The 70,335-nt window shown below is 41.8% G+C and overlaps 5 protein-coding genes and 1 long non-coding RNA gene across 13 annotated transcripts; 4 read left to right on the plus strand and 2 right to left on the minus strand.

The window, feature by feature from the left end:
* The first annotated feature begins 13,682 nt into the window (after positions 1 to 13,682).
* On the plus strand, positions 13,683 to 15,560 carry LOC121467363. Of its 2 annotated transcripts, XR_005977479.1 has the most exons (4): positions 13,683 to 14,771; positions 14,885 to 15,082; positions 15,136 to 15,197; positions 15,263 to 15,560. It is a non-coding gene; the product is annotated as an uncharacterized LOC121467363 (long non-coding RNA). The 2 variants fall into 2 exon arrangements; XR_005977478.1 differs by having other exon boundaries at positions 13,684 to 14,771; positions 14,885 to 15,197.
* A 586-nt stretch (positions 15,561 to 16,146) lies between these two features.
* Positions 16,147 to 18,030, minus strand: LOC121467359. The gene is made up of 2 exons (XM_041708750.1): positions 16,802 to 18,030; positions 16,147 to 16,732 (listed from the first exon to the last, which is right to left on the minus strand). The coding sequence occupies exons 1-2, from the start codon at positions 17,637 to 17,639 to the stop codon at positions 16,452 to 16,454; spliced, it is 1,119 nt and encodes a 372-aa protein (XP_041564684.1). The 5' UTR covers positions 17,640 to 18,030; the 3' UTR covers positions 16,147 to 16,451.
* Positions 18,031 to 20,345: 2,315 nt separating this feature from the next.
* Positions 20,346 to 25,634, plus strand: LOC108141791 (CCR4-NOT transcription complex subunit 3). 6 transcript variants are annotated; one of them, XM_017265339.2, is made up of 11 exons: positions 20,346 to 20,655; positions 20,712 to 20,960; positions 21,025 to 21,122; positions 21,197 to 21,346; positions 21,409 to 22,227; positions 22,310 to 22,379; positions 22,433 to 22,765; positions 22,825 to 22,971; positions 24,021 to 24,631; positions 24,700 to 24,909; positions 25,447 to 25,634. In XM_017265339.2, the coding sequence occupies exons 2-11, from the start codon at positions 20,936 to 20,938 to the stop codon at positions 25,543 to 25,545; spliced, it is 2,562 nt and encodes an 853-aa protein (XP_017120828.1). In that variant the 5' UTR covers positions 20,346 to 20,655; positions 20,712 to 20,935; the 3' UTR covers positions 25,546 to 25,634. The 6 variants fall into 6 exon arrangements, with proteins under 6 accessions (XP_017120828.1, XP_017120808.1, XP_017120847.1 ...); XM_017265319.2 differs by having other exon boundaries at positions 20,346 to 20,620; positions 20,677 to 20,960; XM_017265358.2 differs by having other exon boundaries at positions 20,346 to 20,620; positions 20,677 to 20,960; positions 24,706 to 24,909.
* A 761-nt stretch (positions 25,635 to 26,395) lies between these two features.
* Positions 26,396 to 28,654, minus strand: LOC108141805 (protein-associating with the carboxyl-terminal domain of ezrin). Its single transcript, XM_017265371.2, has 2 exons — positions 28,401 to 28,654; positions 26,396 to 28,348 (listed from the first exon to the last, which is right to left on the minus strand). The coding sequence occupies exons 1-2, from the start codon at positions 28,608 to 28,610 to the stop codon at positions 26,489 to 26,491; spliced, it is 2,070 nt and encodes a 689-aa protein (XP_017120860.1). The 5' UTR covers positions 28,611 to 28,654; the 3' UTR covers positions 26,396 to 26,488.
* A 3,038-nt stretch (positions 28,655 to 31,692) lies between these two features.
* On the plus strand, positions 31,693 to 33,462 carry LOC108141788 (splicing factor 45). Its single transcript, XM_017265304.2, has 3 exons — positions 31,693 to 31,887; positions 31,943 to 32,966; positions 33,020 to 33,462. The coding sequence occupies exons 1-3, from the start codon at positions 31,771 to 31,773 to the stop codon at positions 33,112 to 33,114; spliced, it is 1,236 nt and encodes a 411-aa protein (XP_017120793.1). The 5' UTR covers positions 31,693 to 31,770; the 3' UTR covers positions 33,115 to 33,462.
* A 4,372-nt stretch (positions 33,463 to 37,834) lies between these two features.
* LOC108141776 (peroxisomal acyl-coenzyme A oxidase 3) lies at positions 37,835 to 56,745 on the plus strand. Of its 2 annotated transcripts, none has more exons than XM_017265290.2 (9): positions 37,835 to 38,020; positions 38,159 to 38,315; positions 38,465 to 38,602; positions 38,661 to 39,151; positions 39,213 to 39,690; positions 45,662 to 45,932; positions 55,896 to 56,050; positions 56,115 to 56,405; positions 56,464 to 56,745. In XM_017265290.2, exons 1-9 carry the CDS (start codon positions 38,001 to 38,003, stop codon positions 56,572 to 56,574), a joined length of 2,112 nt encoding a protein of 703 aa, XP_017120779.1. In that variant the 5' UTR covers positions 37,835 to 38,000; the 3' UTR covers positions 56,575 to 56,745. The 2 variants fall into 2 exon arrangements, with proteins under 2 accessions (XP_017120779.1, XP_017120770.1); XM_017265281.2 differs by having other exon boundaries at positions 37,836 to 38,020; positions 38,156 to 38,315.
* Positions 56,746 to 70,335: the final 13,590 nt, after the last annotated feature.

The raw sequence follows: 70,335 nt of genomic DNA on the forward strand, positions 1-70,335 counted from the left end.
TTAGCTTCCGGATCAAATGTTATTGGAAATCTCTCACCATTAACCAGCATACTCAATTTAGGCTCCACCATAGTGCACAGCTCCACTCTCTTCCGATCTTACTCCTAATCCGGTATTCTGCACTTTTTTTTGACAATTAGTGGCAATGTGTCCCGGCTCCTGGCATCTGTAACAAGTTACAATTGGCCTTTCCTGATGAGACTTCCCAGAACGCCGCTCCTTTTCAGTTGACGAGAACTGAAATCCTAGTCCAGATCTGCAGTCTTGCTTTTTATGTCCTGGTTTTCCACACTGATAACATTTTAGATCAGCAGTTTTAGCCCGCTTAGTCTCCGGTTCCCAGTTTGGTGCAATAGGACGCTCCTTCAGTGCAGAAAATACTTGCAGCTCCGCTTGCAGCTCACGTCGATTGCTGATATGCGTTGTGTGTATCATTCGTTGTAAACGCCGGTCGAAATTAGCCATATGCCCAAGAATCAAAGCGATGGAAATTTGTTCACAATTTAAATTACGCAATTGTGTGCACAGTGACGTCACGCTGCGGCTCGCAAAAACAGGCAAGCTCTCACCGTTCCTTGGGCGACTATTTAGAAGATTAAAAATAACAGCGGCTGGCGTCTCTGAAGACTCGAAACGCTGCTCAAATAATTGCCGGAACTGTTGCCAAGTTATTCCTGGGTAGCATATTTGTGACAACCACTGGGCCGCTGTGCCTTCCAAGGCCTTACTCAGCGCTAATATAAGAGCGCTGTCACTTAGCGGTTTCGTTCGTAAAATTATGTCGACCGTAGCGCACCACTGCGTGGCATCCACCCCAGCAATGTCCGGATTATATTTCGGCAAGCAAATCTCGCCAGTCTGTTGTACTGTGCTCGCCGGCATCTGTAGTTTCTTAACCAGTTCCAGAAAATTCCGGTTTTGTTGCTCCAACAACGCGAAGACATCCCTTGACAAAGTTTGGTTAGGGCCGAATCCCACTTCTGATGTCGGAGAACTAAATTCATCCCCTTTTAAGTCGTCATTGCTGGTGAATTGATCGTTTGGTTCTTGATTGCCTGAACTTAATTCTGGCAAATGCAGCGAGTCTTCGATGCCTTTGTTGCTCATAATTCTCTCTTAAGGACCAAAACACGTGTCTATCTCACGTCACACTACAAACCAGAAGAAAAAGAGAGACCAGACCTAGCAACGCATACGAAGCCACACTCGGCCTCAGCTCGCAAACTGAGTCCCCATTCTACCAAAACTAATATCTAGTATATCTAGTATACCAGCACAACCCATGGTCATACCTGTCGAAATGCTGCACTACATACTCTCCGACAAGTTAATAGTATGTAAGGTTATAGGTGTAAGCGACGCATAATGAATAATACATATTAAGTTGAAACTGAATATTAAGCAGTAGTTAAGTTAAGTTCCAAACCCGAGTGGCAACGCCAGCCGATATTTAGTGAGTAAAGAAAATACTAGAAATTAAAGAATATACCAGAAATCCCGAAAGCGAAAAAAAGGGAGCGTGGGGAAGGTGGTCATACACCGATCGAGCGAGCGGTCTCTGGTGTCGGAATGGTAAGACGGGATGGACGTGTCTCCCGCAGTAATTTTTCGTATAATCCGAGTAACGCCTCGACCGCGCGACGGCTCGCGACCAGTGAATAAGTGAGCTGATCAGTGTTTTGAGGTTTGTGTATATAATATTCCTCCCCGTTAAGTACAGACGGTGTAGCGGACCCGTAGGAGGGTATTAGATAAATATAAAAATCTAGAAAAAAAATAAAGAGAAGTAAAAGTGAAATCCCTAGTTTGTGATTCTTTTATTCGTAGTCGACCAGTAGCTTCTCTCCTCGTAGTGCATGTGACCTGAACGCGGACATCCGTCCCGTCTGGTCTAGTATCCTAGCTTCCCTCCTCGTAGTGCATGTGACCTGCGCGCGGACATCATTCCCGGCGGTATGATTGACCATACCGCCATCCTTTTCCCTTCAATCTCCCCACGTCCGACAAATTCTACCCGGCTTGGCCTCGCCCGAAGGTCCAGCTCGGTGGATTTTTGACCTCCGATACGTGGAAAATGACTTGCGCGTGACGTCTCCTGCTGGCCCCACTCTCGCGAAATAGTGTCCTGGCTTGGCCTCGCCCGAAGGTCCAGCCCGGTGGATTTTTGGCCTCCGGTACGCGGAAAGCGACTTACGTGTCCCAATCGCGGAAGTGACCAGTGGGATCACCCGGCGTTCCCACCTTCGTGAAATCGTTCGCCTGGCTTGGCCTCGCCCCAAGGTCCAGCCCGTAGGATTTTTAACTGCGGAGCAAGATACGGCGCGATCAACTCCGACATTACTCTCTCTCTCCCGGCGTCCATGAGAACCTTCGGCGTGACCCCCCAAACGACTCATTCACTCGTTGAATGAAACTCCCTAGTCCGGTGTTTCGGTGATTTACAAATTTCTTGTAAAGGACTCCTGGAGAGAGAGAGAGAGAGAGCATCCTTACACCCTTCTTCGACCTCGGATATTTCCCCAAGAAATCGATATATACAGCTTCTGAAATGGCTGCCCAGTCTGGACTCTCTCTCCGATACCAACTTGCATCCGGAAATTTGGGGATTTTGTCTCCTTACAGACTTCACACCTGCGTATGGATTCCCGGACCTGCAATTACGCTGTGGGTCAGACTCTGGAGAATCCACAATTTTGAAGATAAGACCGTCCACTATCTTCAAATCAGGTAAGTAGGCCAAGTTTTTTTCCACTTCTTGTAACAACTCCGTGTACTCTTCCCCAGCAAACTCGGAGGCCGCAACCGAGCAACTTTTTTTCGGTGACGGTGTAGTGAACTTGGTGACGATTCATCTTGGCCGAAAGGAACGCAATTGGTTACTCCTGACCGTCTTCATCCCGATGGAACAACACTGCATCGACTCCCATCTGGGATGCATCGCACTAGATGAAAAAGTGCCGCTTGAAGTCAGCATGTACTAAAACTAGCGCAGTCGTTATGGCCATTTTCAAGGACCAGCTGTGCCTCTCGACTCAAGGAAAACTTCTTATTTCCAGTCTTCTTCAAGGATTCCGTAAGCGGAGCTGCCAACCAGCGTTTCCAAGAAATGCTCTCACTTCCCTTATGGTCCTTGGTGACCTCCACTAGATGACCTCCACCTACTATGAGACCGAGGTAGGTCAAAGACTTGAAGCAAAACTACGACTTTCTCAAACCTATGGTACTTTACGTGCGTTCTCATGTCTGCGCTAGTATTAGTAGGTCATCCAAGTAGACAAACACATTCGAGCGTAACTCAGCTGGAATTACTCGGTCCATGAGTCTCACCGGCCTCTGTAATGCGTTACAGAGTCCGAAAGGCATCACACGGAACTGGTAATGAGGCCGACCAGGAACCGTAAGTGCTGTTTATTCCTTGCTGTTCGTGTCCAACTCAATCTGCCAAAAAGCAAACTTCAAATCCACGCTGGAAATGTAATACGCTTGGTCGATTCTGGACAGGATGCCGTCTATACTGGGCAACGGGTAAGCATCTTTAATGGTCACATTATTAAGCTTACGTGCGTCTAAGCAGAACCGGTGTTTTCCAGACCTTCCACCTTTTCCACCTTCTGCTTCCGTCAATCAGCTCAATCTTGTGCTACTCCAGACTGGTGGTACCTAAGCCATCTCTCGCGAAAGTCAAGAACTGCTGCTTGATATCCTCTAGCTCTTGTTCATCGGCTTTGGAAAGCGTCCAGGTCTTCGGGATCGGCTTTCTCCTCGTCATCATTCTCGACCTCAGCGTAGTGCTCCATCTCCCTAGCGAGTATTTCTTCAGCCTTCTTCACGCTTTCGGGATCGATGTGGCCTATTATTGCTGGAGCCACTCCGAACGCTTGCCAAAAATCCACTCCAAAATAAAATGGCTGCTCCAGGTAAGGACATAAATAAAAGCGAATGTGCTCTGTCCGTCTCCAGATGCCGTTCGGACTGCGGATAGGTATTTCTGGACGGGCACATCCAATGCCTCTACCAGCTCTCCGCAACCTTTAACTAAGCAAACTAACACTCGCTCCAGTTTCCAACAACACCGCCAGTTGCTTGGTCAGGACTCGGACTGCGGCGAATGGTCCCTATTATAACTTTTACTTCATTAGTTACTTAGGCCAGTAAATAAACGATATTTCTTGAAAATAAAACTTTTGTTTATTTACTCTCTTCGACAGCTTTTTGGTTATGTTCGGCCAGTATGACCGCAGGCTGGAAAAGTGAAATATACCACATATGGTATATCTTTTTCAATTTGAAACATTTATCTTCAACACTTTCTCTTGTGAGAATTCAAAAATAACAATTCAATTGACAAACTTGAAAATTTTATGACTCTATATAAAGCAAAAATAAATGGTGTTTTTCTCCTTCGGAAGAGTCCAATCTTGTTGCAAAGAATCCGGAGACGAGTATTGAGGATCGGCTTCGTCATCATATCTGCGAGTTGTTCCTCAGTCGGGATTTGTTCGATCCCAAATACTCCCTCAGCAATTCTTTCCCTGATTAAGAAGTGCTTGTTGGCTATGTGCTTCGTCCTCCGATGGAACTCGGGGTTTTGGGCCAGTCTCATAGCAGCAGCATTATCGACCTGGAGAATCGGGGCTCGGTCTGTCGATTTCCTGAAACAATCTTTTAAGCCAAATTATTTCTTTTGCAGCTTCATTGACTGCTACGATCTCAGCCTCTGTAGTAGAAATGGCCACCATAGCCTGCCTTTGACTTTTCCATGAAATGGCTCCTGAGGCAAACATGATGATGATCCCTGATGTAGACCTCCCAGTCTTCGTGCATCCACCAAAGTCAGCATCGCTGTAGCATTCGAGGATTCCCTTCTTCTGTTTCCGATAGACTATCCCAACGTTGATTGTTCCGGAAATGTAACGGAAAACCCTCTTGTGCAATGTTTTCTTTCGCAGGATTTTCAAGCGTTCTTGAAAGAAATCCCATGCTGAAAGCCAAGTCTGGCCTAGTTCCAAGCATGAGGTACATGAGAGCTCCGATAGCTTTGCGATAAGGGAACGCAGTCGTCTCTGATTCTTTCCCTGCTGTCGTAATTTCCAAATTCTTGAGAAGTGGGGTTGAAACAGCTTTGCAATCCGAGAATCTGAATCGCTCCAAAATCTTTGTGGCATATGCTTGTTGACTAATTTGTAGTCCATTTTCTTGTTTCTTGATTTCGAGTCCCAAGAAGCATTCAGTCTTGCTTGAGACAATTTTGAACTCTGATTATAACTCGTCCAAAAATTCTTACAAATCTTTCGTTTCTGTTGCTGCGGCGAGTCCATCATTTACATAAACAACGAGTATAATCTTTTTGCCATTCCTTTCCCTGATGTAGAGACATGGATCTGCCTCGCTGACTTTGAAATTGTGTTTCCGCAGGAAACCTCCGAAGCGTTCTTGCCAACATCTCGGCCCTTGCTTAAGCCCGTAGAGACTCTTCTTCAATCTGCACACAAGCCCCTGTCCTTGCTCGTATCCCTCAGGTTGTTGCATGTAAATCTCCTTGTCGTCCAATTCACCGTTTAGAAAAGCTGTCGAGACGTCAAACTGGACCAAAAACATAACATTTTTGGCTGCAACGCTCAACACTGAGCGGATTGTTTCCATTCTTGCGACAGAGCTAAAAGTTTGGTCGTAATCAATCCCTCGTCTCTGGGCGAATCCTTTGATGACCAAGCGAGCATTGCATTTGTCGATACTTCCGTCGGGGTGGGTTATGACTCGATAAACCCACTTACACGGAAGTGCTTTCGATCCTCTGGGGAGTCTTGAAGCTCCAAGTTTCATTCTGATGTAAGGAATCAATTTCCCTGTCCATTGCCTTTTTCCACTCGACGTTGCTGTTGATGTCTTCATGGAAGGAATCTGGACTCTCCAGCACAAAATTCTCGGTTGCTGCTACGTAGTCATCCAGATGCTCCGGTCTCTTCAACTTCGAACGATCCCTCAATCGCGTTGGTTGCATGTTGTTTTCTTCGTCAAAGCTTGTTTCTACTCCGGTTTCGTAATTGTCTTCGCTTCCTGTTTCGGCTGTGTCTTCTTTCAAGTCTTGCTCCTGAAGTGTGTCTTCGTCCTCGTTCTTGTGCAAATCCGCGTCTTCTTCTTCCTTGTCTTCTACGACGTCCTTGGATCCAAAATCTTGAAAAGGTAGGTTGGCGCCTGGTTCACAATTGCTGAATTTCTCTTGAAATTTTACGTCCCTCGACACGACTACTTAGTGCTTTTCTGGTAAGTAAATACGATATCTCTCATCTCCGTCGTAACCCACCAGGTACCCCTTTTCAGCTTTTTCGTCCATCTTCTTTCCTTTTTTGGCATGGAATGTCGATCCTACGATTCGAAGATGTTTGATTCTTGGTTTCTTGCCCAGCCAAAGTTGGTATGGGCTCAGACCTTTCAATGAAGATTTGCCCGTCCTATTGAGAACGTAGACTGCTGTGCTGACCAACTCTGCCCAAATTGCTTCTGGAAATTTTATTTCTGGATTAGAATACTTGAAAGTTCTCGCCATTTCGACTATCGTTCGATTCTCTCTCTCGACACCACCGTTTTGTTCTGGAGTATAGGGAGCGGTGAGTCGAAAATTTATACCAGCTTCCTGAAGAGTTTCTCTCACTCTTGCACAGTAGAATTCTCCTCCATTGTCGCTCAGGAATTCTCGAATTGTGTGCCCTTGTTGCTTGGCGTGAGAAACTGTTACGGAACTGCATCTTTCCCGGAGGGCAGCGCCGGCTAGCCACGGAGTCCCAGGGCGGAGTACCCCCTATGCCCTGCAGTCCGAACAATCGATTCCGACTCATCGGACGTCTCACGTCGATTTACCATCTCTACCACAAATCAAAACAAAACAAAGTTATATGTACATCAAGCAAACTAAGACAATTCGACGAAATTTGTGGCTTCGATGTCCTTGCCACGACGCACCCACCCAACCTTGGGTGCCCCAAGAAAGATGTGGGAGGCACACCCCATCTCCGGCAGACCGGAGTCTATTCCTGGTGGATTAGGATCGACTCAACTCCCCGCCCAAGGTAATTCACACAACCATCTCGGTAGCTTGTTCACATTTAATTCTTGGCAAGATTAATAAGTAAATACATTCATTATTGATTCCTACTGATAGATAATCTATTCTCTTCGTTAGAAACTCTTAAGGCCGATCTCAGACAGTCGCCCAGATGAGAAGCGGTCAAAGCGGCAACAACCGAAAGGGAAATTTTTAGACGCTTAAAGTTCCAAGTGTCAGGCAAAGTCGCCGCACGGCACTAAATTGGAGGCGTTTGCCAACCGGGTCGCCTAATCCTGGGAAATCGCCTAATCCAAGGGAAAAGAAGGGACGTGCTGATAAGGTAAGTACGCTAAACAAATCCCACAAGTTATTAAATTTCGCGACCCAATTTAGATGTAGTTGGACGCGCGGCTAGGGTTCGGGCTTGAGCCTCTAATTTTAGATTAGATTTCACAGTAAGTACTTGACAATCTTGACTGCATGATATCACAAAACAATAACTAAAACTTATTTATTGCAGATTTCAACGTCGGATGTGGTTGAAACTGCAGCCCGAATGGAAAAGCGCTAGCGGCGAAAACCAGCGCGAGTTCGCACGGAGTCAATTGGTCCGGAGGATAGCGCAGCGTGGCCGGAGGCAGTGCGTCGGTGGACTTGGAGATGACCACGTGGCCAGCGCGGGCATTCGTTCCCGGAACGGACTCACCGAGGGAATCTCCGTATCTGGCCGTCTTGGAGGCAGTCGCTGTAGCTGCTGGCGCTTGAGGCTGCGGCTGCTGCTACTGATCGTTGCTGCTGCGGCTGATGCTGCTGCGGCTAATGCTGCTGCGGCTAATGCGGCTGCGGCTGATGCTGCTGCGGCTAATGCTGCTGCGGCTAATGCTGCTGCTGCTAATGCTGCTGCTGCTAATGCTGCTGAGGCTAATGCTGCTGCGGCTAATGCTGCTGCTGCTAATGCTGCTGAGGCCAATGCTGTTGCGGCTAATGCTGCGGCGGCTAATGCTGCGGCGCTAATGCTGCGGCGCTAATGCTGCGGCGGCTGGTGGACGACGACCAGGTTAGGTCCGCCTGGTAAGTGTTCACTTCCCAAATCTTTTAAATTTCCGGGGCCCTTTAGTTAGGGTCCCCGGCGGCTTCAATATAAAAAAAAACACTGTAATTTACAAGTTCCGGACTAATAAATAACCACTCACTTTGAGTTATTCAAACACTAATCACGAACTTAAATTTTGGGTTTTTTTCCGACCGTTATTCTACTACTTCTTGCAGCAACTAAAGCAAAACCCTGACCTACACCAAAGTCGTTCGCCATTTTCCCTCCCGCTCTCTCAAGATGGGTCAGCGAACGTATTCAAGGCCATCTAACCCAGTTAACGAGCGAACCGGGCTAAATTTAAATATCTAGATCCTCTCCCGCTATCAATAGTCGGTGTCACCACCAAATCTTATCGATAGCGGGACCTGCTGACGTATCGGTTCGTTTAAGTATTTTCCAGACGGCTTCAACTGAAAATGCAACACCACCCTGGATTCCGAGAGACGCTAACACAGAGTTTTAGACAAGCGCAGGAATACTTGGGAGCATTTGGATTTGGACTATTCGGATTCAGCCGGCCTCGATACCAAGATGCAGTTCCAACGGTGTCCAACGCGGGGCCCACGCTTTACGGGAAGTAGACACATGCCGATTCTGAGCTCGTGTACTTTGTTATTCCTCTTTCCAGATCACAACCTAATGTCCTTGGCATGGTACACTCCGATCGGTCGTCCTTGAAGATCTTCAAGCTCGATTATTGCATTATTGCCGACTGTCCTGACCACCCGAGCTTTTAGGAACTTCCGAGCAAACTTTGCATTGAAGGCCTTTTTGAAATCGCTGGGGGCAAAGTTGTGGCGATACACTTCCTGACCTGGCTTCGCAAGGAAAGTACGAGCCCTTTTGTCGTACCGCAGGCGACTCCGATCGTATGCATCTTCGAGGTTCTTCTGCACCTTGTCATGGATCACTTGGAGTTTATCAACTGTTCTCATCCCAGACATTTCGTGATCACACAGCGACTTCAACTTCCTTGCCAACTTGTAGCTGGCTCCGTTCGGGAACATGTGTCGTCCGAATACGGTGAAGAACGGAGCTTCTCCCGTTGCTGAATGGACCGCGTTGCGGAGGGCCACCTCAATCTCCAGAAGATACGCGTCCCATTCTCGATGGTCTTCTTCTAAGTAGCTTCGGATCGCCGCCAACACGCTTTGGTTTACCCTTTCCGCTGCGTTGCTTTGCAGAGAGTGGACTGGCGTTTTGATGTGCGTGATGCCAAAGCTTTCCATCGCCTCCTCGAAGATCTTGGACGTAAACTGGCGGCCGTTGTCCGAATGCACAATTTCTGGAACCCCAAACTTGTAGAAAACCTCGTGAATGAGGAACTCCACTACATTGGAGGCCGATGCCTCTTGCATGGCTTTCAAAAATGTGTATTTGGAGAAGTGATCCACCACAATGAAGATGTAGGCCTGTCCCTTCTTCGACCTCGGATACTTTCCCAGGAAATCGATGTACAGCTTCTGGAATGGCTGCTCAGTCTGGACTCTCTCACCGATACCAACTTGCATCCGGAAATTCGGGGATTTCGTCTCCTTGCACACTTCACACCTGCGTATGAACTCCCGGACTTGCAGTGCCATGCCAGGCCAGTAAAACTGCCGCCGTAGGTTTCCAGAGTTTTTCCCATTCCGCCATGAGCTGCCGTTGGATCCGAATGTGCACGCTCAATTATGCTGTGGGTCAGACTCTGGGGAATCCACAACTTCCATTCGAAGCCTTCCACCTCGTCATCCAGATTTGCCGAAAAGACTCTCTTGAAGATGAGACCATCCATTATCCTCAAGTCAGGTAGGTTGGCCAAGTTTTTTTCCACCTCTTGTAACAACTCCGTGTACTCTTCTCCAGCAAACTCAGTGGTCTCGAAGCCGAGCAACTCTGACGGGTCCACCGTTAGCTCTTCAACACAACGCAAAAGGGTATCTGCCACAACGTTCTCGCTTCCTTTCCTGTGTTCGATGTTGAAGTCAGCTGTGCTTCTGGACTCAAGGAAAACTTCTTATTTCCCGTCTTCTTCAAGGATTCCGTGAGCGGGGCAGCCAAAGTTGCGAAGTTCTTTATGAACCGACGGTACCAACCAGCGGTCCCAAGAAAGGCTCTCACTTCCTTCATGGTCCTTGGCTCAGGCATCCGCCTAATAGCTGCTACACGCCCTGGATCCATCCGCAGACGTCCTCCACCCACTATGAAGCCGAGGTAGGTCAAAGACTTGAAGCAAAACTTCGACTTGCTCAGCCCAATGGTTAACCCTGCTTCCTTCAGGCATTCAGCGACTCGGCGAAGATACTTCAAGTGCGTTCTTATGTCAGGCGCTAGTATTAGCAGTTCATCCAAGTAGACGAACACATTCGAGCGGATTTCAGCGGGAATTACTCGGTCCATGAGTCTCACCAGCCTCTGTGATGCGTTGCAGAGTCCGAAAGGCATCACACGGAACTGGTAAAGAGGCCGACCAGGAACCGCAAATTCTGTGTATTCCTTGCTGCTCGTGTCCAACTCAATCTGCCAAAAAGCGAACTTCAAATCCACGCTGGAAATGTAGTATGTTTGGTCAATTCTGGACAGGATGCCGTCTATGCTGGGCAACGGGTAAGCATCTTTGATGGTCACATCATTAAGCTTACGTGCGTCTAAGCAGAACCGGTGTTTTCCAGATCTTGATACTACGGTGGTGCGGTTACTCCAGGGGCTTTTGCTCTCCTCGATGACTCCGAGCGCTAGCATCTTGTCGACCTCGTCCTCGACTACCTTCTGCTTCGCGGGAGACATCGGATAGGGTCGATCCTTGACCACTTTGGCTCCGTCCATCAGCTCAATAGTGTGCTTCTCCAGACTGGTGGTACCTCTAGAAAGTCAAGAACTGCTGCTTGATCTCCTCCAGCTCTTGTTCCTCGGCCTTGGAAAGCGTCCAGGTCCTCGGGATCGGGTTTCTCCTCATCATCATCCTCGACCTCCGCGTAGTGTTCCATCTCCCTGGCGTGTAATTCTTCGGCCTTCTTCACGCCTTCCGAATCGATGTGGCCTATAATCGCTGGGGCCAGTCCGAATGCTTGCCAAAAATCCACTCCAAAATAAACTGGCTGCTCCAGGTAAGGACACAAGTAGAAGAGAATGTGCTCTGTCCGTCCTCGGTATTCCACCGGTAACTTGACCCGTCCTATAATTGACCGATCCTCTCCAGAGGCCGTACGGACTGCGGATAAGTACTTCTGGACGGGCACATCCAAGGCCTCGACCAGCTCTCTGCCACCTTTTCCAAGCAGACTCACACTCGCTCCAGTGTCCAAGAACCCCGTCAGTTGCTTGGTCAGAACTCGGACTGCGGCGAACCACTGCTTCGCGTCGGCAGTGCCGACGTTTACGAAATCGGTCCCTGGCCTTTTGCACCTTGCGAGACACCATACGCATCCCGCCTAACTGGTGCTCCGAGAAGATCCTGTTCCTGGTCTCTAGATACCGCCGCATCCTCTCCGCATAAGGTAAGTATCGTAATGCAAACTTATTACTATTTTTAGAAGGTAAACATTTATCTAACCCTACCAGCTCTTCTTCTCTGCGGAACTCCGGTCTGGACGCATCCTCTCCGCCCTCGGATCGCCCAGCCGACCGTTTTCCGCACAATCCGGACATTTGGGAGACACGGTGTCGGGCTTCCCACATCGGTAGCAGAACAGTCTGCGTTCTGTTGCTGCGCAGTCACGGAACCCCTGATCCACGGCTCCGCAATTCCAGCAGCCGGCTCGGAACGGATTTTTAGGCTTCGCCCGCACTTCGTCCACCTCTTGCCACGGAGGATCCTCACCAGGATCTGGGCCAATCGCCTCGCTAACCTTGGCCTTCTCCGCCAGAGGACACCGCATCGGCTGCGTGTACGTGGTCCGTCCACGTCGTCCAAAACTGCGCTCCACCTCGCAGCACTCTTCCCGCAGTTCATCCACCGTGAGCACATCCATCGCGTAGACAAACCTTGCGATGCTCTCCCTCAAGCCCTTTCTAATAATCTTCACCAGCTGCAGCTCTGACAGTGGCCTTTTCAGTCGAGCCGCCAACTGCTGCATCGCATGGATATAATCGCCAACTCCTTCTACGGGCTGCTGCTCCCTCTGCAGAAGTTGGTGCATCCGATCGTGCTCCGTCTGATGGCATCGGAACCTATCCATCAGCGAGGCTCGAAGCTGGGACCACCTGTCCACCCTGCAGTGACGCACGTGCACCCAGTACCACTCCCGAGCCCGCCCAGTGAGCAGCAGGTGGAAGTTTCGGAGCACCTCTTGCCACGGGCATTGGCACTGCCGCTGCAGGAACTCCAACCGGAAGAGAAAATCTTCCACCGAGTTTCGCTCATCCTCCCCGTCGAAGGATACGCCCCACCGCTCAATTCGCCATTGCTGGTTGGCGGCTGCCGGCCCCACATTGGCATACAGACGCGGCTCCTCCCGGAACTCTGAGGCCCTGCGGTCCTCAATGCACCAGCTGCGGGCCGGGCCATCGTCTCGGCGCGACCTGAAATGATCCGGAGGATACCCGGGACTGCTACTTTCCAACTCCTGGAAATCCAGCGGCCTCCTCGTCGGTTTTGGTGGCACCCTCGGCGGTGGTAGCCTGGAACCGTCCCTGCCGGCGACCTGTGTGCTCTTCGGCACCGCACCTTGCGGGGCTTGACCAGGGATTCTCGCGTTGATCCTTGAATCCGGACGCCTTCGCTCATCCGGCATGCTCTCCAGGGGAAGCTGCGGCCGCTGAGCAGCAGGCCTTAACACCTCGTTCATCGGCTTCATCATCTCCAGGAAGCCACTTCGGATCTCGCCTTCTTGGGCCTTCCGATGGGTCTCCGCCGCCTGTGCCAAAGCCACATTAACGGCCGACCTTGCCGCGGAATCCACAAAGGGATCGTGGAGTCTTGCGTCCTTATCGTCCAGCTGCAATAACTCATCCGCCGCGGAACCAATTCCCTCCAGGATCTGCTGCCGCCTTAGGTCCTGCTGCAGCTCTGTGTCCTGTGGTCCTTTTTGCTCTTGTTGCAGTCCCTGGCGCAAACGGGCAAGCGGAGTCCTGGGCAACCCTTCCGATATGCGCGGCAAGCCAGCCTCGGTAGCGCCCTCCACATCCGTGGACCACATCTTTTCGTCGTCCTCGCCTGGAAAACCTTTCGACCGAAGCAGGTGATCATGCTTGCTGCCTTGTCGCTTTGACATCCTGAATTTTGATAACCCCTAACACGACTTCTGAAACCCCGAATTCAACGTGGCCACCAAAAGCCCAAATTATGTATAAATAAATAAATTATACTGAATGCTAGTAAATAATAATAAACAATAAATAAACACCACTAAATAATATGCACCTAAATAATACGAATACTTATATTACCAGGCCAATAAATAATAATAATAAATAAATAGAAACAATAAACCATGAATAGGTAAGAAATAAATAAGAAAACATATTAAAGACCCACAAATACCTAAGGCTAAACAAATTCCACCAAATATTAGCTCTTATCAAAAAACAAGTCCCTCGACTAAATTTCTTTCTCTATTTTTGTTTTTTTTTTTTCAGCCTCAATAAGGGGAGATGTAGCCGATCCCCAGCCGGTAGACTCCGCGCCAGTCGTCTTGCGTCTACAATTTCGTCCGAATTCTCACTAAACAAACCGCTCGTCAACTGGACTAACTTTCAGCTGTGCTGAAAGTCGCCAGTTAAGGACTTCGGCTGTTTGCAGGATCGCATAGGATTTCCTTTTGGACTTTGCGTTTTTCATTCAAGTCGCGGTGGCCGAGCAGCGCAGCGTCACGGGTCACGACCACACATTTAAGTTTTAAACCGATATGATCTGAAAACGCCAATACCCAGAAAACCCAAGGATCTGCACAAAACAAACAACTACACTGTAACCCCAAAACAAGACATTCATTAAAATTACGTTAACAAAAAAAATATGTCCCTAATACCTATATCACAGTTTTATCACCGTTTTTGGTTTAACCTTTCGTGCTTATTGCACGGACGACCTGGGATGCGAATCCTTCGATTTCCTTCGAAGAGGATGTCACCGCCAAATCACAGCTAATCCCTGTGAACTGTGCCTCGGGAGCAATTGTCCTACTTCTAGTGGACACGCCTCCCTTTCTTCCTACAAAATTTAAACAACTTTTCTCCACCAGTCCGCATCCCGGTGCAATTGCATGTGTGTCATGCAAGCCACCGTTCGTGGGCTGGCTGGAGATAATAAATATGCGAGACGCCGTCGACTCGGCTATCACATATTTTATTTGTTAAATTGGGCGCCATATTGTTACGGAACTGCATCTTTCCCGGAGAGCAGCGCCGGCTAGCCACGGAGTCCCAGGGCGGAGTACCCCCTATGCCCTGCAGTCCGAACAATCGATTCCGACTCATCGGACGTCTCACGTCGATTTACCATCTCTACCACAAATCAAAACAAAACAAAGTTATATGTACATCAAGCAAACTAAGACAATTCGACGAAATTGGTGGCTTCGATGTCCTTGCCACGACGCACCCACCCAACCTTGGGTGCCCCAAGAATGATGTGGGAGGCACACCACATCTCCGGCAGACCGGAGTCTATTCCTGGTGGATTAGGATCGGCTCATCTCCCCACCCAAGGTAATTCACACAACCATCTCGGTAGCTTGTTCACATTTAATTCTTGGCAAGATTAATAAGTAAATACATTCATTATTGATTCCTACTGATAGATAATCTATTCTCTTCGTTAGAAACTCTTAAGGCCGATCTCAGACCGTCGCCCAGATTAGAAGCGGTCAAAGCGGCAACAACCGAAAGGGAAATTTTTAGACGCTTAAAATTCCAAGTGTCAGGCAAAGTCGCCGCACGGCACTAAATTGGAGGCGTTTGCCAACCGGGTCGCCTAATCCTGAGGAGCTCCAAGGGAAAAGAAGGGACGTGCTGATAAGGTAAGTACGCTAAACAAATCCCACAAGTTATTAAATTTCGCGACCCAATTTAGATGTAGTTGGACGCGCGGCTAGGGTTCGGGCTTGAGCCTCTAATTTTAGATTAGATTTCACAGTAAGTACTTGACAATCTTGACTGCATGATATCACAAAACAATATCTTAAACTTATTTATTGCAGATTTCAACGTCGGATGTGGTTGAAACTGCAGCCCGAATGGAAAAGCGCTAGCGGCGAAAACCAGCGCGAGTTCGCACGGAGTCAATTGGTCCGGAGGATAGCGCAGCGTGGCCGGAGGCAGTGCGTCGGTGGACTTGGAGATGAGCACGTGGCCAGAGCGGGCATTCGTTCCCGGAACGGACTCACCGAGGGAATCTCCGTATCTGGCCGTCTTGGAGGCAGTCGCTGTAGCTGCTGGCGCTTGAGGCTGCTGCTGCTGCTACTGATCGCTGCTGCTGCGGCTGATGCTGCTGCGGCTAATGCTGCTGCGGCTAATGCTGCTGCGGCTGATGCTGCTGCGGCTAATGCTGCTGCGGCTAATGCTGCTGCTGCTAATGCTGCTGCGCCTAATGCTGCTGCTGCTAATGCTGCTGAAGCCAATGCTGTTGCGGCTAATGCTGCGGCGGCTAATGCTGCGGCGGCTAATGCTGCGGCGCTAATGCTGCGGCGGCTGGTGGACGACGACCAGGTTAGGTCCGCCTGGTAAGTGTTCACTTCCCAAATCTTTTAAATTTCCGGGGCCCTTTAGTTAGGGTCCCCGGCGGCTTCAATATAAAAAAAACACTGTAATTTACAAGTTCCGGACTAATAAATAACCACTCACTTTGAGTTATTCAAACACTAATCACAAACTTAAATTTTGGGTTTTTTTCCGACCGTTCTCCTACTACTTCTTGCAGCAACTAAAGCAAAACCCTGACCTACACCAAAGTCGCTCGCCATTTTCCCTCCCGCTCTCTCAAGATGGGTCAGCGAACGTTAACGAGCGAACCGGGCTAAATTTAAATAGCTAGATCCTCTCCCGCTATCAATAGTCGGTGTCACCACCAAATCTTATCGATAGCGGGACCTGCTGACGTATCGGTTCGTTTCAGTATTTTCCAGACGGCTTCAACTGAAAATGCAACAAAACCATGTGTCGCAGCACGTCCTTGACCTCTGATTTCTGCTTGACGATGTACCCGTATCGAAACCTGGTGAAATCATCCTTAAAAACTACAAGATACCTCTTCTTCTGGAAAGAATCCTCAAATGGGCCGCAAACATCGCCTGACATCAGTTCCCCTGGCTTCATCGCTGGTTTCCTCGTTCCAAATGGCAATCGATTCGCCTTTCCAAGGATGCAAGGCTCGCAAAAGCTACTCTCAAGCTAGACTTGAATGCCCATTTCTCTTTTGAGCATGTCCTCGATGTGGTTCTTGTCCTGATATCCCCACCTCTCGTGATAGAGTTGGATAATTGAAGTTCCTGAAGTTGCGACGTTGACATCGACGTTTCGTTCTGGAAGTATGGGCTCGATCGCTGCTCTGTAGAGTGTTCCTCCAACTTCTCTGGCTCCAATGAGGACAATCTTGTCGTTTATTTTGAGGGTGCACTTGGTTGCTGACGACTCTAAACGACTACTTGGATTATTGTCTTGGGCAGCCAAAACTGAAAACAGGTTCTTAGTTATATTGGGAACAAACCATACATTTTTCAAAGAAAGAAAAAGAATTTTACCATTGACAATTGTTTTGACTTTGATTGTGCCCTGGCCCAAATTTGACAAGGTTTCATTTCCAGCTGCTCTGATCCAACTCGGATTCTCAAACTTCTCAAAATGCTCGAAATACTTCGCAGTCTTCACAACGTGTTTTGTTGCACCGTTGTCTATCCACCAGTCGACCTCTGAGTTTGCCTCTGCTGCAAACACGCTATTGTGGACTGAGACGAGAGTTAACGTTGGTTCTGCACAATTTCCTTGTTCAGCATTCTGGTAGCTCGGCTTCGGACGTCCATCCTTCTTCCATTTTATGCAGTTCCTGATCCAGTGTCCCTTTTTCTTGCAATAGTGGCAGGTATCGAATCTCCGACCAGATGCTCCTGAATCCTGACGATGCTCCTTTTGTGCTGTGGTAGAAAAAGCCTCCTGGCTTTCCTTTTCGTCGTTTTCTTTTGTTCTAAAATTTCTCTCAAACATGACAATTTGATTAGTTAATTCGTCGAAAGTCTTTTCTTCTTCTTTTGTCAAGAGCATCCAACTTTGACGGAACGTTTCAAATGTTTTTGGCAAAATATGTAGCGTTTTACAAACAAGTATTAAATCTGGCAGCTCAGTTTCACTTTTAGCCTTCAAAGCTTGATTTAAATCGTTCCATAGACTACGCAATTTTGCTATGTGGGTTGATACATCGTTACCTGGATTCCAAGAGAAAGCGAAAAACTCGTTGCATATCTTGAATACCTTGTCCTTCGCTGTTGCTTCGAACTGATTTTTCAGGGCTTTCCACGTATCGTGTGCTGTCTCCTTGTCCATGATCTTCTGGTACGCCGAGTCCGTGACCGCAGTGGTAATCATGGATTTTGCATAGCTGTTGGCCTTACGAAAAAAGTCGCTCTTCTCCTTGTGCTTCTTTTCATCTTCTGTTGAGGCACCTTCTGGCAATGGATCCGGGTTGACGATCTTTCCGTCCAACGCGTCGAGAGCACCGTCGTGATAATCTATCAGGTCCCTAATTTTTCTTTTCCAAATCGGCCAATCGGTCGCACCTGAGAGCTTCGTGACGTGCTTCGCAAATCCATCTTAATCGAACAAAATTTAATTTTTTCTTTTACTTTAAACCGAACAAAACGTTCCTGGGCCCATAACCTATTATAACTTTTACTTCTTTAGTTACTTAGGGCAGTAAATAAACGATATTTCTTGAAAATTAAACTCTTGTTTATTTACTCTCTTCGACAGCTTTTTGGTTATGTTCGGCCAGTGTGGCCGCAGGCTGGAAAGCGAAACATACCAAATATGGTATATCTTTTTGAATTTGAAACATATTCTTCAACAGTCCCCACCCAAGGTAACTGACACAAACATTTCGGCAGTTTGTTTACATTTAATTTCGGGTAAGATTAATTATAAAATACATGAAGGTTTAATTCTTACTCATAAACTACTCTTTTCGTTAGCAACACCTAAGGCCGATCCTAGACCGTCACCAAGATAAGGAGTGGTCAAAGCGGCAACAGCTAAAGGGAAATTTTTAGACACTAAAAAATTATAAGTGTTCGGCAAAATCGCGACGGAAATAAATTATACGCCACCTAATCCTGAGGAGCTCCAGGGGAAAAGAAAGGACGTGCTGAAAGGGGTAAGTATGCTAAACAAATCCCATACGTCGTTAAATTTCGCGACCCCATTAAGACATAGTTGGACGCGTGGCCAAGGTGCGGCATTAAGCATCTAATTCCAGATTAGAATTCACAGTGAGTATTTGGCACAATTTTGACTGAATGATTTTATAAATTAATGACTACAATTTATTTATGGCAGAGTTGAAAGTTGGTCATGGTCGAAGCTGCAACAAGAAGGAAGAGACCGCTAGCGGTGGTCCAGCCCAGAGATGACCACGTAGTCAGCGCGGTTATTCGTTCCCGGAACCGACTCACCGAGAGAATCACCGTATGTAGGAGGCAGTTGCTGGAGGCTTTGATGCCGCTGTTGGAGTCTGCCGCTGCCGCTGCTGCTGCTGATGCTGTTACAGATCGCTGCCGATGGTCAGGTGCAGGCAACTTAGACGACGTGGTCTTCACGACCAGGTTAGGTCCGTCAGGTAAGTATTTTCCTTTCACGAGTCCTCTAAATTTCCGGGGCCCTTTCGATAGGGTCCCCGGCGGCTTTAATATTTTTAAAAATCACTGTTATATGATATATATGGAATAAAGTAATTCATTCAAGTGGGAATCGGACTCGAGCCGTTCTCGCACATGACCCAATCAAAATACGCGAAGCGCCATTAACAACCTGCATTTTATGGACACAATGCGCCTATTATGCCCTCTTTCCATACAGTCTATAATTTGAAAACGGTTGGAATTTTCAACATACGTGAAAATCCGATGTCCTTTTTACTCGTCGAAACGTAAACAAAGTCAACAGGTCAACCATCTTTGTATATGTTTTCATGAGCCACAGCTGTTCAGATCAGCTGAAATCGGATGGTGGAAGGTGGATGTGCTCTGTGGAAATCGGAGTTTCAATCAATCTGAGTTTCGCTTTATTTAAAAATCAAATCTGAGTTTCGCTTTATTTAAAAAATTCAACGGTTTTTCAGGGATGGTCTGCGTTGAAACAGGGTTGCATCGCAGAAACATTGGCTTACTATCGCATAAATTAGTCCGTCAAATTTTAATGTTGGACTAACTGGGAAGTTTTTGGAACGGCAAAACCTTATGGACCATCCCTTCAATGGATGGTGGAAGGTGGGTGGATCTCTGTGGAAATAGGCTTTATTGTAATAGAGTGGATGGATATTTGTGGGAAAAGGCAATAATGCCCTTTCCACACAGTCCACTCGTGTGAAACGGCATATGTGAAACTCCGATTTCTACAGGTGATCAGGTGATCTGAACTGCTGTGGCTCGCAAAACATAAACATAATCATCAGGTCAGCCATCTTTGTTTATGCTTTTGTTAGCTACAACTTTTCAAATCATCTATTATCAGGAAGTTTCACTTAATTTTTAAGTATTGAAACGGTGTTGCAGGAACGGACCACGGTGAAAGATGGTTGCCCTGAAAAAAACATTGGCATATCAACGCATTAATTATAGCCTATTCATATTAGCCGCCGTCTACCGTTTACAGTCTACCGTCAGCAACTGTGGCTCGTCAAAACATAAACAAAGATGCTTGACCTGATGACTTTGTTTACGTTTTATCGAGCCACAGCTGTTCAGATCAGCTGAAATTGGAAGACCACTCTGTGGAAATCGAAGTTTCACATATGTTGAATATTCCAACCGTTTCCAGCGAATGGACTGTGTGGAAAAAGGGCATTAAACGGATGGTAAAAGGAGATGGATCTCTGTGGAAATACGCTATTAACAACAAAAAATAAAATATAATATGTTTTAGCTTTCAATACAGCTTTCTTTATACCCCTTTTAATTTACTTAAATTAATTTTAATATTTTTTAACTTTAGTTTTATATCTTTGAATTATTTTAAATTTAGTAGCAGACAATGCAATCGATATATCGATAAAATTTAAAATTGTATTCTTGGTATATATTCCAAGATGGCGGAATGTGCGGAGAAGAAGAGAACAAAAAGCAAGCGAAAAGTTTTTAAGCGTTTATTAAAAAGTATTAATGCATAATTCTATGTATTTGATAATGCCCAGGACACATTCAACGGCAAAGTAATCAATATACAAAAAACTAGAGGACTGCTGCCACGTTGTGCGCCTTCCCTTTGCAGCAAAGCCCACAAACCGACAGCCAAAAAATCGAAATCTTGTAAAGAAAGGCGAAAGGATACTGATTATATTAGTCCTGTCATTTTTGGTTGGTATTCCATTTAATGTTGCGGGGTACCTGAGGTAATTTTTTGCGGTTCTCAGAGCAAACCATTCTGGCAGTCCTCGTAACGTTTTAGGTGTACCGTATTCTGCGCGCCTCTTCAACAGTTAAACAGAAAAAATCTACTTATTTCTCCACCACGCCGTAAGGGTTGTGTGACCCACTTGAACGCACCTGGCTGACTCCCCAAAGCACCTTCAAGGCTTCTGACAGGGTGTTAAAGTCAAACTACCGCCCCAGATCGCAGCAGACTATGTCTGACTTTTTGCGTCACCAAAATCCACAAGAGCACACATAGCCATGGCAGCGACGAGAAAACTACAAGGTAAGCAAACCGAGCTTCCTTTTATATGCAGTCGCACTAACAATTAACTTTTTTTCGTGGCTAGGCGAAATTGATCGATGTTTAAAAAAGGTAGCCGAAGGCGTTGAAACGTTTGAGGATATTTGGAAAAAAGTTCACAATGCGACAAACACCAACCAAAAGGTGAGTTTAATACTAGAACTATCTGAGCTGGCTTAACAAATATGTATTCTGATGTCCTATTTAAATTCTGTCAGCAAAAACACCTGCAGGAGAAGTATGAGGCAGATCTTAAAAAAGAAATTAAAAAGCTTCAGCGATTACGCGACCAGATTAAATCATGGATTGCATCCGCCGAGATAAAGGATAAAAGCGCGCTGCTCGAGAATCGAAGGCTCATTGAAACTGTGGGTTTTTCCTTATTAACTTTATATTTTTAACGAACCGTTCCGAATTATTTGTCTTCCAGCAAATGGAACGTTTTAAGGTGGTTGAACGCGAAACGAAAACAAAGGCTTACTCGAAGGAAGGTTTGGGCGCTGCACAAAAGATGGATCCCGCCCAGCGGATCAAAGATGATGCGCGCAATTGGTTAACCAGCTCAATAAGTTCACTCCAAATACAGATTGACCAGTATGAGAGTGAGATCGAATCGCTGCTGGCAGGTAAAAAGAAACGATTGGATAGAGACAAACAAGAGCGAATGGATGACCTACGAGGGAAGCTGGACCGGCATAAGTTCCATATATCAAAACTGGAAACCCTGCTTAGGCTGCTCGACAACGACGGAGTCGAAGCAGAGCAGGTAAACAAGATCAAAGATGATGTTGAATACTACATTGATTCGTCGCAAGAGCCAGACTTTGAAGAAAATGAATTCATCTACGACGACATTATCGGACTCGACGAAGTGGAGCTAAGCGGCACTGCCACGACGGACAGTAACAACAGCAACGAGACAAGCGGGTCCCCAAGCAGCGTCACTTCCGGCGGCAGTCCGTCACAGTCGCCCGTCACTGTGCAACAGATTTTAAACACCTCGACGCAGGCGTTGACCAGTAGCGGCAGCAGCGCAGCCAGCGCTACACTGTTCCAGCAGCAGCAACAGGCACTGGCACAGTCGAATGGCAACAATATAGGGTATGCGAGCGACACAAGCGCAGCTTCATCATCGGCCACCACATCTACAGATCCAACGGGCAGCACAGCTGTCATTAGCTGCGGAGCAGGTGGTGTTGGTGATAAACGCAACAAGAACAGCGAAAGCAATGCCATCAGCAAATTAAAAGTATGTTCAAAATTTTTGTAAACATTTTTTTTAAATTGTCTATTATGAGTCATGTGATAAATGTTTTATTTTTGGTTTGCAGCCACAACCTCAGCAGCTTATTAAGCCCACACCTCTGCGACCGACGGCCAAGCTGCCTTTGAGTAGTGACGGTAAGTTCCTGCACAATTTTTTCGTCCTTCACTAACTGTGTATTCTTATACAGCTTCAGTCAATAAGATTGTCAGCTCAACTCCCAGTAAAAATCATCTGCACATACCCTCAGCGTCTTCAATCGTCGCGACACCAAGCTTGTCGCAGAACAATAGCACTGGAAACGGAAGTGGCAACTCCACAACGGGAACGGGAGCGGCACAATCGGCATCTAGTAGTCACAATCCTGCGGTACAGCCTCACGCTCCAACGCCTGGCCTCAGCGCGGCTACGTCAGCTGTATTGAATTCCTCTCCGATCGCGAGCAGTGTCACCGTTCAAGGCCCATCTGTGATTCAAGCAACACCAACAATTGCATTTGCTGCAGTGGCAAAACATAGTTCATGTAGGAGGAGGGCTCAATCATACTTATTGTCAATACTTAAAGTGATGTCCTGATTCTAGCACTCCTGGAAAATGGTCCTGCATTGCCGCTACAACAAGCGTTAGCTCCCACGGTGGCATCTATTGTAGGAGCAGGCGCCCAGGCGCAGCAGCAACAGGCGACACACTTATCCAATCTTCAAACTAATTCCTCGCTTGTACTAAATGGTAAGATCGTGTTTATAAATGACAGAGAAATATGAATTAAAATTACCAAATTAAGAAACCGCAATCGAAAAAATGTGATTGCCAAATCAACTCCGTATTTAGCCGCATTCAAACCCACATGCTTTTGGTTTTAAGATATATTTTTTTCTATAAAAAAAAAGAAAACTTAATTCGGCAAGCCGAAGTTTAGACACCCTTGCATCTATTCCTAAATTTTTATATGAGTCAATGTTTAAAACTGTATTGTTTAATTCGGCAAAGGTATTTAAATAATTACAATGATTAAAGTGAATTATAAAATTAAATATTTTAAAAATTAAATCAACAGTATTTTAACGACTTAAAAAATAAAAACAAATGTTTTGTGTACGGCAAAATAATGTCCAATTACCATCGTAAAAAAGCTTAATAAAAAAATAAATAATTTAGAAATTGTTAAACCATTACAATGTCCAAAAGAATTTAAAAACAAAATTTAAAATAAGCTACATTAAATTTAAATTTTATCATTTATTTCCTTTATAACGCTTTGGTGGCTTCAGATAAGTTATATTCCAAATCCATTATGTTCCACAAAAAGATATTAAACTCAAAATGTGTGATACAAAAAATTATACCCCAGCCATAGTAAAATATTCCAAAATTTAATTTTGCCGCAATAATTTTAAATTTTTAATTATACAGTCCATTCAATATATAATTATATCAAATCATAATGAGATAGTGTGAAGGAAGCATACGATACAGGCTCCGAACGCATTGTGGCTGTGGGCGAAAATTCCGAAAACATACATAAGATAAGGTCTGAGAACAAATAGAACAGGGCAACAACCCGCTTTCTGCGAAGAAGCTGTTACATTTAAATGTCAAAACCATAGGCGAAGTTCAGGCCATAGTTTCTATTTCGCCACTTAGTAACGACGTCTTCCGCTTAGCTTTGGATAACCTAACTAAGCTCTTCGAAAACTAGGGGCTGCAGGTCAATTTATTATGCCTAGTGGAAACTTTATTTATCATTATATTAACTGATCGATCGTTACATTTTTCAGGGCTGCCTGTCTCGGACAGTACTTCTGACAACGGCAGCAGTTTCGTCGACACGATTTCCCTAAAAACTATGGCACAGGAAGCCATTGATCGATCCGCGATCGATACTAATTTACAAAATAAGCAGCAAACAATCAACGTTGACACAAGACAGCAGCAATCACTCCTCCAACAGAGTTTTATATCGGAAACCACTGCCAATCAACAGCAGCAGCAAGTGACATCGCAGCATCAACAACAGCAGCTTCAGAATACTACTGTTGCTGCGGCTGCGATCGGTTCGATTGCGGCTCCGGCGAATGCCGCAGTAACCAGTAACGGTCCCTCAACCGGAAGTGGTCTTTTGAATCTTCCGAACGCTGCAGGTCAGCCAAACAGCGGCAATGCCAAAGTGCACTCGTGCCAACACCAGCAAATGCCCACAACGGAAGCACACATTCCAACGCTGCTTGGAGTGACGCCCTTAGGGCCAACACCACTCCAGAAGGAGCATCAAATGCAGTTTCAGATGATGGAGGCCGCCTATTATCACCTGCCACAACCCATGGATACGGAGAAGCTTCAAACATACTTTCATAGAGCACCAGTTCCCACGCCAGCACATTATCCACAGGTTCGTTTTTTTTTTAATAAGGCTTAATTCATGCATGGATTCCTTATATTATATATATTTTAATCAAGGCACAGCTGCCAATATATGATACCGTTGAATTCTATCAACGACTCTCAACGGAGACGCTGTTTTTTGTGTTCTATTACATGGAGGGATCCAAAGCCCAATATCTTGCAGCCAAGGCCCTGAAAAAGCAAAGCTGGCGTTTTCACACCAAGTACATGATGTGGTTTCAAAGACACGAGGAACCCAAAATTATCAACGATGATTACGAACAGGTGAGAAAAACAAATCTTGATAATATGAGCTTGTTATACCCGTTACTCGTAGGGTACATTGAAATCGTTGAAAAGTATGTAACAGGTAGATGGTAGCATATATATATATATATTCCTGATCAGGATCAACAGCCGAGTCGATCTAGCCACTCCCGTCCGTCTGTATGAACGTCGAGATTTGGGCTATGAAATGCAGATACTACTTCTTCTTATGCAGAGCAATTTTTTTAAAACGGAGCCACACGAAAAACTAAGCCACGTCACTCTGAAACATGTAAGACTTTTGGTGTTATTCTCTGCGTGAGTGTGTTTTGGTCCTATCAATCGGTATATAGATAATTTTAGAATTCGAGCTCTTATTTTAGAAGTTATAGGGTAATTAAGTTCTGTATCGCCGCTCTGCCGCTGCTCTGCCGGTAATCGCTCTTAGCTTCTAGTGTTGGAAGTTTGTTGACTGAGTAACGGGTATCTAATAGTCGGGGGAACTCGACTATAGCGTTATTTTTTGTAACTAATAAAGATGAACACCTTTCGCAGGGTACGTACATCTATTTTGACTATGAAAAGTGGAGTCAACGAAAAAAGGAGGGATTTACCTTTGAATACAAGTACTTAGAGGACAAGGAGCTGAATTGAAAATGTTGCAATGTGTGTTGCTTCGTCTGTCTATAAGAAAGTCAAACCATTGAAACAATAAAATAAATCAATACCATTTTCATTCAAAATCACATATACGCAATCATAACACATAACTCAAAAACAAGTAGGAGAGATGTCATCTAAACGAAAATGTGAATAAACAAAAAGAGAGCAAACCAGGCAAAAGAAAAATTTTAAAGAAAATCGAAGTATAAAACTTATTTAGAATGCCTGCATTAAAAAAAAAGGGCATTCCTTGTTTAAACATTCTCGCACAATTTATGAGGATGTTAAAGACCTGAGATTCATCCAAAAATCTTATACATTTGCAAAGCTCTCTCTTTCATAAAATTTTTTTGTGATTCTCCTGAATTCCCAATCCCAATTGTAAAAAAAAAATAGCAGCACACTTTTGATTTATATAAAAACTTTTTTTAAATGATATATGCGGTTTTTATGCATATACAAGAACAACAAACATATTTCAGCTGATCTAATTTTAATTTAAAAATGTAATTACGGTTACTAAGATCATTGATTAAGTTGAGCTAAAGGCAAATAACAAAATTATACAAAAAATAAAACTTTTTTAAGTATAAGAAAACAAAAATATAAAGATGGTTAAATTGAACTTATTCATATCATTTTAACTTAATTTGTTTCCAATATTAAATCTTTTTAAAAGCTTTTTCTGTTCGCAATAGTTGCGGACTTGACTTTAACGATTGATTTTTTTTGTAGTTAACAAACGTTTTAGTATAATGATAAGAGGAAACATTCTTAAGAAAGTTTTGCATTTTAAAATGTTTTTGCGTACACATTTTAAAATTATTAAAAACACATTATATTAAATTATGGAACTTTATTGAATAGTTTACAGTTGAATTAAAAACTAAAGAATAATCAGGGTTAAAAAACAGTATGATTGCGTGCTAGAACTTTACTGTTCCATCCTTGCCGCGCAGATGTCGTCATCATCTTGTTCGTCATGACCCCAACCCTGATCTGCTTTGGCATCTTGATCGTTACTGCTGGCGTTGATTGTAGCTGCAGCAAAACGACTGGTAATCATCTCCGTCGTCTTTCTCCTACTAGTCTTCGTTTCAAAAACGGGCTCCATATCTTTGAAGAAGTCAAACTCATTTAACGCGGAGCTATGAGCCACCGATTGTACTTGTATGTCCAGCGCGCTGAGATCATCCATAAACTCACGATCTGCTTGCGTTGGTTTCTTTGTTTCATGGAATAGGTTTAAGTTGTCTTTGCAAAATGACTCGGATATTGAAGTTTGATTTGCTTGGGCCTTGTTGGTCCCCAAATCATGTACAGTCTGTTCATCTGGAGTTGCATGTTCGTTTAGTTTGGAATGTTTGATGTGTAAGCCTTGGAGCTCATCTGTAGTATCCCAATCCGACCAAACTCCATCTTCTTCCAGGTTGACTATGGTTTTTTCATGGCCTTCTGCAGATACGTTTGAGTTGGTCTCGGTGTCGAATTTGTGGCAGAAAGCACGCGACTTTTCATTTAAAATTAAACCACCCTTCTCGTCTTCCCCACCGTCTGGACTAAGGCGAAGCGATAAGGGAGCAACTTTGCTTTCGGTTGGTAAGGGACTCCCAGAGACCATGAAATCTTCGTCCACGTCAAAGGAACTAGTGTTTATTAGGGGGGTAATGGACCGAGGCTCTGGCATGCAATTTTGGCTAACTGCGGACACAATAGGATGCGGCCGACCATCTGAAAAGCATCGTCGCCGATCCTCCCCGCCCAAAACTTTATTAGCTCCCAGTATGGAAACTAAGTCAGCCATGCACCTAAGCGTTTGGGCCACCAAAACGTCGTTAGTGTCGCTCATTCCAAGCTGTAAATGGGGGATAATCTCACTTTGAAGTTGTGCGTCGCCCAAGAGACTGACAAAGTCAATAAAATACTCCAGTAATATTAATCGGATCTGAGCATCACGCAGGCGAAACATCTTGAGTATGTGAGGCATTAAGTATTGAACGTAGGTCTGCTGAGAAAACAAACACGCCGTCGCTTTGTCTGATATCTTCGTACGGAGTACATACGGAGTGACGAATTGCTGTGCGGCAGGATCCAGCAAAACCATTCTAGAAAGCAGGTGACAACCCAGCTGCGAAGCAACCACTTCCTCGTCGAAGCATCGCAGGCGTTCAATCAAACTTCCAAAGAACTGCTGGCGTTCTTGCACCGACTTAAGCGGCAATTCGAAGAGAAAGGAATGTATAAGCACGAATTCGTGGTTGAAATAAGGATGTAGCAGTATGGCCGAAAGGGTGGGTCTTAGCTTAGTGTTTTGGTGCTTTAAGTGAGTCCTGCAATACTCATGGAACTCCATTACATGCGGAGTGTCCTTACCATCACCACTTTCTCTTTTACTTACATCCAGCACCTGCTCACAAAGAACGGCAAAGGAGAACTGTTCACTGTTCTCTCCGGTGATGTTTGAATCCAAAAAGGAACGGGCCAAGTTAAGAAGCTGTTTGTCGACCTCCGTCGCTTTCCAAACGTATTCGAAACCAGCCAGTCTCCAGCTGCCATTGTCCGTAACATAAATTGAATTCGTACTTATGTTCAAATGCCTGGCCATAGCCTTCTCAATTAAAAATATTAAGCTGCACAGGATCGTCCGCAGGCCAAGGCAGATTTCAATGTTGGTCTGCTGGGCCAGTACCTCGTTAAGAGGTCTGACCTTCTCCGTCGCAAGATGCTTATGCCCTGCCTGGTCCCAGGTAGCTATATATTTCAATATGTATGGATGGCGGTAGACCATTAGGTTCTAGAGGGATACATTTGGTAAGCAGTTGATTTTTTGTTTACTATAAATATACTTTTATTGCCCTTCCTATTGGGTCCGTTTCACGGGACCACAGCTGACCCTTGACGGAAACTTCGCCTCGGAATACCGACAGCACCTGGCTGCAGCCTTCATCATTGGATGCCCTTGGTAGCTGTGCGTTATAGAGCGTCCAAAAATCATTAGCCTCTACTGGACTTTTTTCTATAATTAAACCTTTTAGTTTGCTGCCTTCATTACCCATTGCACCTTGACAAAATTCCGCCGGTGTTACCAGGGTTTTAAATTTTTTTTGCCAATGCTTTTCGGCAAGAAATTAAACATGAATGATTTTTACATCAAATTTTGGAATTTTGTGCGTCAAATTAGCGTCGTTGACTTAGCGGCGATAGTGGATCGATGGAAAATGAAATACAGGACGGTTTTTCTATTTTTAATATCTAGTAAGATAAGCACCACATCATGCAAATGTTTCAAATTTACATTTGAAAAATCGGCTACCGACATCCTGTGCCTTTTTCGACAACGACTCTGGTTCGAAGAAGATGACCCACATATAAATTCACCCCTAGTTTTAGTGCTACACGGAAAAATCATCGGTTATGGGGTATTTCCACAGAGATCTAACCACTTTCCACCATACGTTGAAGGGATGGTCCATACGGTTTTGCCGTTCCAAAAACTTCCCAGTTAGTTCGCCGTTAGAATCTGACGGACTTTGACGAACTAATTTATGCCGATGTTACTGTGGTGTAACCCTCTTTCTACGCAGTCCATCCCTGAAAAACCGTTGGGATTTTTGAAAAAAGTGTAACTTCGGTTGCCACAGAGCACATCTCCCTTCCGATTTCAGCTGATCTTTAAAACTGTAGCTCATCAAAACATAAACAAAGATGGGTGACCTGTTGACTGTGCAGATCAGCTGAAATCGGCAGGACGAAGGTGAATGTGCTCTGTGGAAATCGGAGTTTCACATTTGTTGAAAATTCCAACCGTTTCCAACGGATGGATTGTGTGAAATTAAAATTAAAATGGGACTATTAAATTGTACACTGTTTTTCTCTGTCTTAAAAAAAATACAACAATTAAACATAAATAAATAAAAATCGGCATATTTAAAATTTTACATACTTGTTTTGGTGCCTTCAATTTTATAATATTTCCTTGTCATCATTGTTTACGTTCTCTCCGTCAATGCTTTATTTTTCAATCAAATTTTTCAAATTTAGAGTTGCACCGAAAAAACATCGCTTACTAAAGCATCGTAAAATTTTGACTAACTGGGACAATTTCGGAACAGCAAAACTTTACAAACCATACGTATAACGGGTGGATCTATGTAGATCTAAGTAGCCACACCCAATAAATAGTTTAGGGACCACCCATGGCTAGTATATATTATATTTTAAAAACTGTTCGTATGTCTTAAAACATTTTCGAAGCCACATGAGCAAATTGAAAAATAATATGTGCCATTTGCTTATGGGGTTATGACACTACATTCATTGCTCATTTTTGGTTTTAACTATGTGATTAAGTGCGAGAGTCCGACAGAGTTGAACAAATAAAGTCCTTCGACGAGGAACCGTGGGCTCAGAAGATGAGTGGTTTTGAATTTATATTTTCGAAAGATTAAAATTAAGTCATCCTTGCGTATAACTACGAGCTGTTGTAGTGGTGGCACTAATGGTCTTATGACATTACATTGCGAGCAAGAAAACCTATGACGATTCCAATTAGCAATGAATGAAGAAAATTGTCAGAACCGATACCCGATAGTAAATATATGAACCGGATTTTGGTTTCTAAATTGCATGCGATGAAATACCACCGGGGCTGATACATCAATGAGCAAAATTGTATGTTTTTAAAAATTGTATTTTTAAAAAAATACAATTTTGTATTTAAAAAAAATTCAATTTTGTATTTTTAAATGAATACAATTTTGCTCATTGATTGGAGTTGACGACAAAAGGGAATGAAAAAGCGAGACTTAAAAGTAAATTAAATAATTTTTACCATTTATAGGTAACAGAAATTAGCGGGATAACAACAATATAATAAACAAAACAATAAAGTTGTAAATTAATGTTAAAAAGGCAGTGTGGCCGTGAACTTATTACCAAAAAAAATCGCAAGTAGTATCCATATAGTTGTCTCTTTCACTGAGCTTCAATGAATCTGTCAATAAGTGAGCGAACAATCTAATGTGATTCCCGTGTAAGAAATGAATAGCTAACCCTTTTAACCAGTATTTGATTAAATTTTCTCTGTTTTAGCACCTTTCTCCATGAGGTTTTGCCGTTCCAAAAATTTCCCGTTCAGTCCGCCGTTAAAAAATTTACGGACTTATATATGCTATAGTTAGTTTATGTAATTTTCGGTGCAACCCTCTTCCTAAGTAGTTAATCCGTGAAAAACCGTTGGGACTTCTGAAATGCGTTAAACTTCGATTTCCTCAGAGCACATCCACTACCCCCTTCCGATGGCAGCCAATCTGAACAGCTGTGGCTCAATAAATTAGAAACATAGATGGTTGACTTGTTGACTTTTTTTATGTTTTGACAAGCCACAGCTGTTCAGATCAGCTGTTATAAGAAGGTTCATGGTGGATGTGTTCTGTGGGAATCGTAGTTTTTCATTTGTTACAAATACCAACCGCTAGACTATTACAAAAATCTGGCTTTAACAGTTTGAACACATAAATGGGTTATACCACAAGCGCAATAAAAACCATAAGTGCGAGGCCAGCTCCATACATTAACAATTAAGATTACTCTTATTCGCTTATTCTCATTGGCGCATTAGTGAACTTTTAAGCTAATGCTACTCCGACATGTGAGTGGCCCGAATAGCTGATCTGGGCTTGTTTACTTTTGAAATTTCGCAAATCAAAAATTCAAAATCATGAATATGAGCGAGTTAAGGGATATCTTTAATGCCCAAGAGGACATGCATTATGCGGGAGGGGCATTTGCCCACTTGAACGTCAAGGAAGCTGATGGTGTTGTTTTACGTGTTTGCAAAGCAGACCAATGCAGTTTCTAAAAAAGTCCAATGATCCCCGTATATGTAAGAGTTTTTTATGAAAACTTCGTTCTCACTAGAACGAATATAGTTTATTCGCTGGCGAAACTGTTTAGTGATCTGAGCACTAGGCTTACTAGACTTTAACATTTATGTGAGTTATTTTTTGTTTTAATACACAAGTGGAAAATATATGAAAACAGAATTCATTTCCAATTCCATCGATTCTTTTTAAACGCTTCCCGACCGTTTCTAATTCGATGGTCATCTGTATATAATGATAATTATTTTTATTTGATCGTTATCGGCGCGGTCACACTGATGTACAGGCGTATTCCAAACCAGGACTGAAAGATTTATTTTCTAAAGTAAAATAGATGGATCTATATGACGATATAGATACGAAGCAACGAGCGGGCGAGATTGATGGCTGGTCGTCTGGCATTAAAATGTTACAGACCCAGCTGGCCGTAAAGAAAGCCGTCAAAAAACCTGTGAGTGGCGTCAACGATTCTCGCCTCTTTTATCTTATCAATTTATTCACTACAGCTAATGACGCCGGTGGTCAATTTAAGAGCCAAGCGCCCCGTCGAGCCAGAATCATCATTTTTTGCCTCAATGCCAGTGGTGGTGGTCAAGCCCATAATCACTGGTAAAGCTCTACTTCCCGTGTTGGAAAGTGCGAGCAAGGACGACTGGGACTTCGCGGACGAGTATGACCCCCAGTGGCCGAATGAATACGAAAAACTCAAAGAGAACTCTAAGAGCAGTGAGAAGTCCCGAGCTATCACCGGCGGCGGAGGAAGCCATCGAGAAGATCGCGATAAGGACCGGGAACGGGAGAGGAAACGAGGGCGCATAGGTCGTCGGGAAGTCCACAAAGACGATGTCTTACCGCCAAATATGAAGTTTAGCGGCTTCGGCCAGCTACAGAGCGCTGATGACTTGTACAGTCCGCCGGCAGTGGGCTCTGTTGCAAAGCAGGGAGGGGGTGCCGCTATCGCTCCTCCTCCTTCACTCCAAGAGATGTCAATAGAAAGTGAAGATGGATCCTCCAACGTTACTGCACCATACTCTGCAAGCTCGGTTGCAGCTAAAATTATGGCCAAATACGGCTTTAAGGATGGCCAAGGCTTGGGAAAGTCTGAGCAGGGTATGTCAATAGCCCTGCAAGTGGAAAAGACTTCCAAACGGTGCGGTCGTATCATACACGAGAAAGACGTCTTTCTGCCGCCTTCGTCCTTGTCGCCACCTGCGATTGGCTCTCCAACTAGACTAAGTCCCAGTGACAACGGGATGCCACCACCCCCATTAGCACCCCAAGCCGCTCTTAGCGGCGATACTGAGCCCAGCATCACAGAAATCATGAAATCGCCAAGCAAGGTTGTTCTTCTTCGCAATATGGTCGGCCCTGGGGACGTTGATGAGGAGTTGGAGCCAGAGGTGAAGGACGAGTGCAACACAAAATACGGGACAGTGAACAGCGTAATTATACACGAAGCGTTCGGAACTGTGCCAGAAGATGCAGTAAAGATATTTGTGGAGTTTAAGCGAATCGAAAGTGCTATTAAAGGTAGCTATTTTTTGATTTAATTTGTAACAATTTTCTTATTCTTTGTTTTTTAGCTGTTGTGGACTTAAATGGCCGCTTTTTTGGAGGCCGTCAAGTGAGAGCGGGGTTTTATAACTATGATAAGTTTAAATGTTTTCAATTAAATTAGCATTCATAAAAATTACGAATGAGGGTGTTAGCCCAGTTTAGAGAAGGCCTTGGAACAAACATTTGATTTTGGTCAAATTAATTTTCACTGCCGCTTAATAGTGTTTATTAAATTAAACATTTTTGGGCTGTACCTCCGAAAAGCCTTAACGCCCGACCATTTTCAAATTATCAGGATTCAGGTCAATGTGTGTGACGAAACCGATTTCTTGAAAAAATAACGGTAAATACTGTTTTTTTTTAAATTTTTTTTTTAAATACCCTTTATGAAAAACACATACAAACAAAAGTTGAAGATCTAATTGAAATACACATTTCATGTTTTGTGACTCAAACATGGAGTTCACTAACGCCGAAATTGCAAATTTCCTTCCTAAAAGGCAAATCCGCTAGAGAATCGTTCCGTAAGATTAGTGGTGTTTTGGGAGATGGCACTCTATCACTTCGAACCGCAGAGGAATGGTTTCGACGATTCAGAGCCGGTGAAAACGACACCACCGACAAGCCAGTCGGCGGAAGACCTGTGCCGCTGAATACCGATTAAATCATGGAATATATCGAGTTAGAACGGCATGTTGCAACTCGTGACATCGCCCAGGAGATGGCAGTTAATCACTCAACCATTTAAACCATCTGCAGACGGCTGGATACAGAAAGAAGCTTGATGTTTGGGTGCTGCATAATTTGACGCAAAAAAGCCTTATGGCGTCAAATTATGCGGCACCCAAACATCAAGGCAACCAAATCAACGCCTGCGATGTGCTGCTGAAACGGATCGAACTCGACCCATTCTTGATGGCAGGCGACGAAAAAATGACCACCTACGAAAATATCAAGCGAAAACGTTCGTGGTCGAAGGCCGGTGAACCGTGCCAAACAGTGGCCGAGCCGGGATTGACGGCCAGGAAGGTTTTGCTGTATGTTTTACTGGGATTGGAAGGGAATCATCCACTATGAGCTGCTCCCATATGGCCAGACGCTTAATTTTACAATCCACTGCGAACAACTGGACCGCTTGAAGCTGGTGATCGACCAGAAGAGTCTAGAATTGGCCAAAAAGAAGGGTGTAGTGTTCCAACAGCACAACGACAGACCACACACTTTGTTGCGGACTCGTCATAAGCAACGGGAGCTCGGATGGGAGCTCCACCTGTTCCTGTCCATGGCGAACGGTGTAAATTTGAACTGAAAAGAGGCTGTCCGAATTCTTTGCAAATAAGTATTATTAAGTTGCCATCTAGGTGAAAACAGATTAGAACAAGAAAGCAAAAAAGCTGAAGGGAGATATTTGGCAACCTTATATTTAACGAGATATTGACCAAAATAGTTTGCTTTTTGTAGCGTCTGCATACAGCATTGGATGCATTGGCTTCTCCAAGATGACGTGGATTTTCTGAACCCCAAATGCGACAGTTTTGCTTATTAGCATAACCACCGAGGTGGTTATTTTACACATTTTTTCGGTAAAAAATGTGTTTTAAAATTGGGTCTACCGAATGGGCTACTGTAAAGCCAGCCGAGGCCGCCATATTAACGAAGTGGTGTTTGATACCTAAACCGCAGTGTTGAAGCTATCCAATAAAAACAAAAAAATTTAAAAATATATGCTCGTTTATTTATAGCGTTTTCAAAACGCAAATCTTTCGTGGGCCACCCTGTAGAAGTAAACAACCCTAAAAAGAAGAAAACACAAAATTCCAAGTTTCCGCCAACAAAATGGTTATTTACGCAAAACTAAATACAATTTTAACATTCACAAGAGGAAAGTTTTTCATCTGCTTTTAATTCATAATTCATGGTGACCACCCGATCTCGTGCATAGGTATGAAAATATTGAATAACTTTGGAAAAAAACAAAAATTCATGGCAAATGTATGTTTATTTAGATTGATCCTTTACAATTAATTTAAGTTTGTTTTTGAACACAATTATCGTCTAAGTGACTACCTATGTTCTTGACGGCAAAAACTCCATGGTTTCGTTTGTTGTGTGACAGGGCCCCGTCCTGCTGAAACCAGAAGTTATCTATACCCTTTCGACGCATTTTCGGGCACACAATGTGCGCCAGCATCCACCGATATCGCTTGCCTTTGACTGTTTCCCCATTTGTGAAGAAGTAATGGTCGATGATGGTTGAGCCACAAATATCCGCCCAAACTGTCGCACTCTTGTCGTGAAATGGTTCCTTATGAATGATGTTAGGATTCTCAGTGCCCCAGATGCGGCAGTTCGGTTTATTGAAGCCACCAGACAGGGTGAACAGCAGGTCATCAAAATTTCATGCCAAAAATTTATTGGATTGTAGCAACATATAGTGAGTCTTGTATCAGTGGAAGAACGTGTCGAGAATGGTTCGTGAAATTCAAAAATGGTGATTATGACGTGGAAGACAAGGATCGGCCGGGTCCCGTGAAAAAGTTTGAAGATGCAGCTTTGGAGACTCTGTTGGATGAAAATTCTTGTCAGACACAACAAGAATCCATCACAGGAGCTCTCTATTTTGAATAATCAGTATGTAGCTATTTTTACGCAATAAAGCCTTAAACTATGAAAAAAACGGCGGTTTTCTACTTGTACACCTAATAGCTCAGTTTCGAGAATCTGGGCTACTTTACGGGCGAAGGCCAACCGCCGCGGCTGGTCTTGGGTTATCTGTATTTTGTACGGAACATTCCCCAATCCTTCAAAATACGCCGCATCGTTGTATCACTATCGTTTAAAAGCTGCGAACGCCGCCGGTACAATACGGTGGGGTCGTCCTCGACACTATCATGTACAGCTGCTATGACGTGGGCGCTTGTGTGGCTCACGGTTCGCCATTAAACCGTGTTTAAAAAATTTGTTTGCCATATGTCGAATAGTATTGTCGGAAGAGGCTTTTTTGTCTCTGTACTTTCGTGGATACGTAAGCTGCGTTCTCACTATTAAACGCGCATTTTTGATAAACAAAGTCACCACTTCTATACGTTCTTTTGGTGTTAAGTTATCCATGGTTCAAATTGTACTGAATTGACGTTTCCAGAACGCACCTAAACAAGCCAAACGCTTCACTAATAGCTTCGCTATTCATTGTTTCTACACGGAAGCTCGACAGCGAGTTCCAGCAACTTTGTTCAGTCACCTTCTAGCACATGTATTTTTTATAGCCTAGTACTCAGACCGACGAAAACGGGATGCCGCCTGTGAGAGAAAACGAGAGGAAAATAACCGGCGGACACAGACAGTGCCTTTTTGCACGTCGGTTACTAAGATCGACGGAAAAAATACTAGAAATGTGCAGAGCATTGCCAGACGTCTGGGATGAACTCTCGATGAATGTTTGTCAGAACCTGGCGAAAAGAATACAACATTTATATATTTTGGTGTTGTTGGATTTGAACTTGCAAGCGATATGGAGGGAAAAACGACAAAAACAGGAAAAAGTCGCGCATCTGAAACCATTCCAAAGCCAAATTTAACTCTAGCGTCGTTTATATTCAACATATTCGATGTGGTTTTCTCAAATTAATTTGTTTGTCAACAAGCCCAGCTGATTGACAGTATGACCGAAGCAAACGATCTCGGGTGAATCGAAAAACTTCGGTCTCACTGAAGAGAATAAAGTTTGTCGATCTGAGTACTAGGCTTATGCAAGAAAATGCCGCTGAGGCGGAATTCGGTCGCTGCAGCAGAAAAGCCACCTATCTGAATACGCTATAAGCCATAATTTTGAATCAAGCGCCGATCTGGCAACATCACATAGTTCGGTATGAGGAAACTTACTCAACGCTTATCGAAATATTTGTGATTGGTATCGATATATGATCGTATTCGTAAATTTTATCAAAATGCACCATATATATGCAATAAAAATTACAAAAAAAAAAATATCATATGACAAAAATCTCGCGATATATTTATATACGAAATAAATCAAAAATTACGCCATCCTGGCATGTAAAAACAAGCTGTTGTATTGGTGGCACTAATAATATATAGTTGGGTATCAGTACTTTTTCGGATTTTTATTCCCTTTTTGAATCTAATTTTTTTTTTAATGCCGTGTTACCGCCAACGGAATCTACGATTTATGTGTTTTTATAGCCAGATTGCATTGCCTTATTAGGGCACTTTTTAAATGTGTCTGATTAAATTGGCACATTAGAATTTAGCTAATGCTACTCCGACATCTGAGTGGCACAAACAGCTGATCTGGGCTTGTTTACTTTTGAATTTTCGGAAATCAAAACGACATGAATTCAAAATCATGAATATGAGTTTACGAGTTTACGGATATCTTTAACATCCATAATGCGACCGAGGCATTTGTCCACTTGGACGTGAAGGAACGTGAAGGACGTGGAACTAACAAACTATCGTTGAAAATAGGTATTTTCCGGTATTTTTTCTGAAATTGTTTGGGGCAAATGATTTTTAATCGCATTTATTTTAAATGCGGCGTTTAGCCTTTTGGGATTCCCTGTGTAAATAAATGCGCTAATGGAATCAGGCTATAGGTAAATGCACATTAGGCTAAATGCGTTTTAATGCGCCAATGGAATCATGCTATTAAAGCCGACTGTAGAAATTGGTTTTGATGTGTTACGATTAATTCGTATTAACAATTATTTGTGCTCAACCAAAAATGGAATAAAATAACAAAAGTAAGTAAAATCCATAACACTGTTTATGTATGTACATATGTACATATGTTATCGGTGAAATTTAAAGCGAAGCAGAATCGTATCTTATCCGCTGCCGATGCATGGGTGGACCTGAAGTATGGATTACTTATCTCTGGCAATTGGACATTGGCTAGTTATACAATAATGAAAGTTGCTGGACTTTTGAGCAGTTCGAGCCTGGCGTTCGAAATAACCACAACAGTAGGCAGAATCGTATTCAAACATGGTTGCATTGAGCACAAAGTAAGTACTTCTGCCCGTCCCTCACTTCGTCTTCTACCAAATGTCAGTAGCCAATGCGATGGCAAGTAAAAACGGCACTGAAAGTGATCAAGGCCGTCTGAATCAAATGCTGACCGCTCTGGGCTTTAATTATAGCAGCCGCCGGGAGGACCAGCCAGTAACTAACATCCTCGATGACAAGCGGATCTTTCCAGAGTTCCGCGGCGGACCTTTGGACGAGTACCGTCAGCGAGCGAGTTTCTGCTACAAGCGCATGAGTGTTCTGCTCGAGGGCGAGGAGCACATCCGGCTGAAGGTAATCACCAAATTCAGTAAGCAGCGCGGGCGGTGGGTTCGAAGTGCAGACATCTTTGTGTATTGCCATTGGTGTTGCACGCAACAATCTAATCGCGCAGCGCTTAATTGCGCCTTAAGTAATCCGTTTACATGTCGCTTCGCCCTTAGCACAAAGTTTGGCAGTGGATGGAGCAGCACCCCGACTTCCAGAGGGAGCCAGAGGACTCAACCCTGGAACGCGTCCGCGAGCTGGCCAACAAGCGCCAGCATCTTCTCTGGGAGCAACAGTTTTACGGCGTCAACGAGGTGGGATGCGTCAGATACAGCTAAGAGACGAAGCTATTTAATCTTGTTGTACTTTTAGTACTTGGGATCGCCGCACCTACTTTTGGCTTTCGGTCAGGCCATCTTTAGCTATGACTTCAGCACCTCGGTTAAGTTTGGCCTGTCAACGGGCATGTTCCCAAGCACCCTGGTCTCGAACGGATCTGGCCGCCTTGGCAAGTATGTGGCCAAAATTGCCGACAACCGCATTCTAGGAGCCTACGCCCTTACTGAGATATCTCACGGCACCAATGCACTTGGCATGCGCACCCGGGCCACCTACGACATAAAAAGAAAGGAGTTCATTATCCACACGCCGGACTTTGAAGCGGCCAAGTGTTGGGTCGGCAACCTGGGTAAGACCTGCACCCACGCCATTGTTTACGCACAGTTGTTCGTTCCTGACAACAAGCATCAGGGCTTGCAGGCCTTCCTTATTCCCATAAGGGACGAGCGTACTTTGCTACCCTTTCCCGGCGTTACAGTCGGTGACATGGGCGAGAAGATCGGTCTAAACGGCATCGACAACGGGCAAGTTACCTCACTTATATGTATTAAAGAGCAGAAATAAATTCGGCTTCTGTCATTGCAGCTTTGTAATGTTTAACCAGTATCGTATCCCAAAAGCTAATCTGCTTTCCAAAACCGGCGACATCGATGAGCAGGGCAACTACACCAGTCAAATTAAGGACGAGCGTAAGCGACTTGGAGCCTCTCTAGGTGCCCTCTCCGCGGGCAGGGTCAACATCACTGCTATTACGTACGTTGCTTTGAGCAAGGCGGTAACAATCGCCACCCGCTATGGGGCCAGCAGGCGGCAGTTTGGCCCTTCTAATAGCCCTGCGGAGTGGCCCGTAATTGAGTACCAATCTCAGCAATACCGGCTTATTCCCCACTTGGCCACCGCGATCGCACTGCGTGTTGTTACGCTCTGGGTAGGCAAGGAAAACGTAGATTTGACCATGAAGGGCTTCACCGGTGAGGACACGTCGCAGGCGGGCATGGAGATCCACGCCATTTCTTCGGCTCTTAAGCCGGTGGCTACATGGGCAGCGAGGGATGGCATCCAGGTAAGCTGATCAAATGTTTTTAAACTAGCCGGTTTTACGGAAATATCGGGGAGATATATAATAATTTTTTATTCATGATTTCGTTCCAAGTTAGTTTCATGTTTCTTTTTCATATCTGCTTCATCCACTCTTAAATTTTTCGGGTGCTTATAGATATATTCCAAGCGTTGTCACGTTTCACTTCCGAAGGATTCACACAAATTCGAATTTCCCAGACCAGTTCCAGTTTTCACTTCCGAAGGATTCACCCGGAATCTAAATTCCCTCTGCTAATTCTCTGTTAACTTCCGTAAAAATCTCACGGAAACTTTGCGTCAAGCAATTGGCTGGCGGATTCAATTTCACAAGAACAGCAATTAATTGATTTAAAATAAGTTAAAGTTCAGATGATATTTATACCCTTGCAGAGGGTATTATAATTTCAGTCAGAAGTTTGCAACGCAGTGAAGCAGACGTTTCCGACCCTATAAAGTATATATATTCTTGATCAGCATCACTAGTAGAGTCGATCTAGCCATGTCCGTCTGTCCGTCCGTCTGTCCGTCTGTCCGTCTGTCAGTCTGTCCGTCTGTCCGTCTGTCCGTCCGTTTATATGCAAACTAGTCTCTCAGTTTTAAAGCTATCTGCATGAAACTTTCCCAAAAGTTGTCTTTCTATTGCAGGTAGTATATAAGTCGGAACGAGCCGGATCGGACGACTATAGCATATAGCTCCCATAGGAACAATCGGAAAAATAATTGAAAAAAAATTATAACTTTGCTGTTTTTTAATTTTTTGTTTTGTTCTTCGACATAAAGCAATGGTTAAATATTTCAGAATTATGGTTAAAATTTCATCAAAATCGGACGACTATAGCATATAGCTCCCATAGGAACAATCGGAAAAATAATTGAAAAAAATTGTAACTTTGCTGTTTTTTAATTTTTTGTTTAGTTCTTCGACATACTGCAATGGTTAAATATTTCAGAATTATGGTTAAAATTTCATCAAAATCGGACGACTATAGCATATAGCTCCCATAGGAACAATCGGAAAAATAATTGAAAAAAAATTATAACTTTGCTGTTTTTTAATTTTTTTTTTAGTTCTTCGACATACAGCAATGGTTAAATATTTCAGAATTATGGTTTAAATTTCATCAAAATCGGACGACTATATCATATAGCTCCCATACAAATAATAAAAATATATAAAAGAACAATCAAATAATTAAGCTGCAAATCGTCATAGCTTCAATGTTTTTAAACATATTCGCAAGTAAATCATAATTTTAATGTTTTCAAAAATATTTAATTCTAGCGATAGCTGCAAGGGTATATGAACTTCGGCTTGCCGAAGTTTGCTTTCTTTCTTGTTTTTCTTTATTCTGTGGTTCAACCCTATAACGGCACATTTACTAATGAAGAATTTTTTTTTCCCGATCTCTACAAGGACCGAAATCAAGTCACGTCAACCACGCAACGATTTTTTTGATTACCCCGATTTACAGGCTTGTATCTCGGCGAACATAAATTTATTTTATTATTTTTTTATCAGGTTTCTAGATTAAAATACCCCTTTAATTCGAAAGTAAAATGATTTGTAGTATGTAGTAGCTGTTTTGTGGTGTTTTTGAAAAATTTCTGTTGGTCTGAGTTGTGATTTTACACCGAACAAACAAAAAAGGTAGCGGAAGCTTATATTGCAGGTATTAAAAAAAAATAAAATTACCATAAAATGGTCAAAATGGTGTTTTTAAACTTGGTAAGCCCAATAACTCGAAAACGCCTCAATCAATTGCTCTGAAATTTTATCACGAGTTTCTTAAATATATTTTTAGTATTTAATCGAAGATTTTTCTCACTGTTAAATATTTTTTTATAAACAAATTAAAGTCAAAATTTTGGTAAAAATCAATTTTTTTTTTTTTAAAACTTAAATTTGATAATTTACTAGATTTAAGTCTTTTTTCAGAGAAACTCTCGGAGATCATCTGTAGCTTCTTTCCAAATAAATATTGATACTAAGTCTAATATATATTAAATATACTAAATACTAAACTAACTTCTAACTATACACACTATTATTTTTTTTAATTGAATCTCTTGACTCGGGTTGGTAAAATACTCGTCGGTTATTTACTTGCTTGGATCCGATGCGCCGTTGAAAAGTTGTTCAAAAAAGACTTTTTAAGTATATCTCAAAACGAACATTTTTGAGCATCTGTCGGTTTTACAAAATTTTACGGACTTGTTTTAGAATCCTGGACAAAGTGTTGTTTTGTGTTGGGCAGGTCGTTAGAAAAAAAGTTAATTTAACGACTTTTTGAAAAACTAGCTTATTTAGCGTAGAATAGCTTAAATTGGTAAACTTAGCTTTGCTACAACTTCTAAGTTAGTAAAGCACACAGTATTAACAAATTGGCTCCAAATAAAATAGTTTAAAATTTTTTTTATTTTTATTTATTTATTTTGTTTTTTTTTTATTTATTTAAAAAACGGCCTTAACGATTTTTGTACGATTTTGTGAGTATATGTATAGCCCTTGAGATTTCTCATGTCTTGAAATTGAAAGTTATTAAGCAACAAAAACGACAACTTTTTTCGAGCTCAGAGTAAAAAATATATCACCAATTATGCGAAATAAAGGTTAGAAGATAAGAAAGAAGTTTATACACCCTTGCAGCTATTGGAACAATTAAATATACTTTAACATAATTTCATTTATGTGCATTTATTGAAAACAGTAAAGCTTTGAAGGTTTTCCGCTGAATTATTTGGAAGCTTTATGATATTGTTGTCCAATTTTAATAATATTAAAACCCTTATTCTAAAATAATAAACCATTACTATAATAATTATAAAAGCTTTAATTTTTTTTTTTTAAACAGTGGGAGCTATATGAGATAGTCGTCCGATCTTAACAAAATAAAAACCGTAGTTTCAGAAATACTAAATATTTAATGTACCTCATGGAATTTAATATTTACAATATGGAAAAATAGCTAAGATTAAATTTTATATCGTTTATGGGTCCTTAAAAAAATGTGGTTAAAACCTTGTACACAGAAGACTTAGTTTGACAATGTATAATATAGTCGTTCGATTCAGTCCGCTTCGACTTATATAATACTTGTAATAGAATAAAGACTTTTGGAAAAGATTCATCAAATAGCCTTAAAACTAAGAGACTAGTTTGCGTAGAAAACGGACGGACAGATGGACGGACAGACGGAAATGGCTAGATTGACTCTGCTAGTGATCCTGATCAAGAATATATATATTTTATAGGGTCGGAGATGTCTCCTTCACTGCGTTGCAAACTTCTGACTGAAATTATAATACCCTCTGCAAGGCTATAAATATTACTGTTTATGCAAGTTTATTTTAACTTTTATTTAAATCATTTAATGTAATAACGTCAGTCTTATGGCACCCTTAAATTAAAATTGGTTTTTTGGTAAAAATTTTAGCTCGTTTGTCACGGGTTGCAATCATGCTAGATAGGTAAAATGTTGTATTTTCATACTTTTTTGCTTTTATAAAAAAATAAAAAAGTATGCATTTTAAAATGTAAAAAACCATTTATTTCGTCTTATTAGGGACATTGTGGTAAATGTACAAATCAACAGAATTACTTAGGGCTATGCACCTATAACAGTATTACATATATACCACTGGGTCCACTGGGTAAGGACCAAAACTTCATAAACGCTATCGTAAACAATAGTTAAGCGAAACTTAAACGTGGTTGGTTATAAATTTTTATAAGACAATGTTTTTGATATCTTTTTTTTGATATTTGATATTTTTTGATATCTACCCGACTTAGATATTGTGTTATAGAAATTTCGAGTTTTCACTTCGATTTATGTGTTAGAATAGAGATCAATGAAACCAAAACATAAAAAAACATAACATTGACAAAAAAAAAAAAAACAAAACAATAAAATTAACTGTTTTGCTAGGCTGGTATTTGAACCCGGCACCTGTATGGCTACCCAACGTTTGATGTACAGTGCATTTAAACACTGAGCTATCAAGAGTGAAATCTCGCGAAATATTGCAAACGGGATCAAAAGTGAGCATCAGCTGGACATAAAGGTGAAATAATATGACCCCGTTTGACATTTACCGAGACTTCAGTCTACGCTCGTTGATTTGTATCATTTTAAGTTCGTTTAGGAACAGTTTACGAAAGTTTTGTTTTTTCTATCATATTTGTGTCTACTAGGTAGGGCTACAATATAATATACTAATGATTGCTTGGGGCTGCTACAATATTTTTGCTTTGAAGAATATTTAATTTTTGAAATAGCTGCAAGGGTATACAAGCTTCGACTTGCCAAAGTTTGCTTCTTTTCTTGTTTTTTTTTTTTTAATGCCATACCCCGTTTAATCATTTTAAAATTTTATTAGGCTAAAAGAAGTTGTAGCCTATTTTTATGAACTTTTTGTCCCTTAATCTTGCTATTAGCTATTATCTTTATATCTCATCCAATTTATGACCTGTTTCTTTTCTAAATAAAACCTTACCTCCTTAAAAGTTTACTTTCATTGGGATTAAATGTCTTGATGGGGTCGGTTTAAAACAGTAAACGAAATGTTGGAGCAAACTTCCCAATCAGTTTTTGTATTCGGTAAAGGTTTTAACATATCTTTCTACTTTACCGACTGTCAGGATATGGTGTGCGGTTGATCTAATGTTGGTAATTTTTAGGTTTTTGCACCGTTGACCGTACTTTATAATAAAAAAATTGAATTGTACCTTTTGCTACAGTACTTGCATTCATGTCTGGTATTGATACGGCTTCAAGTTATTTCGTTAAGTCACGTATTATGTAATTGGGTACTCAGTTCCTTGCTTTTATTTTATTTTTGCAGTAGTTGAGTAGTAGTAGTATTTATTTTTGCTAGTGTTTTCCTTCTTCTTTGGGCTCGTCATGTGACGTAGACAGAATTACTTCCGGATCGTACAAATATGGGAGCTATCGGAAAAAATAAATAAAACTTGGCTGGTTTCAATTATTTAAGATATTGTGGCTGAACATTTAAGAATAACGGTTTTAAATTAGAAAGAAGACGGGATAATTTATCAAATAGTTACAATTGAACCAATATCAAAAATATAAAAATGTATGAGAAAAAATTATATTAAATTATAACTTTGTTGTTTTTCAATTTTTTTGATATTTAGATATTAATTTTAAGGGTTTTAGTTTCATTAAAATCTGACAACTATGAGCCTTATGGAGAATAAATAAAAAAATTGTACTTATTTTATAACATTTAACATTTTTTTCAATAGATTTGGATATATTTCTATACGAATTCAGAATTAGGATTTTAAATTTATTAAAATCGGACACGAGGTAATATAGCTGCCATAGGAGCGATCAAGTAAATTATGGGAATATAGGAATATATGAATATGATATTATTGTTTTTAAATACATATATTTCATTTTTGGAATAGCTCCAGGGGTACATAATCTTGGGCTTGCCGAAAATAAATCTCACTGTTGCATAAGTTTTTTCCAAAGCATTTTCGTAAAAAAAAATTGACCGTGGTTATTTTAACTAAACGTGTTAAAAGTCTAGCGAATTGTAAAAGGTATTGGTTTTGACTAATCAAACACAAGCAAAATCCCTTGATGCTTTACACTTACACTTTACACTGATACTTGTGAAGTGATTGTTGACTTGAAAAACTCACAGCTGGTGAAACAATTCCTGTTTAAATTGCGGGGAAAACAACGTGATGTATTAATATTAGTTTTTGCGTGCCAGAATGGTTATTTAATACTGGTGCCAAGGTAGTTAACAAAGTTTGGCTGGTTACAGAAGGCATTATTAAAAGGGTATTCAGGGAAACTATTATTATTGCCTTTATATTTAGTAATAACTTATTAATATCATATTTAAATAAATAATGCAAAACCTCAAAAATATTTTTTAAAAATTAAATTTATATTTGACAATCTTATGTTCAGGAGTGCCGTGAGGCCTGTGGGGGACATGGCTACCTAAAGTCTTCTGGCTTAGGTGACCTCCGAAACGACAACGATGCAAACTGCACTTATGAGGGCGAGAACAATACGCTTATCCAGCAAGCATCCAATTGGTTAATCAGTCTACGACGCAATAACGCCGATTTCGTGGCCGTCTCTCCGTTGGAAACAGTGTCCTTTCTCAAGGATATGGATGACTTACTGCAAAGCAAGGCCCAGGAGCGCACGCCTGCCGAATCCATGAATGCGCTTAGTGAGTATGGCTTAAGTTATTAAACATAATACAAATATTGATACAGTTGAGTACAACCTTTATAATGAAAGCGATTTCGCGGACCACACAAAATAGCTACTTAAAAATTTATTGATTAGGATTCTTCCAAAACATAATGCAAGCTTAGTTTAAAAGCTAGAAAAACCCGCAAGTGTCTTTATATATGTGAACGCAGATCTTGTTTAAAAACGCTGTTGATTGGACGTCTATTTTCCATACATGTCATAAAAACGATCAGGTCAATGTAAAGTTTTCTATTTTTATAGACATTTTTTTACTTCTCTATTATAGCTATGGTATTAAGATATAATTTTTTAAGAAGTAGTTTTTATTGGTACACCGATCATGCTAAAGCCGATCTGACGCCGATATCTTATGTCTATCGCGGCACCGAAAATTTAAAAAATTTTGTGGTAACAAAGAATTATTTGAGTTTACTAAAGCTCTGTCTTGCTAAAAAGATGGTGTTAGACCCAGTATGTTGTCTTTATCCCATTGCCTTCGTATTTCTGATTTACGTACTGTTATTATCAATTTTCCGTATGAGTTCAAGGGTATTAAAACTTAAGCTTGTAAAAGTTCTTTTTAACGGTACAATTCTAACACTTATAATTTACAAACGACAAGTTTTTAGAAACAATAGGTTTAAATTACCTAATAAACAATTCAATTCTAATTATAATATAGTTAAAGTTAATTCTTGTATGTGTGCAATTTGTTTTGTCTTAAACTGCGTGGCAGTTTATCGTTTGGAAGTTGGTTCAATAAGCTTATTGCGTCAATAAATTATTACCGTTCAAAAATCTGGGATCTTTATACCCTTGCAGAGGGTATTATAATTTCAGTCAGAAGTTTGCAACGCAGTGAAGGAGACGTCTCCGACCCTATAAAGTATATATATTCTTGATCAGCATCACTAGGCGAGTCGATCTAGCCATGTCCGTCAGTCCGTCCGTCTGACGGACGGACGCGTTTCTACGCAAACTAGTCTCTCAGTTTTAAAGCTATCTGCATGAAACTTTCCCAAAAGTTGTCTTTCTATTGCAGGTAGTATATAAGTCGGATCGAGCCGGATCGGACGACTATAGCATATGGGAGCTATATATAGGAACAATTGAAAAAATAAATAAAAAATATTATAACTTTGGTGTTTTTAAATGTAATAGTGTTTTTAAATGATATAGTAATGGTTAAATATTTCAGAATTACGGTTTAAATTTCATCAAAATCGGACGACTATAGCATATAGCTCCCATAGGAAAAATCATAAAAAAAAATTTTAAAAATTATACCTGGTGTTTTTTAATTTTTTTTTTAGTTCTTCAAGATAAAGTAATGATTAAATATTTCAGAATTACGGTTTAAATTTCATCAAAATCGGACCACTATGGCATATAGTTCCCATAGGAACAATCCTATAGCTGCCATAGGAACTATCGAATAATTAAGCTTTAAACATACACGCAAGTAAATCATAATTTGAACGTTTTAAAGAGTATTTAGTTTTTTAAGTAGCTGCAAGGGTATACGAACTTCGGCTTGCCTAAGTTTGCTTCCTTTCTTGTTTTGAATAATAATGTTTGCTCTTCGCGAAGCTAGAATAGTTTTGTTCTCTAGTGAAAATTACTTTTAATAATTAAATTAGCACTCTCATTTTCCTCCAGTCTGCCAAATGGAGTTCAAATATTTTGTGCGAAATCTAGCAACATGTTCAAATCGGTGCAGATTAAAAATAAATCTTTTAATACTGTTGTAGACCAATTTAACTTTGTGTTGGCTGATTAAATAACAGTTTGCAAATATTTTCATTCCATAGGTAAGCGTTTGGATCAGGCAGGATATGGCAAGCAATTAATATATGTTTGTGAGCAGAAATTTTTTAACATTGGTCTTTCCAACAGCTTTTTCGAGGTACTCAATAGGCATGTTATTTAGAACTACTAAAGGTTGGCTTATATGGACAAGTTCGTTATTACATATATTTACACAACCATTTATCAGACGACGCCTCACATTCATCAGTATATGATCTGCGTACATATGAACTTTACAAATAGAAAACACGGAGGCAAGGTCATAAAGAGTGAACAACAACGGACCAAGAACGGAACCTTGAGGCATATCACGTCCTGTAGTCAAGTAGTACTAAAAACTTCACATAGGACTTATCAGCATATTCGATATTTTCAGGATTTATGAAGTGTACTGCGGTTTTTTCCGAATCCGAATTGACAATTATTTAGAGGTGCATTTTCATGCACAAATAATTTGGGCTGTCATTATGTTTTCAAAGGCCTTTGATAAATAAGGCAGGATAGCAATGGGCCTATATTCTTTATTTGCCTTAAGAATGGGTACAATTTGAGCGATTTTCCAATAGTTTGGAAACTTAGACGTTTTAAAGGCAGTGTTGTAAATATGAGTAATAAATCGCACAATTTTCGGAAGCAATAAATTTATAAATTTGTGGTTATATCGTCAAGTCCAACTGACAAGCACTTTTTACTGACTGACACACAGAAATCTAAACCTTTTTTCAAACAGCTCTTCCGGAAATCTTTTTCAGCTTATAAATCAATCTGCAAAAAAGGAAAGTTGTGAAGTTTTCCCCGATCTGAAAACTTACGCAACCAGAACAGGGTGAGATCCACCAAATCACAGCCGCAAAAATCCCTTTGTGGAAAGGCGCTTTATTTTCGCACTCCAAGCACCCCTCTGCTAGTCGGAGGAGGCAGGGCCTAGGGGGTTAATCCCGCGCTTTCCACATCGAAGTTCTTTGTTGCTGTTTTTCCACTGCCTATAGTTTTCCTGCCTTACTCTCCCCAAACCAGCAAACGACCCAAGCTATTAAGCTGATAGTGTTGAGTGACTCTGCTGATTAAAAAAAAACCCCTCCCGCCAAGGCGAAATAGTTTGGAAATACGTCGGCAGGCAACTAGAGGAAAAGGCAAGGATCCCATTGCCACCCAACCCCACCGCTTAGCGGCGTCTGGTAAAAAAGGGGCACTGGGGACCGATCATGGACGGTGAAAGCTCCATGGGGCGCCGGAAGGAAATTTCTCGGTCACCGGGAGATCTATACCGTTTGTATTACCAATTAAGGAGTCGAAGGCAGGGTTAGCGGGAAGAGGCGCAACAACGAGGCCTTCCAATGGACGCCACGGCGGAAATCGGCTGCCTCCAGGCGTTCGACAAGTGACCAAAGGTTGGTCGAACACCCCCACCATCAGCGGCGCCGGTTCTGGCGAGGGACAAGTTCCCATTTGAGCGGGTTGGCGAAAGCGAGACGCCAAAAAGGAGCAGGGATACTAAGAGCCCTTCAAGCCCCGAGAAGCAGGCAAAGAAGACTAAGTGCCAAAAGTGAGAATAGTGTATAGTGAAGAAGCCGGCAGTTCGCAACATCAATCAGTGCATGAAAGATACTTTGATGAGCATCAAGGAAATCCAGCTTTAATGTATATAAATATATATAAGATTGGAGGAGGCAGAGGCTGCAAAAGGGCGATCGGCCACGCACACAACGTCGGATTTGGCGGCTTACAGCCAAGTGGTTAGGGAGGCAAACCAGGGCCAGAGACAACAAAGTCTTCTTTGCTGGAGATTAGGGCGCGTCCGAGATTGTCCGGGCAGACGGCTCCGCGCAATGCGGATGGACTGATCAAAAGAGTCCGCCCTGACGCCCTTGCTATATATAGCTGGGCAGAAGGCCACTCATACAACGAATTTGTCAACAAGGTAACGAGGAGAGAGGACAGGTGCAACTGCCGGGTTCGGGAAAGATCGGGCAAACGGCGCTGTTATAAGTGTCTGGAGTTTGGGCATATAGCGGTGCAAGAGTGGAGTAGATCGCAGCGACTGTGATCTAAAGTGCTGCAAACCGGGGCATCACAAGATGCCCTATGAGTAAAAAACCGTCAGAAAAGTGAAGATCCTGCAAGTCAACATAAACCACTGCGGTGCCGCTCATGATCTACTAAAGCAGACTGTGCGTGAAATCCAAGCCGATGTGACGATAATCGGCTCGCTGATTACAAAAAGACTCCTGGGCCGGACTACGTACTGGATACTACGAAGTCTGCGGCTATCTTAACGATTGGGTCATCCCGGCCACATCACTTGCGAGCCGGTTCGTTTTTCATTCGAGCTACGGTGAACGAGGTTTCCATCTACAGCTGCTACCTGCCACCACGCCTCTCTTTTCAGGAGTTCGCGGAAGTTTGGACGAACTGGTGGACGACGCAAGGGGAGGCGAAACGTAATCATCGCTGGCGATTTTAACGCGTGGACCGTGGAGTGGGGTCTGCACGAAAGCCACACTTAAAGCCATTGCGTCACTTGACGTAGCTATACTAATTCCGGATCGGATCACACATTTAGCAGAGTAGGAGCCGGCTCCGTTGTGGACCTTACATTCTGCAGAAGCTCACTTTTTTCACAAGCCCGATGGCGCCTCAGTGAAACCTACACTGCAAGCGACCACAAGGCCATCATCTGCGACATAGCGTGCGGTCGGCTAGCTACAGCTGCCCCAACAAACAGACGCTTTAATCCAAAGACGTTCCAGTAGGACGCGTTTCTCAGAGGATGAATAGATCCTGAAACGGTTGAGCACGCGGAAAGCAGCTCGGCTCATCTTATGGGAGCCATGGTGACGGCATGCAGAGCCAGCATGAGGGAAACAAGGAGCCACCATCGGAATCTAGAACCAGTTTTCTGGTGGACTGGGGAAATAGCGGAAGCGCGCAGCGACTGTCTGAGTGCCAGAAGTCGGCAGCATAGGGTGAGAGGTCGTCCAAATCTCGAGCTTAGGAGGCAGGAGTACGCCGAGAGCCGCAGGACTCTAAAAAAACTTATTAAGCAATCCAAGAAGAAGTGCTTTCTGGAACTTCGAGACTCAGCTGAGTAGGAGAAGCTTCCCACATAAAGACGATCGTAGAGCACCTAAATCCAACAGTGGCAAACGTTCCACTGCGCGCAGACCACACCACCGATCAGAATCCAGTCGGATGAAATCAGGAAGGTAGCCAGGGATATTCCCTCAAGGAAAGCACCAGGTCCGGACGGAATCCCAGATACTGCTGTGAAGCTAGCCATGATCGAGCACCCAGAAGTTTTCGCCAACGCCTTTAATCATTGTCTAGCGGAAAATACCTTCCCGGAGCGGTGAAAGATTCAAAAGGTGGTTCTGCTACCTAAGCCGAACAAAGCACCGGAGGACCCGTCTTTATACAGGCAAATATGCCTGATTGACCACACAGGCAAGGCACTGGAACGATGCATCAGTCACAGACTGCAAGCGGCAATTTCAGCAGCCGGGGACCTGTCACCCATGCATTTGCGATATCAGCAAATGCATTATATCGTAATTATAAATATTGCAACGTGGCCGGTACAAGAATCCAATTTTCTTTGTTGTAAATATATTTAAAATTTCTTCAACAACTGGAGCGGAGAACGCAAGAGCCCATCTGTGGTGACTCGTCAAAAGCTTCGAAACCTTTTTGGGATGTTTTAATGCATCCACCTCATAGTTCAGACATCGCCCCAAGTGATTATGATTGTTTTCGGCTATGCAAAATTTTGCTATGGGCAAAAATTAAGTTTGTTCACGCCAAGTAGGCGTATTTTAATTTCTGGCAGTGTAGAGCGCCAGTTCATCCAGATGTCTCCATTAACTGTCGCTCTCCCGCTCCAACTCTGCCCCAAGTCTCCGCTCTACTCAGGGGCGCATTAGCTATCAAAGATATTGAGAATTATAAGTGGGGCACCATGGTACATACGGAATAAAAATATACACTAGAGTTTGTGGATGAATTCGTACGGATAACAACCATATTGGAATTTTTGGGTACATTTTTACGTAATCGTAGTTTATTATTTCTAGAAAATTTCTAGCATGAATATTGTAGAAGGGACCCAAAATAATTTATTAGTTAATTAGTGGGGAACTGAACAGTATATATGCTTACACTGACGCACTGATGGATTTTTTGATCGTTTCCTAATTATAATGGATAGTTAAAATTAATCGGTAAAAATTAAGGAATATATTTTTTATATTGTAAAAAAAAATTATTGTGGGCCCTTGATCCACTTTGCGCTTGTTGGAAACTTTGGAAGCTGGAGGACGTCCGCAAGAAATGTGCGAACGCACAGCAAAGGGAGATACAGAAAGTATCTTAGTACCTATAGTACACAGCTCAGTGGATTGTCTGTTATGTCACTGGGAAACTGGGCCAAGCTCAAGAAGATAAAAAAAATCGAGCTCAAGTATCCTATATGGAGCAACGCTCTCCAAACAGCAAACGATAGCCACTGTGGAAAACTAAATCAGGCATATGTCTACAGATGGAAAGTGAATAGTCTTTACATACACAGACATTAGATTGGGCTCGCAGCAACGAAGAGAGGGCAAAATCATTTGCCGCCCATCTAGAAAACGTATACAAAGCAATTCCAGCAACGAATATCTTTGTGCTTTTATAATAAACAATCCTTAAGCTATCGTATTTCAATCAAAAGAAATAACAAGAGTCAAAGAGTCTAAAAAAGCGCCGGGCCACGATTTCATCTCCCCTAAAATGATTATAGAATGGCCGTGCTGTGCAGCAAGTTTTGCTCACCACAATATTTAACAACATGATGAAATGGGGCTAATACTTCCACAGAAACCCCATAAAAAATGTACGTCATATCTACAGGAAAGAAACTTCATTTTGAATATCATTCCATTGAAGCTGTACTACCCCAAGGTAGCGTGCTTGTACCGACACTGTAGATCTACTGACAATCAGTCTTACAACAACATCAACATTTGCTGATGATCTAAGTTCCCTGCAACAGCAACGCAAAACTCTTCAGCTCATCTTGTGCTTTTGGAAAAATGCCGATTGGCGCATACATGTAAACGAGAAAAAGTGGAAACGCGTCTCTTTTACTCTAAACAGCTTGCCCTTTTCTATCATTAAAATGACATCTATCATTAAATAACAAATAACTTTTGTACAATGCAGTCCGTTTTCAGGTGTAAATTTTTTTCGAACATAGGGATTTTATTTATATTTATTATGTTCATAGCAACTTTGACATCAAAGCCCTTTTCATAAGGTCCGGCTATTATCTTGTCCATAGGGACTGTTTATTTTATTCATTTACTAATCGCTTGTAATCCTTTGCTATTTTAAATTTGGTTGGTTGATAATCTATTTATCCGGTGTCGAGATACTTGGCCACTGATTGATAATTTTGTTCATTTATATGTAATTAAAGTCTCTTTTATGTTACCCCCTTTTCTGGACGCAACTAAGAATTTGTTTACGCCAATTTGATCTGAAATTTTTTTGTTACCAATTTAAAAAACGGAGTTCGTCCATTAAGAGCGGAGAAGAGCACACTTTTTATTAATTTATTTATTGTAATTCTTATCCTAGCGCTACAAGACAAGCCTTATATAATAATGGAACTAGTCACTCTACTTAGCTACATTCACAGAGAGGAAAAAATTGGTATTTACTTTTTTTTATCCTAAATAAGTGTGAACAATTGACTAGATTTGCTTATAATAGTAAAAATATAATTATTTATGTTATTTTTTTTTTTTTAGTAGTCAAATTATTATTAGGTTAATATTATAATATTATTAGAATTTGTATTATTTTTTTATATTTTTTATATATTTTTTTTTTGTTTTGTTATTTTAGTTTAGTTTAGTGTCCTTAAAGATATTTTAAGATTTCGTTCGTAAAAGTACGTGTGCTTGTGTTATTCTTTAATGAGTTTGGAAGACTATTCCATAGACGGATAGCCGATACGAAGAAATGACGTTCAGAAACTAGGGTCTTGATTCGTGGACAAATAATTTTGTCTGTTCGTCGGGAAGAAGCTATGTAGGTTTATTTTTCAAGCAAATAAATTGGCTCAAGAGTTTCACCAGTTGTTTTAATTATGTGATTGTTGCATGTCAGTTTGTTGTTGAGGGTAATGCCTAAATTGTTTGCATTGTAAACGTATTCAATGGGAACACCGTTAATCACTAAATAAGGCCATGTTTTTAATTCAATCAATTTCTTGTAGATAACAACACACTTAAATTTTCTAGAATTAAGACTGAGGCAATTATCACTATGTGTTGGTTGAGATAAGTTTACATAAGCAAAAACAATACATTCAAAGATTTCTTTAATACTTTTTTCTTTTATAATATTTTCATTGAGGTAACCAGTGATTATTTCATCTGTATACGTCATTGATAATCCAGAAACCACAGTAATGAGTAATCAATATTTTTGCTTTTTTTTATAAATGATGAATCAAATTGCTGTTCAATATGCTCGCCACATAAGATGTCATCATTCCCAGAAAATGTCAAGTGGACCATTCAATTGCCTGCTTACCTTTTTTTAACATCATCGCTTCTTTAAATATATTGTAGTTTTCTTTGATAAGCTGTTCGTTGACGCAGACAGGGGCGGCGGAGCTGAATCCTAGCATGTGTAGGTTAAGTTGTTGTTTGCGCTTGCACCGATAGAACGCAGCAAGGGCACTCTATCCCCCGTTTTTTCCATCCGCAGTAGAATTGGTGGGTCTACATTTCAAGGCTGCTTTCTACGAGCCCGAAAACTGTTTGTAATATTAAGCGGCGGTTTGAGGTTGAGTGCAAAGCACTTTGTGTTGAAAATAAGTTTGATGTTTTCCGTGATGACGCCGTGAGTCCGCAGCTCACAAGCAGTATCAGCGCGCTGACGCGCCGCCAGTTTCATCTCCAATGCCGCAACACGACCGCCAGTTTCATATCCAATGCAGCAACACGACCGTCAAGTGCCTGTAGATCCGCAACTTGATCTTCTGGAGCCTACACTTTCCCATTGAGCTCATTAACAATTCCGGTAACTTCATCAATCCGGTTTATTATATTGTCCAGGATACGTTTTTTTGACTGGCTCAGGTTATCGTTTACTAATTTTGTCTTCTCAACGAATTTAGGGTTTAATAATTCCTCTAAGTTAAGGAAGGATGTATCAGATCATGTCCAGAGAGTTCTCGCTTACGTTTAGAAATCGGTGGTGCCATTTAGAGTTTTATCAACGGTAGCGTAACTGTTGAGTCAACCTTGAACTCTCTTAGACTCCGAAGATGATGCCGCAGAGATTCACTCCTACTAAGGGTGCTAGCACTAGTTGTTAATTTCAACAATTTTCTTAGTTTCAGATTTACGACGTTTACTTTGTTTATGAGCACCAGGTTGTGTTAACCGCGAGTAGTGCAGGTATCACTTTAAACGGTTTCACACTATCTTAAAATTTTGAAATGTTATATATCCTGAAAATTCCTTCAGTTTGTAGAGCGTTTAAAAAAGCGATATCTTATACTTATAATGCTCGCAAATAATATGTTTGAGTCATTTGAACGTGGAAACTTGACAATGTGTGTATGCCGGCAGCGGTCTTATACTGTTCGTTTGGTATTCTGCTGCTAATCAGCATTAGATCAGGATCCAGGTCTCAGCAGCTCTGTCGGGGACGATGAATTTTTCAGAATGATAGCAATTGTTTTACTTTTGCATGTTTGACAAACGACTGGTAAAGTTTATGTCCTCATAAATTTAAATTTGTTACCTGAGTAACGGCTACCTAATAATCGGAGAACTCGACTACTGTGTTACCTCTTGTTTTTTTCCTGGTATAGATAGGACTAGGTAGATTATAAAAGCGAGTTATGAGTTGAGTCACTTAAATCAAAAATGTGCCCGACATGATTTACTTGCTGCAGGACTTTACAATATTTACCCAATACCCGTTTTACCCTTCGACAAAGGGCTATCAACTATATTTAAGCGCTTTAAACAAAATCATACAAATTTAGTGGAAATAATCAACCATCTTTCTGTTTGCCGTTACTTAAAAATATGTTATATTCTATAGATTACACTTTACCCTTTTGTAGATCTTCTAAAGGCTCTTAACTGGCTGACCGCCTGGCAGCTGGAGACGACTGTCAAGCGGGTCGAGCAACAGCAGCGTGAGGGAAAAGATGCGTTTGAAACACGTAACAATATCCAAGTCTTTGCTGCCCAGAAGCTCTCTATAATTTATGGTGAAGTGAGATGTCTAGCCATAGCCTAGACTTAAGAATGGTATTAATCCGGCTCGAAATTTTTTGTAGCGTACCATCTTCTACGTGTTTTATATGTTTGTGTGCAGACTCCCCGCGTCTGCCGAGAAGCATGTGCTGCAGCAGGTTCTCTCTTTTTATGGTGCGCATCTGGTGACCAAGTACTCTGCTGTTTTTTATCGCGGTGGCTACTTTCGCGAAAACTCCCAGCAACTGGACTTGTACGAGCAGGGCATCTTGGAGCTGCTTCCCTTACTAAAAGATGAAGCCATTGCTCTGGTGGATGCTATTGCTCCCACCGACTTCATTCTAAACTCCCCCCTGGGCATGAGCGATGGAAATGTAAGTAGTCTCTTGCATCATACGCCTTTTCTTGCCAACATTTGTTTTTTTTTTGCAGGTCTACCAGCATCTTCAACGCACGATTTTGTCCACTCCGGGTGTGTACGAGCGTCCCCATTGGTGGCGGGACGTTACTTTCAAGGATTATCTTAAGCGCGCCAAATTGTAGTTTCATAGAAACCTACAGCGCTTACATTTGCGGTAGTGGAATATTAAGATTAAGTTCTTAAAATTTGTTCTGCTAAATTGAATTTTTATGTTAATGTGTTTTTCGATTGCAGTTCTTACCAGAATTATATTTTGTTGTAAAAACTATGATAATATATACCTTTGACTTTCATTGAAGAGTGTGTATTTATGGAAGGAGAGCAATCAATTCGAAGCTTCTTCGTAGTTTTAAAATTGAAATAAAATTGTTTTTTAATAACATTTATTAGTTTGAGCGGAACGGACAAAAGTACATTAAGCATTAAGCCATAACAAAACTGGTAGAGTGACGGAGTTGTTATCTTAAATACTTTGAACTTTTGCTAAGCCTAAAAACCGATATACTCGTTACTCGTAAAGTAAAAGTATATATATTCTTGATCAGGATCAATAGCCAATTCCATCTAGCCATGTCCATCTGTCCGTCTATATGAACGTCAAGGTCTCGGAAACTATAAAAGCGGTTTAGGATTTGGCACACAGATTCTACTATTTCTTAGGCAGCGCAAGTTTATTTCAAAATGGAAATAACGCCCACAAATCGCAAAAGTTTGTCATATCACTCTGAGACATGTAAGATCAAAGGTTTTTGACTTTGTGTATTTGTGTCAGCCAAATCTATCGGTAGACACAAAACATTTTTAAAATCGAGCTTTAATTTTAGAAGTAATTAGCAATTATGTTAGGTTATGACGTCATTGCATATTTGAAAAACGGAATTCATGCATCACTAGCCGAGTCGATTTATTCATGTTCATCTGTTCGTGGGCATGAAGATCGGGATCACGGAAACTGTAGAAGCTGGAGATTAAGGAATTAACCCGCAGATTGTAGTTGTGTCTACGCAGCGCAAAATTTTGCCACATCCATTTTAACACACAAATCGCCAAGCTCTCTCCATATCATCGACACCAAAAATGTATCAAATCGAACCATTATTTTAAAAGTTATTAAAAAATTCAGATTAAATTAATTATTTTCAGCGCTCTTTCGTCATAGACTTTCATAGCACTGGAAGTCTCTCGAACGGTGTTCAACACTGCTGCTGTAATTAATAATTATTGATTTTTATACTTTTGCGCTCCGATTAGTGGCAGGACGTTACTTTCAAGAAATATCTTAGCATAAACGGGAATCGTGAATGTAAGCAATTTAAATTAAAAACAGATATAACGCTATAGTCGAGTTCCCCGACTTAGATACCCGTTACTCTCTCAGAAAAAAATCGGGATTTATGTATAAGCAAAAAGCGGGCAGCAGTATGAACATCGAAATCACGGAAACTAATCAAGCTAGAGATTTAGGATTTAAGCTGCAGATCGTACCTACGCAGCGCAAAATTTGACCACATCCTCTTTAATCGCAAAAGTCTGTCGAAACACGGTAGAGAAAAATTTTTGGACGTGTAATTTTATTCGGCCTATATCATCGTCATTAAAAATGTATCAAATCTAAAAATTATTTTAAAAGTTATTAACAAATTCAGATTTAATGATTTATTTTCAGCGCTTTGACGTCATGTACATTCGTAGCACTTGAAGACTCTTGAACGATGTACAACACCGCTGCTGTAGGTTAAAACACATATTTAGCGATGTTTTTACTTTTGCAGAGTGTCCTATAGCTTCAGTCTGTAGTTTGTAACACAGTTAAGAAGACATTTCCGACCCCATAAAGTATATATGTATGCTTGATCAGCATCACTAGGAGAGTCGATCTAGCCCGTTCGTTTTAAAAACTTGAGGTAATATAACAATAAAATACAATTTTGATTTTGAAAATAGTTTTTTAGGTATGCCGATCGATATGGCCCGAATAATCATGTATTGGCAAAAAATTGGCATCTGCCATATCTCAGAATATTAACATAAATTATAAACGTTAAAATAGGCGATGCCATATTTTAATTTAAACTTGCTCTGCGTAGGCATGACTTGAATCTGCATGCAAAATCCCATGCCAATGGCTTTTATAGTTTCCTACTAAATTTAGACAGACGGACATGGCTAGATCGAATCGGCTTTTGATACTGATCAAGAGTATATAAATTTATAGGGTCGCTCCGTCTTTGCATGGTGAAAATTTAATACTGTTTTGTATTAACAACGCGAAAACTTGTGACTGCAGTAGTTCGAGAAGACGTTAATTTGCGAACTTGTGAGAAACTATTTCGAAAGCACGACGAAAGGGAGTGGCTTCGATGATGTTCGATTGATCACTGACTATTATATTTCAAAAATTTCTCTTAGAACCTAACTTATGCTACGGTGGCGAGAGACGGGGCGAATTCGCAAGAGCGAACGGACAAAAGCTTTATTGCGCCAAGTGCGCAAACACCGGCCCCTCTGAAGGGACGACGTCCTTCCACCCAGAAGGGGCAACAGGGCCAGTCGGTGGACAGCTCGCCGACATTCCCCGTCCGCGTCCTGACGTCCGCCACGCGAACCTTGCCATCGGCGCCGGCGTGCACCGATACCACTCGTCCAATCCTCCACTGCTGGGGCGGAAGGTTGTCTTCTGCGACGACGACGAGCGCTCCCACGACGAGGTTGGGCTCCGCCTGGTGCCACTTGGACCGCTGCTGGAGGCTGGAGATGTACTCCCGAGACCATCGCTGCCAAAACCTGTGCCTGAGAGACGAGAAACCTCGCCATCGTCGAAAGCAGGTCAGGCTGATCTGGTCCGGGAGCGCCGCTGATGGTGGGGCCAGACGAGGGCCGCCGATGAGCAGATGCCCGGGGGTCAGGGCCTCGCCGTCGCTCGGGTCGCTGCTTAGAGCTCCGAGGGGCCTGGAGTTGAGCACGGCCTCCACGCTGGTGAGCAGAGTTCCGAGCTCCACCGCGGTCAAGAGGTCTTGGCCGGGCTCGGAACTCTCATGTGGCGATCTGCGCCGACGAAATTGGTGACGTTGTCGCACCACACCTTCTCCGGAATACCGCGACGACTCACGAACCTTTGAAATGCAAACAAGAACGCATCAGTGGTTAGGTCAGACACTAATTCTAAGTGGTCCGCTTTGGATGCAAAACAGACGACCAAGGCCACGAATGACTTGTACGGTGGCTTACCTAGGATACAGTACGTTGTGCTGAAGGAACCATAAAAATCAACGCCACAAATATTGAACGGGCGGAGAGCTCGAAGTCTATCTGCTGGCAAGTTTCCCATAATTTGCGTCAAGAGTTGCGGCTTACAGCGAAAGCAGCGCATGCACGACCGAACTGTTCGTCGGCAGACTTCTTGAGCATTAACTAGCCAGATTTTCTCGCGCAGACGACTTACGAGAGCTCGTGGGCCAGCGTGACAGTTCGTAACGTGCAGGGATGACACATAGGATCTGACGAACTGTGAGCTTTTAGACAGCAACAACGAGAATTTGCTTTCGTACGGGATAGGAGCATTCAATAACCGACCCCCAAGTCGTAGCAATGTCGAGGAGCACCAATGTAATTAATTTTCCTGAAGAAAAGGGTTTAACTTTTGAATATTCGTTGCTACCGGTTTATTTTTCCGAATTTTACTTATGTCGTCCCTGAATTCGTGAAATTTGACAACTTCGACAATTTTATCAAAAGTGAAATCCAGTTCTATTGACGAAATACTTTTTTCAAAGGGCTTCGACACCTTTCTGCACCTTTGAATAAAACAAAAAACCCACACGAACACTCTCAGAAGCTTCAGGTGCGACGAGAAGGACTCTATTTTCTGAAGCACATAATTTGGCTCAGGGCTGACTACGAATGCTATTACCGATTTGCGTAGCTCCATCGACATTACATCAGCCGGCAGTTCGAAATGTTTATTTACAGGCCAATTATTTTCTGAGTCTAGCAAGAACGAAGGCCCACTGAACCAAATGGACGTTGTAAGCTCCTCTACGTCACATCCCCGGGACACTATGTCTGCTGGGTTAACTTTCGTGGGAACGTGTCTCCAAATTGCTTTCTCCGACCACTCCTGAATTTCTGCAACCCGGTTCGAAACAAAAACCGACAACGACGAGGGATGGGTTTTAATTCAGGGTAAAGTGATCTCGGAGTCTGTCCACAGGAAAACCTTCTCAATGGGAGAATTTAGCAATGGTCTGACACGATTATAGAGATCTGCTAAAAGGTGAACTGCACACAGCTCAAGGCGAGGCAAAGTTTTCGTCTTGAGGGGAGCTATTTTCGATTTGGCGGTCAATAAAGACACTTTCAAACCTTCAGCAGTTTGAGTCCGAACGTAGATGCACGCTCCATACGCTCGCATGGAAGCGTCAGCGAAACCATGTATTTGAATCGGGACTTGTGGATCTGTGTTGACGAATCGCGATACCTTAATTTTAGTCAGCTGCAGAAGCGTCGCTTTAAACGTCTCCCACGATGTAAGCAACTGCATCGGTAGCGACTCGTCCCAATCTAATTTTCGAAGCCACAGTTCCTGCAACAACATCTTTGCCTTTGTGACCAAAGGACACAAGAGGCCAAGTGGGTCGAAAAGTCGAGCAGTCACCGACAAAATATTTCGTTTTGTCTCGCGAAGATCCAGGAAACAGTCATCCAACCGAAATTGAAAGTAATCTTTAACCGGTAACCAAACCACGCCAAGGGTCTTGGTTACGTCTGAGTCTGCCATAAGTGGCATTACAGCGATATCGGATGCGGATAACTCTGGGCAGTTTGAAAACCACTTTGCGAATTCAAAGCCTGCCTCTTGCAAGACCTGAGAATGTTCGTCTCGAAGGCTTTGCAGGTCATCAACGCATCCGGCGCCAGTCAATAAATCGTCAACATAAAAATCATTCTGAATAACCTTTGCGGCTTTTGGATGAGTTGCTTGCCATCTCTCCTAGCCGCATTAAACACCGAATCGCCAAAAGGGGGCTGGGGAAGTTCCATATGTAACGGTGTTCAACTTAAAGATTTTCAGGGACTCAGAAGGATCTCGTCTCCATACTATGAGCTGGAAGTTACGATCAGCTTCGTCCACCATCACTTGGCTATACATCTACATACATCTTTTTGACGTCGGCCGCAAGGGCAAACTTAAACCGAAGCAGAGTCTAGTACAGCTCCTCTTGGATAGTTGGGCCTACCATCAAGATGTCATTCAACGCTACCTGCGTGGAAGTACGGCTCGATGCATCGAAAACTACTCTTAACTTAGTTGAAGTACTTTGTGGCCGTAAAACGCATTGGTGTGGAATGAAATAGTGCGGAGTATTCGGAATTTTGTCATTGGTGGAGGACATGTGGCCTAGTGAAACATATTCCTCCATGAATTCAATATACATCTTCTTCAGCGAAGGTTCCTTTGACAATTTCCTTTCTAGCGACAAAAATCTACGTTTCGCAACTTCGTATGACGAACCAAGAGTATTTGGGTTAGATTTAAACGGCAAACGAACCGAAAATCTACCGGACGACAATCTTTGAGTATTTTTCTCAAAGTGTTGTTGACAGAGTTGTTGCTTAGGAGTATGGACTTTAGCCTTGGGCGGCAAGTCCTCCACAGACCAAAATTTCTGCACGGTTGTGTCAATTGACTCCAACGCTTCCTTCTGGCAGCTGAGATGTGCCATTTTTTCAGCGTTTTTATTATTTTCAGATGCACATCTCCCTGACACTATCCAGCCGAGAACTGTCTTTTGTAAGATGGGGAATTCAGGCCCCAGTCTTATCTGGCCAATAGATAGAAGTTCACAGAATGTATCATATATGCCGATAAGCATATCTATTTTTTGGGGATTGAAGAAGAATGGATCTGCCAACTGAATATTTTCAGGCACCCTCCGCCCGCTGGTGTTCATCGCTTGATCCGAATGATAACCAGAAATATTTTTCATAATCCAAAAATCGGACGACAACTGGCTGTTCCCTACTCGCGACTTCACAATCGTGTGTTTTTTTGTGGCTTGGGCATTAGTTCCACCAATGCCTCGCAAGCTCATGCACACGTCCTCTCTCGGCTCGAGCTAATACAAACTCGCCGCTTTTGGTTTGGACGCTCACAACAGCAGTTGCAAGAAAGACTCGATCCGATGCATTTGCATGCAAAACATGCGACGTGGATGGAGACTCCTGCATGAGCGTGGGCTGAGAAGGGGGTGGCAACGCTAAATTTGTGTTTGGGGAATATATGTGTAGCAAAGTGTGATGTGAGGAATTGCACACTCTACGTCTGTTCGATTTGCATTTTTTGACAGTGTGACCCTTTCTTAAGCAGTTAATGCATAAGGGTGCTCTTTTAGCGAAATCGAATCTTTGCTGAACTGTTAGGGCTGCGAAGGAAGCGCAGTTTCCAATCTGATGTTCAGCTGAGTTACAATACATGCATTGAACAGGGTCGTTCCTGGTAGCGACCAACGAAAAACTCTTATTTCTATTCTTCTTAGGGTTAGATTGAGTCTGCTGAACAGTATTGGGCCTGGAAGCCTCTTCCGCTACCATATTGGTATCGCCTGTTGAGGGCCGCCTCACATTCGCTCCAAAGTGGAAGCGAAGTATAATCTAACTGTTCTTCCCATTTTCTTTTAGTAATGCGTCTATCATCCCCAATAGACAGCAAGGAGTCATACAAGGCTGTGACCGTGTCGATGAGGGTTCTCAAGACTGTAGCTGAAGGCTGGGAAATTTTTTGCAAATTAAAAAGTGTCAATATGCTGTCAAAAAAAATAAGACAATCATTATCGTACACCCGCTTCAGGCTAGCAAGGGCTTTGGGATAATTTTCCGCAGTGACTTGGAAGGCCCTAACTGTTCCTAAAGCGTCTCTAACTAAACACGAAATTAAATGATTGAATTTTTCAATATCGTGTAAAGTGTCATCTTTGTCAACGAAAGTTTCGAAAAGGCTTATAAAATTTTTAAATTCGGAGTGTTTTCCGCTAAAAGTTGGGAGAGCAACGTTCGGTAGACGGCATTAAGGCGGGCGAATTGCTGGCGGAGCGGATTTCTCGATATTATTTTCTTTGCAATTATTTAAAATTGAAATCAGCAATGACTTTGTCATTACGGCCCTCTCTTCCAAATCTTCGCGGAATACATCTTTTGTATCTTTCACTTCTATTTGGTTTTTGCAAAAGTGAAGCATTTTCAATGTGCGTATTTAGAATCTCTAATCGACACTCAAGCTCGGCCGGATTTACTAATAATTTAGCTTCTTTTAAGTGGCGATAAGTTCGGTTAATACTTTTTATGCAAACATCTCGTTGGTGTTTAAGCTCTTCGATATCCTTAGTTGCCATTGCGTTTATTTGTAATTATTTTGTTGGTATCGAAGAGGTGTTAAATATTTATTTTTATTAAATTATTTATTTGTTAAATAATATAATAAAAAATCAACGAGTAATATACCGATCGCACACGGTGTAAGGGAGCTAAGTGCCGAGAGAATTACAGCGAAAAATCTAAAAAGGGTTTTTATATTTTTTATATAAACCCTGCGACAGTATATGCCGCACGCACGCACTGTAGGGGAGCTACCGCTCAAGCTCAAGCGTACCGAAAAAACGAACATACGTTTAAGCAGACCGAAAATTGCACTACTGCAGCGATCGAGAACGTAAGCGAGCAAAAATAACTCGAAATAGCGGCAGCGGTGTTGGTGTGCGTGTGTATAAGTACGCGGCTAGCGGCTCTTCTTAGGCAAATGCTAACGGAGAATGATACACTGACCGATAACTAAGGGCAACGAATATATAAGCCTGACGCCGAAATGCGCGCAAAATTATGAAAAGCGCGGGAAAATTGGAAAAGCGCGGGAAAATTCTGAAAAGAGCGGGAAAATGTTCAGACAAACTGCGGCGAAAGTTATTGCTGCTAATTTTCACAATTTGCACTTTTCACAATTGGCACTTTTCACAATTTGCACTTTTTACAATTTGCACTTTTTTCCAGCTGTTTTATTTATACCCTAAATTGGTGCTCACTATGACGAAAGTTGGGGGAATTAAGCACTAATTGGGTCGACGACGAGTATTTTATTTGCTTGTTTATGGGCCAAAGCGATTCACATATAATTCGAAATATATTATGTTTATTGCAGAATTTTGGTTGTTAGCACATGCAAATTTTTATTTCTTGGTTACCGATTTTTACACGAATGCAAAAAGTTGAAAGATGGGCCAAAACACAATTGACAAAACGCCACAGATTAACTCTCAACTTTTGGCACTCTTAACCTGGATGGCCGACTTGATAATTGCAACTTCCTTTTTTACTTCCATTTGGCTGCAGCAGCAAATTAAGCAATTAAATTTGCAGAAACGTCTGGAACGGCAGAAAATTTCCAGCGACGAAAAATTGTTGAATTTAATTTATTGGCCGAACCGACACGAATAAATTGGTTTTGGTTTTTGTTGGTAATGTTTATAGTTTTTCACTGAAAGAAATTAAAAAAAACTCGGGAACTCTCCTGCTAATCACGTCGGGGTCACCAGGAAAGTTTAATACTGTTTTGTATTAACAACGCGAAAAATTGTGACTGCAGTAGTTCGAGAAGACGTTAATTTGCGAACTTGTGAAAAACTATTTCGAAAGCACGACGAAAGGGAGTGGCTTCGATGAAATTCGATTGATCACTGACTATTATATTTCAATAATTTCTCTTAGAACCTAACTTATGCTACGGTAGCGAGAGACGGGGCGAATTCGCAAGAGCAAACGGACGGAAGCCTTATTGGCGCGAAGTGCGCAAACACATAGAAAAATTAAAATATTTGACATCAAGCCCAAGCAAGCAAGGTGCAAATTTCTTTATCCTTGTAGACCATCAGAGAAAGGAAGAAAGCCGCTCTTAGCTTTCCGTGCTCCAAAAGCAGTGTTGCTTCCTCATCTTATCTTTTTCAATGTTGTCTTTCGACTTTTATGAGTAGAACAAAAGTAAAGTTGGCACATTTTGTTCGAGTTCCAGTTTTTGTTATTTTTTAAATTTATCCACCTTAAAAATGTATGTTATAATTTAAGTTAAACTTCTTGACTACAAAATAATTTAAATAAAAACAAGAAAGGAAGTAGACTTCGGCAAGCCGAAGTTCATATACCCTTGCAGCTATTGCAAATATTAAATATTCTTGAAAACATTTAAATTATGATTTACTTGAAGCTGTGATGATTTGCAGCTCAATTATTTGATAGTTCCTATGACAGCTACATGATATTGTTTTCCGATTTTAATATAATTAAAAGCGTAAATTTTGAACTGTTAAATTATTGATTAATCAAAAAGAACTTCCAAAAAAAAAATAACAAAATAAAAAAGTTAAATAAAAAAAAAAAATTTTCAATACTTTTATTTGATTTTGATGAAATTTAAACCATAGTTCTGAAATATTTAACCATTGCATTATGCCGAAGAACTAAAATAAAAATAAAAAAACAGCAAAGTTATAATTATTTTTCATTTATTTTTCCGATTGTTCCTATAGGAGCTATATGCTATAGTCGTCCGGCTCGTTCCAACTTATATACTACCTGCAATAGACAGACAACTTTTGGGAAAGTTTCATGCAGATAGCTTTAAAACTGAGGGACTAGTTTGCGTAGAAACGGACGGACAGACGTAAATGGCTAGATCGACTCTCCTAGTGATGCTGATCAAGAATATATACTTTATAGGGTCGGAGATGTCTCCTTCACTGCGTTGCCGAGTTGGCCCTAACCTATACTTCGGAGATATGCCATTGCCGACCACTGTTTTAAGTGTTCCATCCATCCTTTTCGGCGTTGGCATCTTTTCTTTTATTTCACTTATTATTTTTATTGAAGAAAACATTTAAAACGCTTGTTTTTCCTTTTCAATAATGCAAACTATGTAGAATGGTAGTGGATTTGAGTTATCTTTTGTAAGCCCAGATGAGGTCCACACAGATCCCAAGTTAAATGCCTTTACTTTGAAGAAAGTGAAACACCGGTTTTTACAGAGCACTTCCACCTTCCGATTATAGCTGATCCTTACAGCTGTGGCTCATAAAAACATAAACAATAATGGTTGACCTGTTGAAAATTGTATGTATCCCATGGCAAGTTAAGAGGATGGTAAATGCGGGTTGGTCTGAAAGGCTCATGAAAAGTTAAGCGGCTTACCAATTCTTTGAAGTCAATATCACCTCCGACAAGATTGTGCATTAAAATAGTTCGAAGCATGGTTTTTGTTTGTACCGACTCAGTACTGAATTCTAAATTAGGACGGATAAGGGAAGTAAAAAATAGTTTAGTTAAAAAAGGATCATCAAATTCTTTAAATCATCGCTTAAGAGGCTACACCTGTATTACACACGAAAAAAAAACATTTAAATTTTTTTTTTTTAAAGAAAGTACTTAAAAGCATGTTTCTAAATTTGTTGAATATAATAAGGCGATTTTAAGATTTTTGTTTTACAACAATTTTGTGAAGTAACGGGACTATTGGCTGTCTACCGAGGCACAAAAAAGTTGTCCAACTGCTGTCAAGACTCCGGTCAAATGAAGTTATGTAAGCTAAACATATTTCCGCTACAATGACGTACGATATTTAAAAAATAATATTAAATATTAAAAAAATGGCGTAGGTTTAAAAAAGTAGTTTTTGCGGTGAAAAAAAGCTTTTAAAAATTCTGCCAAATAGACAGTTTTCAACCAATCCAAACCCACACAAGAAGATTTACTTTACTTTTTAAATTTAATTTTGGTCATTGATAAAACGGATTGAAAGATTATAATATAATATAATATATTATAAAAGATTATAATATAATTTAAAATTTTTAAAGGTAACAACTGAAACCATTTAAACGTTAAAATATGCGTTTTAAACAAAGTATAATACAAACAAATAAATAAATACAATTTTGGTCATTGATTGGGGTTGACGACAAAACGGAATGAAAAAGCGAGGCTTTAAAGTATACGAAAAATTTTTAATTATTTAAGGGTAACAACTAAAACCATTTAAATAAGCTTTATAAACAAAATATAATAAACAAAATAATTAAGTTTGAATTTAACGTTAAAAAGGCAGTGTGACCGTGAACTTATTACCAAAAAAAATCTCAAGCAATATCCATATAGTTGCCTCTGTCTCTGAGATTCAATGAATCTGTCAATGAATGAGAAGAAAAATTTAACGTCATACAGCAGTTTTTAAATATGTAGTTTCGAGATAAACGCTTTTAAAGTTTCAGGAGTAGCGGTGTATGCCTGCGAGCGGTCGCTCTTTAGATGGCTGCCATTTCAAAACTATTTTCGATACGACCTTGCCGCTTTCAAAGGATATTTTTTGACATTGTAAACACTGGTATAGCCCCTTAATAAATCTAAGAAGACTTATAGCTTTTTTAAGAATAGTCTTCAGGTGGCAGTCGATTCCTAAATCGTGGATCAATTGTATACGGTCCAGTGACATACTATGAAGAGAACAGCTTACAAACAAAAAGTCTTAACGTTACAATTAAGGCAACGAATATCAGACTGTAAACTGAAACTCGACTGCAAATTATTAGAGGACAAACAAAAAAACACGATCAGCATTGGCTTAATGCATTCGGTCGCGTGTAGACGTGTTTTCTTAACGCTCCGGAAAAACAATAAGTCACTGAGTCGTAAACGTTCGGAAAAATTTATAAACGCGTGGTTTTGCGATTCGCGATGCTAATTCGCATATCGTAAACTAAAGTTTTAGTTAATTAATTAATTAATATTACGCTTTATCAATAAATGAGTAAGAACGTGGATCAGCGCACTCAACGCCAAAAACAGCAAGACGAAGCCCGTGAAAAAATTCAGAGTGAGCAAGACAAACGTCGTCTCTCTTTGGCCCGAAACAATGCTTATTTCTCGTTCACGAGTAATACTCTAGAACCGAAAGTGCAAGAAAGTTCAAGTTTACTGACCGCCGAAAACCAGAGAGCTAGTTCTTGCTCTCCCGCCCTGCTTTTCACCGCACAAACAACATGGTGTGAGCAATGCAAAACTCCAACCGAGCTTCTGCCACCTAGTGCAACAACAACAGCAACTACTACGTCAACTACAACGGTCTCTGTCGCCAACAATGCAATAACGACTCCACTCTCTTCTTCTGCAGCGGTTAAAGCAACAACACAACCAAGTGCAAAAATCGGGTCAAACGGCAAAAACAAAGCTACGGTAGGAAAAATTACAATTCCGCAAGCGGGTTCGGCCACGCAGACAGGCATGGATCGCTATATTAATATTTCCAAGCGCAAGCTAACCCCACCAAAAAAATCTGACGGCAATATGCCCAAAATAAACCGTACCAACAAATGCACGGAAAATCTCGGGCCATTAAATGTAAATAGATTTTCCATTCTGGCGGTGCCTGAAACAGAGTACGAAGAATTAGCCCCAAAGAAACTAAAGCCCCCACCTATCTTTATTCGGGAGAAGATCTCTAACGTCCTAGTAAATAAAATAGTTGAGCTTGTCGGGAAGGATAACTTTCATGTTATTCCGCTTATGAAAGGGAACATAAGCGAAACCAAACTTCAAACCAAAACCGAAGATGATTTCCGAGTAGTGTCGAGGTACCTAAACAATGCCAAAAAGAATTACTACACGTACCAGCTGAAAAGTTGCAAGGGCTTACAAGTTGTCCTCAAGGGAATAGAACCCGATGTGACCCCCTCTGAAATTATAGAGGCTTTAAAAGAAAACGGTTTTTGCGCCAAAAATGTTATAAACATTATGAACAAAAACAAGAAGCCGCAACCCCTTTTCAAGGTCGAGCTGGAGCCAGACAGCAGAACTTTGAAAAAAAACGCAGTGCACCCGATCTACAAGTTGCAGTACCAGTGCAATGTACAAACTGCCAGGAATACGGACACACCAGGGCTTACTGCACCCTCAGGTCAGTTTGTGTAGCTTGTGGTAACTGCCACGGCTCCGAGCCCTGCCCTGCCAACAAGGGAGACTCTCTCACTAGAAAGTGTGTAAACTGCCAAGGAAACCACACAGCAAACTACAGAGGCTGTCCAGTCTACAAGGAGATGAAAAGTCGGATGCAAAGAGCGACAACGGCACGCCAGAACATTTACATGAAATCACAAACGACACCCGAAGTTTTCTTCGCAAAAGCAGCCAGGTCATCATTTGGCCCTTCAATTACCACCAACAGCATTTCCTACGCTAGTGCTCTAAGATCAGGCACAGCTCACATAGAGCCGAAAACTGATAACATACAGCAGGCCATGGGACAGCCACAAAGTAACATGGAAACTATGATGATAACTTTGCAACAAAATATGATGGAATTTATGTCCTTCATGAAAACCACCATGCAAACTCTAATGCAAAACCAAAATATCTTGTTACAAATGCTTGCAGCTCAGCAGTCCAAATAAATCATGCCTAGCCTCCGAATAACTCTGTGGAACGCCAATGGTGTTTCACGGCATATACCTGAAATAACTAAATTTCTGAACGAAAATCACATCGACGTTATGTTGCTGGCAGAAACGCATCTCACCAGCAAATATAACTTTCAAATACGAGGATACACGTTCTACGGCACCGATCATCCAGACGGTAAAGCACATGGCGGAGCCGGCATCTTAATAAGAGACCGTATCAAACACCACTTTTACCAACGGTTTGCAAAAAATTATCTGCAAGCTACATCGATCAAATTACAGTTGGACACCAGCAACCTTGCCAATGCCGCTGTCTACTGCCCACCCCGCTTTACAGTCTCAGAAGACCAATTCATGGACTTCTACAATTCACTTGGAGAGCGATTCATAGCAGCA

This window comes from Drosophila elegans, unplaced genomic scaffold (genome assembly GCF_018152505.1).
Source record: "Drosophila elegans isolate 14027-0461.03 unplaced genomic scaffold, ASM1815250v1 contig_397, whole genome shotgun sequence".
NCBI classification, from domain to species: Eukaryota; Metazoa; Arthropoda; class Insecta; order Diptera; family Drosophilidae; genus Drosophila; species Drosophila elegans.

Excerpts from the sequence above, each read along its gene's own strand:
- LOC121467359 (XM_041708750.1), bottom strand. The coding sequence starts at position 17,639 with ATGATTACCACTGCGGTCACGGACTCGGCGTACCAGAAGATCATGGAC. Across the intron at positions 16,733-16,801 it reads AGTCAAAACAATTGTCAATG|TTTTGGCTGCCCAAGACAAT; the intron begins GTAAAATTCTTT and ends ACCTGTTTTCAG.
- LOC108141791 (XM_017265339.2), top strand. The coding sequence starts at position 20,936 with ATGGCAGCGACGAGAAAACTACAAG. Across the intron at positions 21,347-21,408 it reads ATCGAAGGCTCATTGAAACT|CAAATGGAACGTTTTAAGGT; the intron begins GTGGGTTTTTCC and ends TTTGTCTTCCAG. Across the intron at positions 22,766-22,824 it reads AGTGGCAAAACATAGTTCAT|CACTCCTGGAAAATGGTCCT; the intron begins GTAGGAGGAGGG and ends TCCTGATTCTAG.
- LOC108141805 (XM_017265371.2), bottom strand. The coding sequence starts at position 28,610 with ATGGGTAATGAAGGCAGCAAACTAAAAGGTTTAATTATAGAAAAAAGT. Across the intron at positions 28,349-28,400 it reads CAATAGGAAGGGCAATAAAA|AACCTAATGGTCTACCGCCA; the intron begins GTATATTTATAG and ends GTATCCCTCTAG.
- LOC108141788 (XM_017265304.2), top strand. The coding sequence starts at position 31,771 with ATGGATCTATATGACGATATAGATACGAAGCAACGAGCGGGCGAGATT. Across the intron at positions 31,888-31,942 it reads AGAAAGCCGTCAAAAAACCT|CTAATGACGCCGGTGGTCAA; the intron begins GTGAGTGGCGTC and ends TATTCACTACAG. Across the intron at positions 32,967-33,019 it reads AATCGAAAGTGCTATTAAAG|CTGTTGTGGACTTAAATGGC; the intron begins GTAGCTATTTTT and ends TTTGTTTTTTAG.
- LOC108141776 (XM_017265281.2), top strand. The coding sequence starts at position 38,001 with ATGGTTGCATTGAGCACAAA. Across the intron at positions 38,603-38,660 it reads AGTTTTACGGCGTCAACGAG|TACTTGGGATCGCCGCACCT; the intron begins GTGGGATGCGTC and ends TTGTACTTTTAG. Across the intron at positions 56,406-56,463 it reads TGGGCATGAGCGATGGAAAT|GTCTACCAGCATCTTCAACG; the intron begins GTAAGTAGTCTC and ends TTTTTTTTGCAG.